Consider the following 72,089-nt stretch of genomic DNA (forward strand, 5'->3'; position numbering starts at 1 on the left):
CTCTTGCTCCCCCTCCCCCCACTCGCAACAGACAGAATCCCCCTCGTTCTCACCTTCCACCCCACCAGCCAGCGGATCCAACATTTCCGTCACCTACAACAGGACCCCACCACTGGCCATATCTTCCTATCCCCTCCCCTCTCTGCGTTCCGCAGAGACCGTTCCCTCCGTAACTCCCTGGTCCACTCGTCCCTTCCTACCCAAACCACCCCAACCCCGGGCACTTTCCCCTGCAACCGCACAAGATGCAACACCTGTCCCTTTACCTCCCCCCTCAACTCCATCCAAGGTCCCAGTCTTTCCAGGTGAGACAAAGGTTCATCTGCACCTCCTCCAACCTCATTTATTGCATCCGCTGCTCTAGATGTCAACTTATTTACATCGGCGAAAACAAGCGCAGGCTCGGCGAACGCTTCGCTGAACACCTGCGCTCGGTCCGCATTAACCAAACTGATCTCCCGGTGGCCGAGCACTTCAACTCCCCCTCCCATTCCCAGTCTGACCTTTCTGTCATGGGCCTCTTCCAGTGCTATAGTGAGGCCCACCGGAAATTGGAGGAACAGCACCTCATATTTCGCCTGGGCAGTTTGCAGCCCAGTGGTATGAACATCGACTTCTCCAACTTTAGATAGTTCCTCTGTCCCTCCCTTTCCCCCCTCCTTCCCAGATCTCCCTCTATCTTCCTGTCTCCACCTATATCCTTCCTTTGTCCCGCCCCCCTGACATCAGTCTGAAGAAAGGTCTTGACCCGAAACGTCATCCATTCCTTCTCTCCCGAGATGCTGCCTGACCTGCTGAGTTACTCCAGCATTTTGTCAATAACATGATTACCACTACCACCTTGGGTAAATAACTACAATACTACATCCCAACTCCTATATTAAATGCCTACATGCCAAATGCCTTCTTCACTACCCTATCAACCTGGGTCACCATTTCAGGGAGCTAGGACATTGCACCCCAACGTCCCTGTACCCATCACCATTCCTGGAGGTCCCTGCGATTCATGTATCTATCCTGTTTAGTATTTAACTTTCTGCCTTTAATCCTCACTTTGATTTTTAGTTTATCCAAAAGGGATTTATTTTTTAATAATATCCATCAGGAAGGAAAACTTTTTCCATACTATTTGAAATATCTTTAGGCTATTTTGAGTGTTCACTGACTGATGCAAAGTAGCGGATTTGTTTCCCATTAATTTTCCTTTTTCACTTTGTACAAGTGGCACCCTCACATAATACCCTCCCTCCCTCTGTCACATTTGCATTGCTAATTTAATAGCTCTGCTGATTTATAGACATTTGCTGCTCTATGAAACCTAATTACCCAGTCATTTGTATCAAGTAGCATCTAAGAATTTACAACTTCAAAACTAAATTAAACGTCACCATGTTCTCCAGAAATGCTACCTGACCCACGAAGTTTCTCCTGCGCTATATTTTTTTGGCAAGCTCAACTCACGTTATAATTGAGTTAATTTGATTGCCTCATCAGAATCCTCAATGCCATATGAGAAGAGAACACCCATTTATAAATAACACAAAATATGGCCTTTGCAATTGTAGAACACATTCAGATCTATATACCCTCTGGTCTCGGAACAGATGCCTTTCACCAGAGCAGCTATTTTGGTAATGAGGTCCTGATGGAGCAGTCTGACTACAGAGGTTTTCAAATCAGTTCAATTTTATTTCTAAGAAAGAAAGCCACACCGTACAAGCAATAACGATTTCCATCATGAAATTTCCCTTTGCTGTAAACCAAAGCCATAGAGCGCCATCTTTTCCATCAAGTGAGCGGATGCTCAGAATCCACCAGTTGACCAATTTTCAGTGAAAAGGTAACAATGGAGTGCTTTAAATGAGTGGAAGGGTCTGATTAATGAATTGAATTGCATTGTTTTGCAGCTGCAAGCATTCCAAACCGCTAAATCTGAAACACTCATTTCAAACATTGTTTATTATAAATGAGCTAAAATAGAAAATTATTGCCATTAATTGAATTTATGAAACAATACACCTCATTTGGAGTATTTAATAACAATTCAGAACAAATAATTAAACAAAAGCTACTAGTATAGGAGCTTGGGAACACCAGACAGGAGCCTATCCCTGTAGGAAGGAGCCGCAGATGATGGTTTACACAAAACACAAACAACTGGAGTAACTCGGTGGGACTGGAGAAAAGAAATGGGTGACGTTTCGGGTCAAGACCCTTCTTCAAACAAACTCGTTCCCCTCGCCCACGACTCAGTCTGAAGAAGGGTCTCGACCCGAAATGTCCAAGTACAAATCCATAGATCCTTGATGGGGCAGTGCAAGTAGTGTTGTTAGGAAGGCATGTGGAATATTGGCCTTAATTAGTCAGGCCAATGAATACAGAAGTAGGGAGGTTATGCTCCAACTTGATAAACCCTTTTGTCAGAACTTGGCTAGAGTACTGGGTACAGGACTCACCACTAAGCCACAGGAGGGATGTGTTTGCATTGGAGAATAGATTCACAGGGATGTTGCCCAAGATGGAGCATTTCAGTTGTGAGGAGGGTTTGGAGAAGCCATTTATTTTTCCCCACTGGTATTGGGGAAGTTAAGAGGGAACATGATTGGGGTGTACAAGTATAGTTAAGGTAGCCTGCAGAAAACCTCTTCCCCATCCCCCACAATAGAGGTAGATAGAAGTAGATGACAGGGGTTTAAGGTTAGGGGGCGAGGGTGTGGTGGGTGAAAGAATTCCGATAGGATACATGGGGGACCTTCACCAAGAGACTGGTAAGTAGCTGGAATGTACTGAGTGGGGTTAAAGCTGGATTGCTGACAACACTTAAGTTAGTCAACAAACACTTGAAATCACTTGGGTATAGTAGGCTGGATGATGGTTCAATACAGAAGGTTCACACTGGATAGCATGGACCAGAAGGGGCAAATGGCCCATTTCCATGTTTATGATTCTGATTGTATTGCTGAATGCTGTATTTTTATAATCAACTTAATGAAATTTAAACAAGTATTAATTGCATTATAAAATTAGACCAGTAATCCATGGTGAGCACAAAAACCTAAACACTTGGGTATGTATAAGCTGGAATTTTTGCAATTATTCCTATTTCAAATTCTGCAAGCTATCAATACCTCTGAACCAGCACACTGTTTCACCTGCTCTTCGAAACACCATTAAAGTAGATACTACGACAATTTTAAAGAGTGTGGGATTGGGATTCGAGTGTACTCTAGATTGGAGTTCTAGCAAAGTAAGCTAAATTCTACACTAATCACTTCAACCTTTGGTCTGCTGAAACACAAAGCTTCATATTAAGAGCTTTAGAATAGACTTCCTGTGCTTTGTCATTTTTGTGTACAGGTGGCATTCCAGCATGAGATCAGTTGGGATATCTGGTGAAATGTAGATGCTGGGCAAGATATCACATCTCTGGCTCCAGGATGACATTCTCGGCTCTGCCACGCTTAAATGTATAAGGCACAGAGAACGAATTGAAAGAGTGGGGACAGGGACGTTGAGCGGTAGTCCGTTCTAGGCTCATGAGCTAGAAGTGTATAACCACCTAGACCAAACATTAAAGAACAATACTCCTGTTCCACATCTACCCTACGCCAATGGTAATGTGCCTGCATTGCATCAACCACAATTTAACCATGTGTTTCCGTCAGATGAGCTGGTTAAGGGAACTATACCAAGAGTGCCCACCACAAATAAATTTTCTACTGAACTTAAAGATCGAGGTAAATATGCTGCATTGCTGAAGTAAAGCCAAGCATCAATTGGGTTACAAATTTAAATCAGGTACGTTGCCTGCTCATTTGGGTTTTTTTAGGTGAACAAGCTGAGAATTTTCAATTTTTTAAGCAAAATAAGCAGATAGATTTCAACGTGATGTAATTTTACATTCAACATCCATGTAATGCACAAAAACAAAATTCAATTTAAGGCCCCAAGGTTTTACAAAAAAAAGATATTGCTTCCTAAAATAAATCAGCATCCAAAACAGTTTGCAATATGGACTCACCACCAGAGATATTCCCTGTGGGTATACTTCATCAGAAGATTTATTCATTGTAAAAAGTTAGCCAAATCTTCCTATTTGAACAGCCCAATTTTTCAAATTGAAGAGTTTTGTTTGAGAGCATTACACAACTAGTGGTTTAGGGCGCAAAACATGCTACAGGGTGTTGAAGACCGTTCTGCGCTTTGAGGAAGTTAGGTCCCAGCGATGAAAAGGTTGCAGAGTGCATGCTTCAGCTCCCGGACCACATGTGTAGCCATGCGGGCAGCAATGCTTCTGATCTTCACAGCACGTCGCCTGCAAAAGAATCACAACATCAGTTAATAACCCCATAATGCTGGCTCATAACTGGGTAGGTGCACACCAGTATAACATCTTAGAGGGTCATAACTGGGTAGGTGCACACCAGTATAACATCTTGACAACACACACTGAACTCACTTTCCCTTATCTTTAAATCCTTCTGACATTCATTCCTGGAAAAGCTATGCTGAAGCAGAGCAACAGAAAACCAATGGTGTGCAGAGTTAAGATTAATGCAAAGAACAAAATGAATATTTTCTTCTGAATGTTTATTTTGTCTTAGAGAAAGAACGGCGTTATGCCAAGCTCTAATTATTGGATCCTAAATGTATAAAATACCTGCAGTCAACCACACACCACATTTAGTGGAAAAGTAAGTCCTTGAACTGATGTAGATACTTTTTACATTTTGAACTGTTCACTTAATTTTACACGTATACAAAATTGTATTTTTATACAGTGAGGTCAGTGCAATGGAATATCTTCTAATTTTAATTGAATTGTCTTTCCATATTGTGATCCAAATTTAAATATTGAAATGATCTCTTACAATCAATTTGTTCCTAGCATGAGTGATGCTGGCATGGCCACGGTTATTACCCATCTTTAGCCTGGTTAAAGTCTAAGTACTAGAGTTGCATTATGGGAAGAGAGACTAGCCAATCTCCCATCAACGACATCCGTCCATAAGTGCCAAAGAAGAACCTCCTGGGGCCAAATCAAGCTGGGCTGAATGGAAATGCCTCAACAGACAGAGCTGGTACTGGTCGTTGTAAAGCCACTCTCAAGAAGTGGGGTTCTATAGATACTGAAGACTTTATCTGCATATGTGGCACTGAACCACAAACTATGGAGCACCTATTGAGATGTCCTCTATTGGAGCACGAATGCAAAGCGGAGCACCTCACAGAGAACAATGATATTGCTAAGAGTTGTGTTCAGTTTTGGCTGAAACACAATTGGTAACATGTGTGGACACGATAAGAAGAAGTCGTCGAATGTCTCACACTGGAAGATGAATCTGCCAAATGATATCAGGCACACGAGGGACACTGGGCTTCAAGGAAAGCGATTAACCACTTCTCAAATTTAAATTGAAGTCTGCCAACCAGAGCAACTGGATCTCCTGCTACCTCTGGTCCATTTGAGGTTGAAAGATATAAAGAATGCAAAGCAATCTCTTACTCCGTGTTGCCGGAGTCCAGTTAAGTTCATTTAAAGAAATCCTCACGGTTAAAGATTCCCAAGTCCCGAAATGCATCTAACAACTGAGAGGAAAAGCATCTAAACCATTACTACCTCAAATACATGAACACTTTCAATGAAAGAAATCTGATTTAACAATTCTTCCCCCAGAAGATCAGCAGCAGCAGAAATCAGTACCTTGATGCAATCCCGATTACAAGATGCAATATCCTTCTAATTAGTGAAACTAACCTTTCACATCACAGATTATAAAATCCAAATAAACTATTACTTTACGAGACAATCTGGCTAGGACTGCACTAATGCTTAACAGAGTATCCAGTTTACTTATTCAGTATTATGAATTGTGGGACTGCAATGTAATATAAACAGAAATAAAACCAAACTAGTGTTAGGGATAATTGCAAAGCTCAGTGCCACCATTTATTGAGTTGGTTGTCAAGGTAAGCCATGGGAAAATGCTGTGACATTGCAAAAATACAGAAGGCAGTGCAGTGCATGCCAATTCATTGGATGTTTTTAGGGCTAACGGAATCAACGGATATGGGGAAAAAGCAGGAACGGGGTACTGATTTTAGATGATCAGCCATGATCATATTGAATGGCGGTGCTGGCTCAAAGGGCCGAATGGTCTACTCCTGCAACTTTTTTTCTATGTTTCTAAATGCTTATTGTGGAGTTCATAAGTGATAGGAGCAGAATTTGGCCATTCGGCCCATCAAGTCTACTGCCATTCTATCATAGCGGATCCATCTTACCCTCTCAGCCCCATTCTCCTGCCTTCCCCCCAAAACCCCTGACACTGTACTAATCAAGAATCTATCAATCTCTACCTTCAAAATATCCACTGACGGCCTCCACAGCCATCTGTGGCAATGAGTTCCACAGATTCACCGTCCTCTGACTAAAGACATTCCTCCTCATCTCCTCTCTTTTATTCCGAGCCTATGACCTCTGGTCCTAGATTCTCTCTCACTCATGGAATTTTTTTTAATAAAAGGTAATGTACCTTTATTATTTATTTTATCTTGAGTTTTGGTTCAAGAGATAAAGACCTGGCTGTAATGTGCTGAAGAATCAGCTTCAGCACTTTATCCTTGCAGCAGTAATGAAAGGATATGTTTTGTAGTTCAAACCAGCATTCTTCAACTGCAAATTAACCAATTTAGTGCACTATTGGACATGGTCATGGGAAGTTATCTAGAGATGCATTATGCCTTAATTTATTCACATTATTTACTGGTGTGGACAGTTAAAATAATCTGGTTGGTGCAATCTTCTCAAACCACAGATTAATAAGTACCTTCAACAACAATACAGCTCAGTTTAGCACCATCACTAAAGACCACACGGCATTGGGTGGCACTGTGGAAGAGTTGCTGCCTCACAGCTCCGGAGACCCGGGTTCAATCCTAACCTCAGGTGCTGTGTGTGGATGTTGGATTTCTCCCTATGACCGCGTGGGTTTTCTCTGGGAGCTCTGGTTTCCTCTCACACTCTAAAGACATGCGGGTTTGTAGGTTAATTGGCTTCTGTAAAATTGTAAATTGTCCCTAGTGTGTGTAGGATAGTGCTAGTGTACAGAGTGATTGCTGTTCAGCACGGTCTCAGTGCACTGAAGAGCCTGTTTCCACGCTGTATCTCTAAAGTCAACACTGAGCAGCCCTAATGAGACAAACGGCGACTGGCAGAAACTGCGATTATTGAAGCACCTACTTGATCATAGGGACAGCAAGCCCAGCTGCCCGAGGCAACCCTGCAGCAAGTGGCTGAAGCTGGGCACTGGACCTCGTCATCACATTTCACATTAAAGACAGGAGACAGCTTGATAATCGCAGGTACCAAGCTACTTTGTTTTTCACAGCTCTTGGCTGCCAAGTCACAGGTGTAGCCGTTTGGACAGCAGTGCTCATCATCCTTACAGCAGACCGCCTGGAAGAGACGAGAACAATCAACAACAACATCTCACTGAAGGCCCTCGCACTCCAAGCAAAGAAACTGAAGCTTTTATTTCCAAAAACACTTCTCAAACACAAAGTAATTTATGATTTTTAAAAAAACAGGAAAAGCAGGTGCTATGGGGAAGATATTAAAACAAAACTGCTTGAAAGTTTATGGCATTACCATCTTCTAGCACGAACAGGATACATGCAACACAATGTGGATCTTTTATTAAATGTTTTAACTTATGTAATTAATACGAGTCAATCTTGGTTCATTGATGTTTTCAATTTATGTTTTGGGATGGCACAGTGGCACAGAGGTAGAGTTGTTGCCTTACAGGGCCAGAGAGCCACTGACTATGGGTGCTGTCTTTATGGAGTTTGTACATCTCCTCATGACAGCATGGACTTTTTCCGGTTTCCACCCACACTCCGAAGACAGACAGGTTTGTAGGTTAACGGTTAACTTTGATGTAGTTGTGTGTCTTGTTGCTTTTTTTTCCGTATGGCTGTATGATAATTCGCATTTAACTGTAACTTAATTGATACATGTGACAATAAAAGACCTAAACCTTTGAAACCTTAATTGGCTTCTGTAAATTGCCAAGTATGTAGGATAGAACTAGTGTATGGTTGATCACTGGTGGACAAACGGTCCTTTTCCATGTTGTATCTCTCAACTAAACAGAGTTTAAGGCTAATCGGATTCTCAGAGCACTAACACCACCAATCATTTGTATTCTGTAATTTAGTGCTTTGTCCCTGTTGGAATATCATGGGCTCAGGAGGAGTGAAAACTCCAATGCCCCAATGGCTCGGATCAACAGATGAAGACATTACCAGGTACACTAATATCAGAGGTTGAACGAGATCTAGCAGGATGAAGTCTGAGCAATCATTCCATGGGGCTTTTAAGCAAAACAACCCAATTCTCCCAGATCTTGAAATTTACAAAGAAACAAGGAACTGCAGATGCTGGTTTACAATAAAAAGACAAAGTGCTGAAGTAACTCAGCAGGTCAGGTGCATCTTTGGAGAACATGGAGAGGTGACCTTTTAGATCAGAATGCTTCCTCAGAGTTATTGCGGGGAGTGGGGGTGAAAGAAAGCTGGAAAAGGGAAGGAATAGGTAGAAACTTGCCTGGCAAGTAATAGGCAGATACAGGAGAGGGTTTTCGATAGGCAGATTGTTGGACGAAGGCCAAAGATGAAAAGATAAAAAGGTGCAAAATGATAGAAAAATTGCAAATTGTGGCAGCAGAGGAAGGAATATAGGTGGAAGGGGGAGAAATGGGTGAAATGGGCATTGAGATGCTGCCTGACCTGCTGATTTTCAGCACGGCGTCCTTTTTTGAAAGTGACAGCCAGTCCATAACCCATAGATACCATTCACGGGAATTTTTCAATGGAAATTTTTTTAAATGCAGAGTAAATATGAAAATACATCTCTTGCACACTGGTACCCAACATACCCCTTTCCCCAGAACAGCAATATATTATAGTGCACTAGGTCCTCCAGTCAAAACACTCAGAGGTATGTGTCCTTGTACTTGCTCAAGCTGCTATGCCACGAGGCAGACATTAAACCCTGCCATCCCCACTGCTGTATCAGGACTCGACAGACCCCTGCCCACCCCTCTGCCGCATGCAACCATGCCAGGAATGTGGCGTGAATTCCTGCCCTCCATTTAAATCCACACAATGAATCACCCCAGTACTCAGTGTGGAAAAGCTGCATGTATGGCTCACTAATGAGCAAGTCCGGCTGAGAGAGGGAGCTCAGGGCTACACACTGGCAGGATATGGTGAGCCGGGCTGAGATAGGGAGCTCGGGGCTACATACTGGCAGAGATGGTGAGCCGGGCTGAGAGAGGGAGCTCAGGGCCACACACTGGCAGGACATGGCGAGCCTGGCTCAGATTGGCAGCTCGGGCAGGACATGGCGAGCCTGGCTGAGATAGGGAGCTCAGGGCCACATACTGGCAGGACATGGTGAGCCTGGCTCAGATTGGCAGCTCGGGCCACATACTGGCAGCACATGGCGAGCCTGGCTGAGATAGGGAGCTCGGGGCTACACACTGGCAGGACATGGCTAGCCAGGCTGAGATAGGGAGCTCGGGGCTACACACTGGCAGGACATGGCTAGCCAGGCTCAGATAGGGAGCTCGGGGCAGACCTCCCAAAACTTGATTTTTCAAATTCATAATTTTGATGTCCAAAATTCTGAATTTTACATCAAAATTCATAATATGGCGCATAATGCAACTTTTCAGCAAAAACATGTATGCACGCCAAATGCGTGTACGCGTTGCGCTACATTCATGTGTTCTTGGACTACATGTAGAATGTCACGCCTATCATGAGTATATTCTATTTATAGAAATGGTATTGAACAGAAATACATTTTACAACACAAAGAAAAAAGTTTGTTTTGTTTTTTTCTATTTTGCTTTTTCCTTACACATCCCAATTCTATTGAATAAAAGAACAATGGTCATAAAATGTATGACTAAATTATGAAGAAAGTTTCATTTAAAACTGCACATACTTAATTTCATTGAAGACATACTTGCTCCAGTGGTCTTCAACAGCAAATCACAATGGCCCATGCCCCTCCCCCCCCCCACACCCCTACACTACCCACCCCCACTCCACCCCAACCCCTCCCCCCTCCCCTACCCCTCTCCCCTCCCTCCCCTCCCCCCTCCCCTCCCTCCCCTACCCCTACCCCCTCCCTCCCCTCCCCCCTCCCACCTCCACTCCCCCTTCCCCTTCTTCCCCACTCCCCTCCCCACCCCACACCCCTCCCTTCCTCTGCTCCCCGACCCTGACCCCCACATCCCCCTCCTCTACCCCCCAACCCCCACCAATCCCATCCCCTCTCAACATCAACGGGACTCACACTACACAGCGAGGCCAGGCCAGCGGCGAGGTGAGGGGCCAGGCCAGCGGTGAGGGGCCAGGGCAGCAGTGAGGGGCCAGGGCAGCAGTGAGGGGCCAGGGCAGCAGTGAGGGGCCAGGCCAGCGGTGAGGTGAGGGGCCAGGGCAGCAGTGAGGGGCCAGGGCAGCAGTGAGGGGCCAGGCCAGCAGTGAGGGGCCAGGGCAGCAGTGAGGGGCCAGGCCAGCGGTGAGGGGCCAGGGCAGCGGCGAGGGGCCAGGCCAGCGGTGAGGGGAGGGGCCAGGCCAGCGGTGAGGTGAGGGGCCAGGGCAGCGGTGAGGGGCCAGGCCAGCGGTGAGGTGAGGGGCCAGGCCAGCGGTGAGGGGCCAGGCCAGCGGTGAGGGGCCAGGCCAGCGGCGAGGGGAGGGGCCAGGCCAGCGGTGAGGTGAGGGGCCAGGCCAGCGGTGAGGGGCCAGGCCAGCGGCGAGGGGAGGGGCCAGGCCAGCGGTGAGGTGAGGGGCCAGGCCAGCGGCGAGGGGCCAGGCCAGGCCAGCGGTGAGGGGCCAGGCCAGGCCAGCGGTGAGGGGCCAGGCCAGGCCAGCGGTGAGGGGCCAGGCCAGCGGTGAGGTGAGGGGCCAGGCCAGCGGTGAGGGGCCAGGCCAGCGGCGAGGGGAGGGGCCAGGCCAGCGGTGAGGTGAGGGGCCAGGCCAGCGGCGAGGGGCCAGGCCAGCGGTGAGGTGAGGGGCCAGGCCAGCGGCGAGGGGCCAGGCCAGCGGCGAGGGGCCAGGCCAGCGGCGAGGGGCCAGGCCAGCGGCGAGGGGCCAGGCCAGCGGCGAGGGGCCAGGCCAGCGGTGAGGTGAGGGGCCAGGCCAGCGGTGAGGTGAGGGGCCAGGCCAGCGGTGAGGTGAGGGGCCAGGCCAGCGGTGAGGTGAGGGGCCAGGCCAGCGGCGAGGGGCCAGGCCAGCAGTGAGGGGCCAGGCCAGCGGTGAGGTGAGGGGCCAGGCCAGCAGTGAGGGGCCAGGCCAGCGGTGAGGTGAGGGGCCAGGCCAGCGGTGAGGTGAGGGGCCAGGCCAGCGGTGAGGTGAGGGGCCAGGCCAGCGGTGAGGTGAGGGGCCAGGCCAGCGGTGAGGTGAGGGGCCAGGCCAGCGGTGAGGTGAGGGGCCAGGCCAGCGGTGAGGTGAGGGGCCAGGCCTGCGGTGAGGGGCCAGGCCAGCGGTGAGGTGAGGGGCCAGGCCAGCGGTGAGGGGCCAGGCCAGCGGTGAGGTGAGGGGCCAGGCCAGCGGTGAGGGGCCAGGCCAGCGGTGAGGGGCCAGGCCAGCGGTGAGGTGAGGGGCCAGGCCAGCGGTGAGGGGCCAGGCCAGCGGTGAGGGGCCAGGCCAGCGGCGAGGGGAGGGGCCAGGCCAGCGGTGAGGTGAGGGGCCAGGCCAGCGGTGAGGTGAGGGGCCAGGCCAGGCCAGCGGTGAGGCGAGGGGCCAGGCCAGCGGTGAGGTGAGGGGCCAGGCCAGCGGTGAGGTGAGGGGCCAGGCCAGCGGTGAGGTGAGGGGCCAGGCCAGCAGTGAGGGGCCAGGCCAGCGGTGAGGTGAGGGGCCAGGCCAGCGGTGAGGTGAGGGGCCAGGCCAGCGGTGAGGTGAGGGGCCAGGCCAGCGGCGAGCGGAGGAGCTGGGAGAGCTGCGAGGCAGGTGTTTTGCGGAAAAATGTGAGGCTAAATCAGAATGGCGGAAGTTAAATAAAAAAGTGGAAACTTTCCGCCAAATTCAGAAGGGTTGTGAGGTCTGGTCAGGGCCACATACTGACAGGACATAGCAAGCCCGGCTCAGATCGGGAGCTCAGGGCCACATACTGACAGGACATAGCAAGCCCGGCTCAGATCGGGAGCTCAGGGCCACATACTGACAGGACATGGTTGGGATCTGACAAAATCTGTTCTTCGTGTTCAACCTCAAGCAAATCAAATTCAACTGATCCAGCAAGCTGTGCTTCTACTTAAAACCACTCAGTACAAGGGACTATTCAGAGTGAAGTCATATACTGAATATAACAATTCAGTTCCTTTTCCACAATTCTATCAGATAAATTATCCATAATTAGGAACGAATGTGAAATTCTACTTAATGCCATCCATTCTGTACTTTTCAAAATTCAACAATGTCCTTACCATTCTGGCATTTGCAGTGTTGCTATCAATGCCCAACAGTGGCAGGCTCTGCCTAGCGAGCTCCAGCGTCTTGGCATTGACCCTGACCTCCATGTTATGTTCCTTCCCATTCCCCTTGGGTTTCCTCTAGATACTCGAGTTTCACATTCCAAGAATAGGTCGTTAGGCAAATTGTTCACTGTCAATTATACTTCATTATAAAGCTGGTCAGTGTTTTGTAATCAATCCATTACAAAGTATTCGGTGAACCATAAAACATTTATTAGACCCATTCCGAGTGAGCAGCACATCTGTGCGTTCCTCACTTCAGCTCACAGACTAACAACTAACCGAACAAGCAACAGACCAACCACGTCAGTGACTCCAGTCCTACCTAAATCCTGGACTGGATTACAAAGTGGAATGTGTACCATGCATAGGATATGTGGTGAAGGTTATGTAGACAGAGATAAATATGGTTGATCTACAGTCAGTGAGTGGCAGAATCGAGGGACAGAGTCAAGAGGAATGTGAATAGAAATGGAACTAGTGTAGGATTAGTGTAAATAGATTGTTGGCCTCCCTCTGTGCTGTTTCAGTGACACTGCTACAGGATTCTTACAAAAGGGCAAAGGATACAGGGATTAGAAACATAGAAAATGGGTGCAGAAGGAGGCCATTTGGCCCTTCAAGCCAGCACCGCCATTCATTGTGATCATGGCTAAGTATCCACAATCAATAACCTGTGCCTGCCTTCTCCCCAGAAGGGGAAGGGCGGGGAAGGGGAGGAGGGGGTGGAGGAGGAAGGGAGGGGGAGGGAGGGAAGAAGGTAGATGGGAGGGAGGGAGAGGTGGGAGAGAGGAGGGGAAGGGAGGGAGAGGGGGCGAGAGGGGGGGAGGGAGTGGGAGGGGGAGAGGGGGATGGGGGAGGAGAGGGTGCTGCATCAATGCAGGAGAGGTTTGGGCCCAACGGGTCCACTTGGTCTATTCGTACTTAAAATGTTTACAATGATGTTATAAATTTTTGATCAGCTTCAAACAAATGTAGACATAAATAACATTATAACTACAGGATTAATCCCTATTTAAAATAACAAGCAAATGATTGGACAAAAAGCTGGCAAGTGTAATATGTGTGAAGATGTGAAGCTGTTCATTTTGGAAAAATAATTAACTAGGGTAAAACTGCAGCACCAGCGATTTGGGATTCTGGTGCATGAAAATAAAGCTAAAACTGAATCGAGAGGTTTGGAGCAAATAGAGTTGTGAACATGACCCAGTCCATCAAACAAACCAGCCTCTCTCCTCCCCTCCCTGCTCCAAAATCGACTCAGTGTATACTTCACACAAGCTCAGGAAAGCAGCCAGGGGGCGCCGCACGATGGCTGCCTCGCCAACGGCTGACTTCGTCTTTTTCATTCTTTGTGTTTTTAATTAGTTGTAAAATTGATGTTTTTAGCTTCTTTAGTTTTTTATTTGGTGGGGGGGTGGGGGAAACTTTTTTTTCTTTTTCCTCGACGGAGATGTGACTTTTTCCGTGTCGTATCTCTGTCTGCACTGCGGACTAACATCGTGGAGTTGGCGGCCTCTTGTTTGGGACTTCTAGAGCTCCATCGTGGAGTTGGCGGCTCCCGCGGACTTCAACATCTCGGAGCGGGCGATCCCTTTGGCAGGGGTCGGCCTTTGGTGCTCCAAAGCTGCGGGAGCTGCGGATTTTAACATGGTGAACCTCGCGGTCCCTGGGTAGCAACTGATTTGGGGAATTCCAATCCAATCCCTGATGTGGGAGCTCGATCGCCGGCTGCGGATGGTTCGATTCCCCCGACCGCGGGAGGAAAGGAGGAAAGAAGATAAGACTTCCATCACAGTGGGGAATGTGGAGGAGCCGCTGTGGTGGATGTTTATGTTAAATTTTTATGTGGTTATGTGTCTTGTTGCTTTTTTGGTTTGACTGTATGGCAAACCAAATTTCTCGTATGTTGCAAAACATACTTGGCTAATAGATTATGATTATGAATATAATCATTTTTCTCCCATCAGGCAGAAGCTACAAAAGCTTGAAAGCACTTATCATCAGATTCAAGAACACCTCCTTCTCCACTGTTATCAGACTCTTAAAGGGCCCTGAGGCTCTTGCACTTTATGTCGGCACTTTCTCTTTAACTGTAGCACTACATTTATTCTTTTGCACTACCTAATGTGCTCAAGCATAGTATGATTGTGTGGATATAACGCAAAACCTTTTTTTGACGAGACCTTGGTCCACATGACAATGATAAATTGACACCAATTCCATTGTATTGCCTCCAGGTGCAAACTGAAAACAAAGCTCAATCCACTACTTTGCCAAGACAAAATGGCTATTTCCTCTAACATCTAATTTTTTTCACTTAATTTTATTCATTTCATAAAAAGTATAAAGGAAACAAGCAAGAGATTAAGTTCAAAGCTTGACATGGTAGTTTTCCTTCCAAGTAACATACTTTACAGGAAGACTAGCAATAAAATATTTTCACCGTGTCTGACAGATCCCTGAAAGATTTAGTGAAAATGGAATAAAGTAGAATACAAGGAAATGCAGATGGTGATTTACAAAACAAGAGTAACTCAGCAGGTTGAAAGCATCTCTGGAGAACATGTGCAGGTAACGCTTTGGGTCGGAATCCTTCAGTACTTAGATGTACTTTAAGGCTCATGACCTGCAGAACTACAGACTAAATTGAAGATGGAGTTGGGCTCTGATCAGAACAATGCAGCCTGTGTTGCACATTTTCCACATTCTATGAATGGTATGTAAACTCACCTATAATTATCCCTCAATTCAAGATAATTGCTTGTTGCAAAATGACCATATTCATATCTTTCTTTCCCACGTATAAGAATTGAGGTGCATGAAACACGAATCTATAACCCATGCAGCACGAAACAGGGACGGGTAAGGGAAAGCGTGTTCTAAAAAACAGCAAGGCAGAGAGAGTTGCTACGCAGCAGTAGAGTTGCTACCTTACAGCGCCAGAGACCCGGGTTCTAGAGGTGCTGTCTGTACAGACTTTGTACGTTCTCCCCGTGACCGCGTGGGTTTTCCCCGGGTGCTCCGGTTTCCTCCCACACTCCAAAGATGTACAGGTTTGTAGGTTAATTGGCTTTGGCAAAGATTGTAAATTGTCGCTAGTGTTTTGGATGGTGCTGGTGTGCGGGGATCGCAGGTCGGCGCGGACGCGGTGGTCCGAAGAGCCCGTTTCCGCGCTGTCTAAACTATACAAATAGAAACTAATACAGAAAAGACGATGTGCATGCATACAGAAATTAATGCACCAGTCACATGTGAAGCACCATGGCAGCATGACAGGAATGAACACAAGCATTCACTAAGATGGCTCAAAGACATATAACCAAGCAGTGACAACTGACCTGGAGAAGAGGGCAGCAGGCCCAGGATCCTGACACCAGCTTGCAGCAGGTCGAGCCTGATTGACACTTTACTGTCTCATCACACTGGACATCTAAGGCTTCACTTTTCACAATACTTGACATCTTTGTTAACAGAGGAATAGAAATACTGCCTTTGTGACAGAGCTGTGCTTGAACATCACATGTATAACCATTAGGGCAGCAATGAATATGATCGTCATAGCAAACACCCTGATAGAGAAAAGAAATACTGCTATATCTCAAAACCCAAGTCATAATCCACAATAAGTCATGCTACAATAAAGGTGGTTAAGCAGCTTCACTCTAACAATCTACTGGGAAGAAAGATCCTATTTCCATCCTCAGGTTTATTTTCCACATTGAACCACAAGATGTGCAGCACAAATCCTTTACAGCTGTGCAATAAATTGACCTGGCTCTCGCCAAAACCAAATGTCACCAAAAATGCACTTTTTTCCCCTTAAAAATGATCCCATACAAAGCATACCTTAAAAATGTTAAAGTGTCACATGGTTCAACAATTAATCTCATGTGAGAAAGTCTAGGTTTCAAGCCACACTCTAAACAAGTAATTCTTGCAGCAGAAACTACCCGTTGCAGTACTGAAGGAGTGCTGCATTGTCAGGGCCATTATCTGAGACAAGATCTCCAGGTGGACAAATTAACTCTTCTGCTAAGCTTCAAGCCACAAAGAGGATAACATATTGTTTTACACATACATACATATATATATCTATAAAAACAGAGTCACGATCAATGTGCAAAAGGAGCAAATGACCAAAATACAAGCAATCAACATTCAAAGAGAAGCTTAAAGGGCCTGTCCCACTTAGGCGATTTTTTTGGCGACTGCCGGCGACTGTAGCAGATCGACAAAATTTTCTTTTCCCGACGACAATGACCAGGACAATGCCGAGTCAGGTCGAGATTACACCGTCTTCGGAAACATCGCGAAATTCCCACGCTGTCAATGCTTCTCTGGCGTCCTAATTTTCGCTGAAATCACTGACAAGTCGGTAAGTACTTGAGAGTTTTGAACTATAACATCTTGTATGGGTTACTTAAAAACCAAGCTTCACTGTAACAAGGCATAAACTGGATTTGCTTCCAGTTTACTAATAGCAGTATTAAAAAAAAAAAATTAAAAAGTGGTTAAGTGGATTTTTGTGAAAAGTGTGTGGGCATTCTTTGAAAATGTAAGGGAGATGTATATCTGGTTTCTGGGTTGCATATCTGGGTTGGTAGCCCACTATAAATGTAATGGCTGATGGCCATAAACATCGCGGAAATTCCCACACTTACCTGACCGTCAAACTGTCGCCTTCAATCTACCTGTCAAATGTCTTGACGGTAAATAAATTGGTTAAACACAAGCATTTTATGGTATTTGGAAATAACTTTACTAATTTTAATATTATGTGCTTCTAACTGCATCTAAGAGAACCTAGCAAACCTGGGGACAGCATGCGACAGCGCCCGCAATAAACAACGATACCTGGCGACAAGCCAGCTGTCGCCGAGAAATTTCAAACCGGGTGATTTCTCAGCGATGCGCTGAGATCCACTACGATTTTTAGAAGACTCCTCATGATCATGCCCGCGACACCCGGCGAACTGTTGGCAAGTCTAGTCGCCGGCAGTCACCTTAAAATCGCCTAAGTGGGACAGGTCCTTTAGTAAACTTCAAGTATCATAGAAGCAGACAGTGTGTCCCCCACATCCCACAGTTCAGCTTACACCAGACTGCTTGTTTGGCAGCTCGTAGTTTCACTACACAATATTAGTCACTTTGTCCAGGACACCACATTTTATTGAGGACTTGTTAATGACCGATTGGCAAATAAAAACTGTGGCAAGAATTTTTCCGCCCCATCCCAACCAGAACATGTCTGGATCTTCCTGCATGCAAAAGTGCGACAGGCAGTAACCGTGCTCACATTGAACAGCACTGGGATATTTAAAGACCAGTGATCTGCAAGGCTTTAAACTCAGAGCCGGGATGTGCGATTACAGTCGCTTTTCTCAATTGTGATGTACAGGTCACAATTTTAAATAAGCCTCTCGAAAAATGTAAGGCGTTAAAACAAGCGAAAAAACAAGTCATCAATGAATGATAGGTGAATTGACAGGATTAGAGTGAGTTTAAAGTTAAGGATGGTATTATTAAGGATGATATTTTTAAGGTAGACACAAAATGCTGGAGTAACTCAGCGGGTCAGGCAGCATCTCGGGAGAGAAGGAATGGGTAACGTTTCAGTCACGCAGAACCAGTCAATCTCCATCTACCAATACTCTCCTCCACCTAGCAGAGCCGGTTCTTACCCTCAACAACTTCTCCTTTGACTCCTCCCACTTCCACCAAAGCCGAGGCGTAGCTATGGGCACTCGCATGGGCCTAGCTATGCCTGCCTCATTGTAGGGTACGTCGAACAATCCCTGTTCCGGACGTACACCGGTCCCATCCCCGAACTCTACCTCCGCTACATTGATGACTGCATTGGTGCTACCTCTTGTACCCATGCAGAACTCACTGACTTCATACATTTCACCACTAATTTCCATCCTGCTCTTAAATATACTTGGGACATCTCCCTACCGTTTCTGAATCTCACCATTTCCATCACAGGAGACAGACTAGTGACCGACAACTACAAAAAACCTACTGACTCCCATACCTCTCTTGACTACACTTCTTCCCACCCTGTTTCCTGTAAAAACTCTATCCCCTACTCCCAATCCCTCCGTCTACGCCGCATCTGCGCCCAGGATGAGGTGTTTCACACTAGGGCATCAGAGATGTCCTAATTCTTTAGGAAACCGGGCTTCCCCTCTTCCATTATAGATGAGGCTCTCACCAGGGTCTCCTCTATATCCCACAGCTCCGCTCTTGTTCCCCCCATTCGTAACAAGGACAGAGTCCCCCTTGTCCTCACCTTCCACCCCATCAGCCATCGTATACAACAGATTATCCTCCAACATTTCCGGCACCTCCAACAGGATTCTACTACTGGCCACATCTTCCCATCTCCTCCCCTTTCTGCTTTCCGCAGAGACCATTCCCGCCATAACTCCCTGGTCCACTCGCCCCCTTCCCACCCAAACCACCCCCTCCCCCTCGACTCCATCCAAGTACCCAAACAGTCTTTCCAGGTGAGGCAGAGGTTCACCTGCACCTCCTCCAACCTCATCTATTGTATCCGCTGTTCCAGATGTCAACTTCTCTACATCGGCGAGACCAAACACAGGCTCGGCCATCGTTTCACTCAACACCTTCGCTCAGTCCGCCTTATCCAACCTGATCTCCCGGTGGCTGAGCACTTCAACTCCCCCTCCCACTCCCAGTCTGACCTTTCTGTCATGGGCCTCCTCCATTGTCATAGTGAAGCCCAGCACAAATTGGAGGAACAGCATCTCATATTTCGCTTGGGCAGTTTACACCCCGGCGGTATGAACATTGACCTCTAACTTCAGTTAGTTCCTCTGTCCTTCTCTATCCCCTCCCCTTTCCCAGTTCTCCCACTGTCTTCCTGTCTCCTACTACATCCTATCTTGGTCCTGCCCCCTCCCCTGACATCAGTCTGAAGAAGGGTCTCGACCCCGAAACGTCACCCATTCCTTCTCTCCCAAGATGCTGCCTGACCTGCTGAGTTACTCCAGCGTTTTGTGTCTACCTTCGATTTAAACCAGCATCTGCAGTTTTTTTTCCTATAATATTTTTAAGTATGGGAGAGTAAAGAAGTCTGTCTGGAGGGAATAGAGGGAGGGATTCTGTTTCCAAAGGTAGGCGGGGAGACAGTGCAAGACAAGGGGGTGTGTTTAGTGAGAAAATAAATGTAAAATTCAGCTAAAATCTGTCGGTTATGAATGATACTTATTATAATTTATATGCAGGAAAATCTTCCCGATGTTGGGAGAGTCCAGAACCAGGGGTCACAGTTTAAGAATAAGAGGTAGACCATTTAGGACTGAGAAGAGGGAAAACTTTTTCACCCAGAGTTGTGAATCTGTGAAATTCTCTGCCTTGGACAATTCTGCAGCAAGCCTGCACTGTTGCACTAACAGTACCATCACTACATCAGTGCCAGACACACTGCCTTCATTTTAGTCACATTCAGCACCATGGATTCCCATGTTTTGAACAGAGCCCCACCTGAAGATTACACAAGGAGACATTGGGACAGCAGCGTACAAGATCTTCACAGCAAATTGCAGGTTGCAGCAAAGGTAATTCAAATTAAAATGTGACTGCCAAGAGACAACTCAATGTCTGCCATAAGAGTCTATATGAAACCCAAAAATCCTAATCGTGAAATAAGCATAGTGGGACAATATCATAACAATCTCAGTTCATGATACCCATACACCTGCACTTCAGAATCCCACTCCCGGCTTTTGTCCATTTGCCTTTACAATAATGCAGGTTGAAATTTTCTGGCTCAGCTTCTCGTGGTCAGTAAATCACATGGCCTATCACGTTTTAAACCTAATCTGTAGCTAAGTAACTCTTACCAGTATACCTTTTGGAATCTCAGCAGACAACCAACGCTGCTGATTTAACGGAAACAGATTACAAACAGTTCTTGGAACACATTCGTAACCTGGGGATATCTATACTTAAGAATAGTTCTCCTGCTCAATCAGGGGCATTTTTTGTCATCCAGCATCAGTCAGACTAAATAGTGTCGACTAATTTAAACAAAATGCAATTTAAACACAAGATAGACCAGTTATTTGAAAACAGCATACTGGGTGAACCTTACATCTCTTCCACCAGCTATTGCAGCCTCACTGCAGAGACTGTTGGCAATGCTTTTAAGTTTCCTTTTAAGCTTTTAAGAATGTGTGTTGGCCCTCAAATAGTGGATTTAAGAGGCTTTTAGATAGGCACATCGACATGCAGAGAATGGAGGGATATAGATTATGTGCAGACAGATAAGAGTTGATCTTGACATCATGTTCAGCACAGACACTGTGGGCCGAGTGGTCTGGTCCTGTGCTGTACTTTTCCATAGATACACAAAATGCTGGAGTAACTCAACATGTCAGACAGCATCTCTGGAGAAAAGGAATAGGTGGCGTTTCGGGGAGACCCTTCATCAGACCCGTTTCCATGTTCGACATGATGCCTCATACCACACAGTCAAAGCTGTTGAGAATTCAAGGACTGTACGACTCATGGTAGATGCAATGGTTTCACTCTAATTTAGTTCTCAAAATACAAACACAAGAAACTGTAGATGCTGGAATTTTGGGCAAAAAGCAAATTGCTGGAGGAACTCAGCAGCCCAAGCAACATCTGCGGAAAGTGAATAGACAGGCAATGTTTTAGGTCGCGATCAAAACTTCATCTGTCCATTTCCCTCCACAGATGCTGCTTGACCTGTGGAGCCCCTCCATAAACTGCATCACATTAATGTTTCTGTTCACAAAATGTCAATGGAATGGAGGCCGTTTGACCTGAAACAGATAACTCCAATGGGAGCTGTACATATGCTGAATGAACACTCCCAACCTACACAAGATAGCAAGTACTCAGAAAACAGTAGATTCAATAGGACCTTCATTTCCTGAACATTGGTTCCTTCAGGTAGCAACTGAATCAATGCTGTAGATAACATTAAGTTACTCCACAAGATGGATGATCCAGATAATGCCGTGCGTGTGCCCTCCAATGGGAGTACGGGTGCTCCCCGGCGTACGATGTGTCGACTTGCGAATAAAGAAAACTTATTGTAGTATAACTAAATATTGTCACAAAAATAATAAGTACAGGTATTTTAAATCATTACAATTTTTAGAATTTATATTCCTGAATATTCTATAGTCATAGTTGGCAGTGTGAACGGTGAAGAGGATGTTAGGAGGTTGCAGGGTGACCTGGACAGGTTGAGTGAGTGGGCAGATGCATGGCAGATGCAGTATAATGTAGATAAATGTGAGGTTATCCACTTTGGCGGCAAAAACAAGGAGGCAGCTTATTATCTCAATGGTGTCAGGTTAGGTAAGGGAGAAATGCAGCGAGACCTGGGTGTCCTTGTACACCAGTCACTGAAAGTTGGCGTGCAGCTACAGCAGGCAGTGAAGAAAGTTAATGGCATGTTGTGTTGGCCTTCGTAACAAGAGGATTTCAGTATAGGAGTAAAGAGGTTCTTCTGCAGTTGTATAGGGCCCTGTAAGACCACATCTGGAGTATTGTGTACAGTTTTGGTCTCCTAATTTGAGGAAGGACATCCTTGTGATTGAGGCAGTGCAGCGTAGGTTCACGAGATTGATCCCTGGGATGGCGGGACTGTCATGTGAGGAAAGATTGAAAAGACTAGGCTTGTATTCACTGGAGTTTAGAAGGATGAGAGGGGATCTATAGAGACGTATAATATTATAAAAGGACTGGACAAGCTAGATGCAGGAAAAATATTCCCAATGTTGGGCGAGTCCAGAACCAGGGGCCACAGTCTTAGAATAAAGGGGAGGCCATTTAAAACTGGGGTGAGAAGGAACATTTTCACCCAGAGAGTGGTGAATTTGTGGAATTCTCTGCCACAGAGGGCAGTGGAGGCCAAATCATTGGATGGGTTTAAGAGAGAGTTGGAGAGAGCTCTAGGGGCTAGTGGAATCAAGGGATATGGGGAGAAGGCAGGCACAGGTTACTGATTGTGGGCGATCAGCCATGATCACAATGAATGGTGGTGCTGGCTCGAAGGGCAGAATGGCCTCCTCCTGCACCTATTTTCTATGTTTCTATATTTCTATACAGCATGGAAACAGACCCTGCAGCCCAACCTGCTCACATCGACAAACAAGTCCCATCTACGCTAGTCCCACCTGCCCGTCTTTGGCCCATATCCCTCTAAACCTGTCCTATCCATGTACCCAATTGTTTCTTAAATGTTACAATAGTCTCTGTCTCAACTACCTCATCTGGTAGCTGGTTCCATACACCCACCTTCCTTTGTGTGAAGGTATTCTTCTGGACAAACCCAAGCAAATGAGAGAATGAGAGGAGCATGCAGAGGTGAGCACTGTGTTTTGTTAACAGTCCCAGGAGCAAGTGCAGCTGGTAATTACAATTCATTAAGTATCTTCCCTTTTTATCATATCATATCATATATCTACAGCCGGAAACAGGCCTTTTCGGCCCTCCAAGTCCGTGCCGCCCAGCGATCCCCGTACATTAACACTATCCTACACCCACTAGGGACAATTTTTACATTTACCCAGTCAATTAACCTACATACCTTTTAGAAGGAAATGACTGAAAGTTTATGACAAAGGCCACTCATTGATCTAGATTTTGGATTAGAAAGTTGACACAACTGTTAACGCTTCCCATAATAGTGTGAAACCAAGCAATTTCTGAAGTGTATGCAGTTGGACACAGGAATGACAACATTAAACTAATGGATGATGAATTCTTACATTCTGTGCAGCGACATTAAATTTTGTTATCACCTAAATACATTCCGTACACATCTTCCCAAAAGCTGGAACTTTATATGCACAGGAGCACCTTTTATGGTTCTTTACGAGATTAGCCGAGTCATGATGTTTGCAGGTCAAACATGCAAATATTGCCAGCTCGATGCACTACAGCGATCGTAATAATCAAATCACTTTTCTCCCAGAACCCACACAACTGACATTTGATGCAGCATTCTTCAGACTCCTGATAAAGAGCCACTAACTCAGCATAGATCAGCAGAGAATCATTCCTCAGTCTGTGGGGCTCAGGTGCTCAATGTTCAGGTCCAGGTCCAGGCCCAGGCTCCGGCTGCTTCCCCCGGCACCAGGCCTGGCTCTCCCGCTCCCAAGAGACAGGCAGCCGAGCCCTGCTCAACGGGCCCCAACTGCGCAAGCGCGGACGCGTTTGTTCTGCACACGCGCGGATGCGGCGGCCATCTTACGTAAGTACCAGATCAACGGAGCCCCAACTTCGCATGCACGTTTTTTTAAACTTTAAAATGGAATGACTTTAAAAATATAACACTGATTTCAATGAAACTTCTTCCATAGGGACAACAGTGAGAGAGGTGGGTCTAAAATTGTCACGCTATCATGTACCGTTTTGGCTGTACTTCAGGAACAAACGAGAGTTTTAGTATATAGATGGGCCAAATGCAGGCAGGTGGGACTAGTTTAGATGGGTTATGTTCGTCGGTGTGGGCAAGTTGGGCCAAAGGGCCAAGGAGATTCCCCACATTACAGACGGGCTGAAAAGAAAGTAGTTACACATTTCAAGTGTGCAAATCTCTTACTTTTGGCATAGGACAACACCTATAGTCTCCTGAGAACATCAGGCAGCAGGTTTCTTTTCCAGGGCAGAACACAGTGTCATTGCACTGCACATTTGAAACTGCAAAGAGAACATGATAAAGGTAACAAACAGTTGAACAAAACTAGAAAATCATCAAGGGAGGAAGAAATTAAAAGAAGGACAATGAGAGAGGAACAGGGGGCAGAAATAATTGAATTCTCATGTGTGAAGTAATTCATAAAAACCCAATACATTAGCAAGTTCAAACATCTCTCGAGCTACAAACTTGAAATAGTTTATTTATTTGGAAATTTGAAAGATTTGTTAGATAGAAATTCAGAAAATAGGTGCGGGAGGAGGCCATTTGGCCCTTCGAGCCATTCATTGTGATCATGGCTGATCATCCACAATAGGTAACCTGTACCTGCCTTCTCCCCATATCCCTTGACTCCACTAGCCCTTATCTTTTAAATAGCTCTATCTTTTAAATTCATCTAGTGAATTGGCCTCCACTGCCTTCTGTGGCAGAGAATTCCACAATTTCACAATTCTCTGGGTGAAAAAGTTTCTTCTCACCTCAGTTTTAAATGGCCTCCCCTTCATTCCTAGACTGTGGCCCCTGGTTCTGGACTCCCCCAACATTGGGAACATTTGTCCTCATCTAGCTTGTCCAGTCCTTTTATAATTTAATACATCTCTATAAGCTCCCCTCTCATCCTTCTAAACTCCAGAGAATACATGCCCAGTCTTTCCAATCTTTCCTCATACCACAGACCCACCATCCCGGGGATTAACCTCGTGAACCTACGCTGCAATGCCTCAATGGCAAGGATCTCCTTCCTCAAATTAGGAGACCAAAACTGCACACAATACTCCAAATGTGGTCTCACCAGGGCCCTATACAACTGCAGAAGGACCTCTTTACTCCTATACTCCAATCCTCTCGTTATGAAGGCCAACATGCAATTAACTTTCTTCACTGCCTGCTGTACCTGCACACTTACTTTCAGTGACTGGTGTACAAGGACACCCAGGTCTCGCTGCACTTCCCCTTTAACTAATCTGACACCATTGAGATAATAATCTGCCTCCTTGTTTTTGCCGCCACAGTGGATAACCTCACATTTATCTACATTATACTGCATCTGCCATGCATCTGCCCATTCACTCAACCTGTCCAAGTCACCCTGCAACCTCCTAACATCCTCTTCGATGTTCACACTGCCACCCAGCTTTGTGTCATCTGCACACTTGCTTCTAACATCCAAATCATTAATATATATTGTAAATAGTTGCGGCCCCAGCACCGAGCCTTGCGGCACTCCACTCGCCACTGCCTGCCATTCCATTAATTTACTGGATTATACTAGATTATTTTCTCCAGAACATCAGAGTATGCGGGAGACATGATAGAAGTATATACGTGGACAGCGTGGCACAGAACTTTTTTCTCCAGATGGAAACTCAAATACGAGAGGGCATAGCTCTAAAGTGAGAAGGGCACAGTTTAGAAGTAGATGTGTCGGGCAGGTTTTTATTTTTACAAAGGCTTGTGGGTGCCTGGAACATGCGGCCAGGGTGGTGATTCAGGAAGATACAATAGTGGCATTCAAGAGACACTTGGTTAGGCATATGAACATGTAGGGAATGAAGAGATATGAACTATGTGCATCAGAACAGTAGGTCTTGGCATCATGTTCAACAAGGACATTGTTGGCCGAAGATTCAAGATTCTAAATCGTAGTTCAGGCAGTTCCTGCGGAGGAAAATTGACAGACCACATTTCACATCACCGTGAAGAAGGATCCCACCCAAAATATCATCTGTGCATTTCCCTCCAGAGTCTGCCGGGCCTGCTAAGTTCCTCTAGCAATCTTTTTCTGCTCAATTTCTTCTAGGCTCTGCCTTACACAGGCCTAGTGTTTGTGTAGAAGGAACTGCAGGTGCTGGTTTAAACCAAAGATAGACACAAAATGCTGGAGTAGCTCAGTGGGACAGGCAGCATCTCTAGAGAGAAGGAATAGGTGACGTTTTGGATCAAGACTGAAGAATGGTCTCGACCCGAAACGTCACCCATTCTGTCTCTCCACAGATGCTGCCTGTCCCACTGAGTTACTCCAGCATTTTGTGTCTATCTTCAGCCTGTCGTTTATGTTCCTTCACACCTCCTGTCTTTTTTTCTGCAACTTAAAAAGTATATTTACAACTTTTCCCACTATCAATAAAAGTCAATTGAAACAACACGTTAACTGTTTACACTCTACCATTTGCGCTGTTTGATCTGCCAAGTATTTCCAACATTTTAGTCTTATCTTCAATTAACTTTCAGAATTGCTAGTTTTGCAATAGTTACAATGAAGTCACTGGACATTGCACGAGGTGTTGCTCTCCCCTGACACAGACTCAATGCTGAAATGTCTGTGTTTCAGCCCGTGTTTCAATGCAAACTAGAATTGTTGGTGAGGAAACATGCCAAACCATTGGTATTTAATCACATGGGGCTTCCACCCTGTTCCCATGTCCCACCATCGTTTAATTCTGACACTGTCCCGGTTCATTAATCAACGCTGAGAAATGTTGGGAGGCAGTTTCCTTGCAGAGGGCTGCATCCAGAATAACCACTTGGGCCAAGGACAGACAACTGGCAACTTGGGAGTCTGAACCCATCTGACCCAGCCTGCAGTAGCTGCCAGTAACTTTTTAGAAAAGTGATAACATTCTCAGTTAAAACATAGCTTGAAATTCATCCAGCAATGATAATTGAAAATATATCCATTCCGGCTTGAACGGAGAAACATGATGTTTGAATATATTGGAAAGCCTAGAATGACTGGAGTCTGAATACTTGCAGCAACTTACCAATGGGTTTGATGCAGGTTTTCCGTGCCTTATCACACTGGAAGCCCTTTGGACAACAGCGATCACCACAACATACAGCCTGTAATCAGATGGAATTGGGGGTCAGCTTCAGGAAAGAGTGCAATGGTTAAAAATTAAAACAATATTTCTTCCACTCAACCTGATAGACTGAAAAGTTAACAGATAATATCTAGTGGTGTCTGTTTCATGTACAAAGGATGCAATATTGCAGGCTGCATTAAAATTAAAATATATATTTAAAAATCAACTATTTACAGCATAGATAAAACTAAAGTTGTTAAAGTTAAACCAATACTACTGTTCTCATTTCACAGTCAACCGAAGCACCGATGGGCAGGTTGAGGCCGGTCATTTAAAAGTTATTGTACATTTGAACAGGTACATGAATAGGAAGAGTTTAGAGGAATATGTGTAAAATGCAGGCAAATGGAAAAGGCATAGATGAGATCGTTGCCAGCATTGACGGCTTGGTGTCCAAGGCATGTTTCTGTGCTGTATGACTGACAACCAAACAGGTGGAAAAGAGGCAAATCCAGAAATTATAGCAGCACTGCTCTTTTAAGGTGATCGTAATCTTAACTTATTTCCTTAATTCCTCAAACCTTACAATGGGCCTGGTTTGCAGAGGAAATTATTTTATAACGTGTACGCAATGATACGGAATGAAAATCTTGTGAAAGGTCTCCATTTGCCTGAACAAAGCACTTGGGAGGCATTTCAGCTTCTTTAGTTCGTGATCTCAGTCACGTCAGATGTTCTGACCAAACAAGAAGAGTTTCAGGCTCAGTGGTGGGGAAAGTGAAGTGCTGCTTGGCTTTCCTGTTCCTTTCTGAAGGCAAAGAATGACAAAGGCTTATTATACTGCAGTAATAGCGAGTGACAATCCAGGACTTGAAAGACCAATAATATCCATGTTAAAAAATATCCTTTGCATACTTAAAAGTCAAACCCTTCATCAGTAACAGTAGGTTAATGTGATAATCTGCATATATTATTTGTTCCTGAGCTTTTCTGAAGACCACTAATAACAAGGCGCAGAGTGCCATTGTATACATGACAACACAACTGGGTACAAAGAGCTGAATCTGCCTTTCATATATCTGAATTAGACTCTACTTGCTGTGCAATGAAGCGATATTTTGCAACATTTTTGATGTGCTTCCAATATATCTTTGGGAAGGGTGGGTGCAGTGGTTATTTTCAAACAAACGTGTACCAGTTGCATGAGCAAGTACACTCAATTATATCATAACCAGAAAACAATGCTTCTCAGTACAATTGGGAACATTAAGGGAATTCTCTCATCACTGGAGCTCCTGAACATTGACTGTCAGTCATTGACAGCTGAGTGTCTATCTGATAAGTTCAACTTTAAGCTTCAATAATTGAAGATGTTATGATGAGCAGTCCAAGGCACATTTTTCAAGGAACTAGAGGAAAGGACAGCTAAATACCCAGACATAAACTACCAAACAGCCTCTTTGGCACACACGAAATGCTGGAGTAACTCAGCAGGTCAGGCAGCATCTCTGTAGAGAAGGAACGGGTGACATTTCGGGTCGAGACCCTTCTTCAGACTCTTTGGCAGTCAGGTGTTTGAAATACAAGATAGAGAAGCATAAAAACCAATGATTATGACCCTAATATATGGTTGGGCTAAATGGGTAATTTCTCAGCCAGATTTCCTATGACTTCCTGTCAATAGAGATGTTTTGACCAAGTCAAATGTGAGAACATCAGAAAAAACTCGGATATGCATTCTCCATTCTGTATCATTACAGAAAAGTAATTGTCCTGAACTAAGTGAATCTGCCAACAGTTGGTGAACATGTTCACTGGATGTAAAAGAGAGCAGTTTCAAAGCTCACTTTGCTGGGCAGTTTATTCAGCCTACGTTGGAGAGAAGAATGAGCTCCACCTTCAAAAACACAAAGGTTAGTGTTTTCCAGCATTTGCTGCATTAGCCAAGTCAATGACTATCAGAGCAAAATATACTAAACCCATAAAGGCTTTCATAGCACAAGTTTCTAATAGTATGCTAATACTTGATAACAAAGAATGTAAACCCAAACCTCAATTCAAAAGCACAATAATGCAAATAACACAGAATCAGGAGATGGAAACAAAATGTTTTAAATATTCTGGTTTGTTTCCACATGTTTCAGATCAAACACTTATATCAACCTGGAAAAGCTATTAAAGAAACATGTTCAATTGCAGAAATAGTGGGGACAGTGTGAACAAAATTAAAATTATGTGTGGGAGTACACAATTAATATTCCATTCCTGTCCCACTGACATCTCCCGACATTCCTCTTCTATTGTTTCAATCAACAACAACCGCCACTGACCCACATGAAGTCCCTCCTGCTCGCCGTACTATCTATCACAGCACTTCCGCCATTCACCCACATGAAGTCCCTCCTGCTCGCCGTACTATCTATCACAGCACTTCCTTGTGGTCCACTCTTCCTCTTCTCCCTTTCTCTGCCATTTCCCCATAATCTAATTCCTAACTTTTCCCCACAAGATACAATGAAAGGTCTTTGGCCCAGCACACCAATTCCCCACAGATAGTGGCTAACCTACAGATTTCTAGCATTTTGCTTTCACATAAAGAAGAAAAAAAAAACAAACACTCAGTGCCAATATATGTATGGAAAGTTAATTATGAATTATGGGTGCTGTACTAGTACTTATTTCAAAGAAAAACCATAAAAGGTAAGTTAATTCAGGACTTACATCTTTCATAGGACAGCAGCCCCAACCAAAGTCTGTCGAGGTACAACAGGTATATCCCTCAGAGCAAGACATGTTCCCACAAAGCTCGCTCTCAGCCGTACGCAGGTTTTCGACTCCAGAAACCAATGGCAATTCTTCATCTACTCCAGTCCTTCTGCATCTGGCCTTGACTAGATCACACTTGTATCCCTTTGGACAACAATGCTCCCAATCCTTGCAAATGGTTGCCTTAACAGAAAGGAAAAAAAATTAAAACCAGCATTTTATATAAAAAAACATCCGAGTAGATAAAAGGCTTTGAGTAAATTTATGAAGAAAATAATATTCCGAGGTTCTATAAAAGCATTTAATCATTTGAACACGTGTTCCATTACGTTTTATTTGCATTAAACTGGTGGCAGCAAATAGTGGTGCAAGAAGTTCAGTTAAAAAGCCACTGTGGTGTGCACAAGATAGTAATCATGAAGGAAGGACATTAAAACAAACAAATCTTACATCAGTGAGTGGGCAGCAACCATAGACTCCTTTAGAAGTCAGCATGCACGTGTACTCGGGCGGGCAGTCCGTATTATCCAGACACACATTTTCAGTCACTGCATTCGTTGTTCCTGCTTGCACAAATGGGGTTGTTTCTACTTCTTCCCACTGCAATTAGAGAGACAAGATCTCATTTCTCATTCATTTCAAAGTATTTTTGTTCATCATGGTCTATGGTTCTGGTTCTGAGCCAAGCATCTATTTGGCCACAAAATCTATTGTAAATCTTCAGCAACAAATATTGAATCCCCAAAATGTATTGTCTGATAACAGCTCAGGGGATACAAATTACCATACCAAGCACAATTTTCACATCAGATGATTGATTTCTCTGAAAAATAAAAATACTACAGTATTCCGACTAATCAGCCAACAAATGTAGATTGTAGATGGTGAAGATGGTTGTCAAACATTGCAGCAGGATCTTGATCAGTTGGGCAGTTCAACTGAGGAATGGTTGATGGATTTAAGAGAGAGAAATGAGACATGTTACATTTTGGGAAGACTAGCATGGACCTGACCTACACAGTGAATTGTAGGGCTCGGGGGAGTGTTGTAGAGCAGAGGATCTAGGAATGCAGGTATATAGCTCATTGAAAGTGACACCAGAGGCAGATAAGGTGGTCAAAAAGGCTTTCTGCACATTGGCCTTCATCAGAGTATTGACCATAGAAGTTTGGAGGTCATGTGGCAATTATATAAGATGTTGGTGAGGCCACATTTAGAGTATTGTGTTCAGTCCTAGGCTTCATGTTTTGGCAAAAAATGTTGTCAAGCTGGAAAGCGCACAGAGAAGATTTACAAGGGTGTTGCCAGGACTCGAGGGTTCAGTTCTAGGCTTCATGTTTTTGGGAAAATGTTGTCAAGCTGGAAAGCGTTCAGAGAACATTTACAAGGATGTTGCCAGGACTCGAGGGCCTGAGCTATAGGGAGAGATTGAGCAGGCTAGCTCTATTCCTTGGAGTGCAGGAGGATGAGGGGGTGATCTTAGAGTGGTGTACAAAATAATGAAAGGAATAGATCAGGTAGACACACAGTCTCTTGCCCAGAGTAGTGGAATCGAGGAACCAGAGGACATACATTTAAGGTGAGGGGGGGAAGATTTAATAAGAACCTGAGGGGTAACTTTTCACACAGAGAGTGGTGGATATATGGAACGAGCTGCCAGAGGAGGTATTTGAGGCAGGTAGTATCGCAATGTTTAAGAAACATTTGGACAGGTACATGAATAAGCCAAGATTAGTAGGATATGGGCCAAACACAGGTAGTGTAGGTACCAAAAACTAGTGTAGATGGCTCATGTTGGTCGGTGTGGGAATTAGGGCCGAAGGGCCTGTTTCCACACTGTATGACTCTATAAACAGTGACTAATGAACAGAATTGTTTTCGTGAGCAAGGATAACTGGATTCAATTCAGCTTTCAATACAATACCAGACTTACTGAGAAGCTGCTGAAACTGGGGCTTAACACTCCCCTGTGTGCCTGGATCCTGGACTTTCTCACCGCCAGGGCCCAAGTGGTCAAGATTGGAAGACATACTTCAAACCCCCTCACCCTGAACCCAGGGTTGCATCCTTAGCCCCCTACTGTACTCCCTGTACACACATGACTGTGTGGCCAGGTTCAGCTCCAACCCCATCATCAAGTTTGCTGATGACACTGTGGTGGTGGGCCTGATCTCCGATAACGATGAGAAGGCCTACCGGGAGGAGGTGGCTGATCTGGCACTCTGGTGTCAGGACCACAGCCTCCTCTTGAATGTCAAAAAAACTAAGGAGCTGATTGTGGACTTTAGAAGGGCTCAAGGTCCGAGGACATGCACGCCCCTGGAGTTAAATGGGACTACTGTGGATAGGGTGAGCAGCTTTAAATACCTGGGAGTCCACATCACAGAGGATCTGACATGGACAACACACATTGCCGCACTGGTGAGTAAGGCAAGGCAGTGCCTTTACCACCTCAATTGAGGAAATTCAGAGTCTCTCTGAGGATCCTTCAGTGCTTCTAATCTGGGGCTGTAGAAAGCATCTTGTCCGGGAACATCACAATCTGGTTTGGGAACAGCTCTGCCCAGGACAGGAAGGCTCTGTGGAGAGTAGTGCATTCGGCTGAACGCACTATGGGAACTACACTTGCCCCCCCTGCAGGACCTATACATCAGGAGGTGCAGATCCAGAGCCAGCAACATTATGGGGAACCCCTACCACCCCAGCAACGGACTGTTCCAGCTGCTACGGTCAGGCAAACGCTTCCGCTGTCACGCTGTGAAAACAGAGAGGATGAGACGGAGTTTCTTCCCACAGGCAATCAGGACTGTTAACTCTCATATCACCAGGAACTAATTTAATTTACTGAATTAATTTATTTTTTGTGTTAAAATGTTTTTTTCTATTCTGTTTTGTAGTTTAGCACAATCCGCAGGCGTTGCCACTTTCATTTCACTGCACATCTTGTATATGTATGTGACAAATAAACTTGACTTGACTTGACTTGGCTTGTTCGGGCCATTGATAAACTACCGAGATTAGGAAACTAAATGCTAGGACCAAAAAAATGCTCAGAATGTCGTCAGCCAAGCTTATTCCTTGCATTACAAATAAACCACATGAGAAGACTGTCATGGCTTGTCAAACAATGGCAGGATGTAAACTAGGTCTGCATAAAAACTAGCTCACATCACATTCTCTGTCAGAAAATTGTGAAGCGGATATACCTGGAGAAATAAAATTATTAATAAAGTACAAGTCCTCAAGCCATTTCAAAATATCTAGAACACTGAAAAATCGAAAAATTGAAATGAAAGGATTTTTAAAAACATACTTGACCAAAATATTAAAAGTGTAAATTTGGCTTAAAATTACTCAATATACTTCTAAACAAAATTACTGAAATTTCTATTGCTTAATTTACAGCATAGAATGTAATGTTGATTTACCAGGGTAGTGCCAGTGCTGATTGCTGGGACCATCTCCACCCAGGGTATGGTAGTCACACTAATGCAAGCTGAATGCTTGGTATCACAGGTGGTATTTTCAGGACAGCAGTGGATCATATCAGAACAGCAAACTGCCTGCAACAGAGAAATATGCAATCATGAATGGAAAATATAAAACCTTGTGCTTTGTACAGACAGTCTTAACAGTAAGCGATTCAATCCATATTAAATGTTGACTATAAAATTACACCTGGGATTTTTATACCTGCATGAATACAGAGTCTATATTTCAAATAATAATCACCCCAAACTAAACTCATGTAGTCTCCCTGCACTTCAATTAGCTGAAGTAGATTTGCAGTCCATTTCCAACCTCTCCCTGCAGCTAATCATCCTGCTAAGCCTCCCCTGCACCCTTTCCTAAGCCTCCACATCCTTCTTGTTTTGGGGCGACCAGAACTGCATGCAATACTCAAAAACAGCCTAATCAAAGTCCTACACCTCATGATTTCCTGACTCTTATACTCAATGCCTTGACTAACGAAGGTATGCAAATTATATGCCTTCTTTATCACAATCGACTTGTGTTGCCACTTTCAGGGAGTTATGGACCTAGACTCTGATCCCCATGTATTAATGCTGTTAAGGGTTCTTACTTAATCGTTTATTTTCCCTATTACATTCGGTCACACAAAGTGCAATACTTCACATTTGCTCTGATTAAACTCCATTAGCCATTTCTCTGCCTATTTCTATAACTAATCTGCAGTATATGCCACTGTATAATTTGACAGCCTTCATAGTCCACAATTCCAGCAATCTTAGTGTCATCTGCAAACTTACTAACCAATTTAGCTAAGGTTATGTCAGAGTTATTTATATATATCAGAAATAGAGGTCCCAGCAAAGATCCCTATGGAACATCACTGATCACAGACCTCCAGCCAGAATGTCATCCTTCCACCACAATCTTCTGTCTTCTATCAGTAAGCCAATAATGAATCCATACCACCAAGTCACTGTTAAACCTCTGCACCTGAATCTTTTGGATCAGGCTACCATGGAGGACTATCAAATGCAGACAACATCCACAATCCTACCATCATCAATCACCTTCATCACCTCTTAAAAAAACCCTCAAAGAAGTTAGTGAGACACAACCTGCCATGTACAAAGCTATGCTAACTGTCCCCAATTAACATATTCTCTTCCATATGGGAGTAAATCCTATCCCAAACAACCCTCTCCAATAATTTGCATACCACCAAGGTCCTATAATTTCCTATAATTTCCTGGATTCCTATAATTTCCTGGATTCTCTCCCCTTAACAAATGAATAACATTTGCTACTCTCCTGCTCAGAGCTTTGTAACCTGGGATAGATCCCATAAGGTCCCTCCACATTGTATTCACCTCGTGCTTCTCAATCTCAAACTACCCTTGCATATTAGTGTACTCCACATTGATCTCACTGTCCTCCATGTCCTTCGCCTTGGTAAAAACAGCTGCAAAGTACATTTAGTACTCCGTCTATGTCCTCTGACTCCAAGCACAAATTCCCTCCTTTATCCTTGAGTGGTCCGTTCTTGTCCTGTTTACCTTCGTTTTTAATGTTATGTATAAAAAACCATGGGATTTTCTTTAATCCGACTTACCAAAGCCATTTTGTGGCCCCTATTAATCACCTGAATCTTTCCTCCTTGCTTTATATTCCTCAAAGACTGTCTGATTTTTTTTTTTTTAACTTGTTTATGCTTTCTCTTTTGACCAAATTTACGACCTCTTTGGTTCTCCAATTTTCCATTTCTTTGACATCCTGATCCCTCTCCTTACTGGAACTTGTCAGTCTTGATCAATTGCCCTTTAAACAACTCCCCATGTCAGATATGGACTTGCCCAATAACAACTACCCCCAATGTATCCTCCTGCCCAATAACATTGCAATTTGCCTTACTCCAATTCAGTACTTTCCCATAATCCAGTCTTGTTCCTATTCATAACAATCTTAAAAATTATGGAATTGTGGTCACTGTTCCCAAAATGCTCTTCCACTGAAACATCAGTTACCTGGCCAAGCTTGTTCCCGCAACACAAGTCTGAAGAAGGGTCTCGATCCGAAACAGGTCTGAAGGGTCTCCACCCGAAACGTCACCCATTCATTCTCTCCGGAGATGCTGCCTGTCCCGCTGAGTTACTCCAGCATTTTGTGTCTCCCACAACACAAGGTGTTCCCTTCTCAGGATTATCCACATACTGTTTCAAGAAACCTCTTGGACACACCTAACAAATTCTGCCCTATCCAAGCCTTTGGAACTGAGCAAGACCCAGTGGACATTGAGGAAGTTAGGTCACCCATTAAGACAACCCTGTTCCTTTGGTATCTTTCAGTAATCCCTCTACATATCTGTACCTCCATTTCCCACTTGCTATTGGGAAGCCTATAGTACAATCCCATTTGAGTGCTTGCACTTTTCTTATTTTTGAGCTCGATCCATTATCGTCTCAGCAGATAAACCCTCCACCATGTCCTCTGAGTGTACCATGATATTCTCCATGATTAGTAAAGCAACTCCTCCATTTCTTTTCCCTCCCTCTCTATCACATCTGAAACATCAAAACCCTGGGACATTGAGCTGTCAGTTGCATCTCTCTTTCCAGAATGGCCACATCAGCCCTAAGCACTGATCCACGCTTTAATCTGTTTTTTCCCCGCAGAATACTCCTTAAATTATATAAAATATAATTCAAATATGATTCATTAACAATCAAGTGGTGGCAGATGTAGCATTTTGAGTTGAGTTTAAGTTTATTGTCACGCATACAGTGAAAAGCTTTTGCTGCATGCTAAGTCAGCGGAAAGACAATACATGATTACAATCGAGCTATCTACAGTGTGCAGATATATGATAAAGGGGAATAACACAAATAATGTTTTCTTTCTGGGTCCTTGGTTTTGAGGAACAAAGCCTCTTCTGGCAGAAAAAAAAGCAATGAACTAAAACAGTGCCTTCATGTGCCAGACCAAAAAGGGTTTAAGCTTCAATTGTGCTTACTGAAGCTTTTCAAAGTTGATTTAACTTTGTTATTAGATAGTAGGGAGAGATAGTAAGGGATAAAAATATCCATAAGCTATGTCTCTGGTGGCAGAGTAACAATCAGTGAATGCTAAATTCATCTTTAGAAACAAGTTCTGATCCCAGTTCTCATAAGTGATGACACACCAATTGGCAAGTCATGCCTGGAAAAGACATTTTGCAACTCTATCACATCCACTTTTAACAAATATTTGAAAAATACCCATGAACAAAGGGGGAAAGAACACCCTTATTTGTAGATTTGGGAACTAAAAACAATTTAGAAAGGTACATGGCAGGAAATGACATTTGAAAGACGTACATTTCAGTTATTTAAGTATCCTAATTGTTAGGTCACTTTCTGGTTGGAGGCAAACACTGATCTGAAAACTGCAGACTACAAATTGTTGACAAGGTCAATTTACTGCAAGCTTTACGAATGAGCAAAAAGGATGCGGGTTGGATTGCAACCCGCATGTTTTACACTTCGATATACAAAATATTCTTAAAACTGACTCTTGGGTAAAGAAAAAGACGAGTGGAATGAAAGCAAATATGTAAACTCAAGATGAATGCACTGGCATTATTAAGTTTATTCACATTAAGGAAAGCTAAAATAGGCAAGCAAAAGTTATCTGGGTTTTGGAAACAAATATATAAAGCCCAGGAGTGAAAATCTCAAATTTCTCAGCTAAGGCTATTTTGTGATTAAATATTACTGTGGAAAATGTCAGACAAAAGGTGGAATTTCTTCCCTCAGAACCAATTAACTATTGAGTAGAGTTGAGATTAACAAATGATCTAGCATCAATTACTCTTTGAACCATTCCAAAATTCTGCCAGTTTCTTTAGAGGGGCAAAAACGTTAACAGAATTTGTAGAAAATTACCTCAAGCATTTCAACGTGAGTGGCAAACCCTGATAAGTCACTGGAAGCAATTTATTAAAGAGCAACAAGTGAACTTACATTAGGTAAAGGACAGCAGCCGTATGTTCCGTCTGAATGCTTACAGCAGGTGTCACCATCGTCACAAACTTTCCCATCTGGACAAGTGATGGCAGAAGCCAGGCCAGCAGCCAGGCATAGGAGCAGAAACTTTGGAATCATCACCTAAAACAGAACAGAAAAGTGCACAAATTGAGTGGATAATGCCTTTATCTGCTTATACATAAACTGGATACTTCATATTGAAAATACTTTCTCAAATGAGTATTATGCAACTGCGCAAATTTAATCACGTTAGTTGAGCAAATTTATTTCAATCAGGAAAGTATCATTTAGGAGCATTCACCTTCTCTAAAAGGTACTTTGACTACTCACTACAAATACTGAATCAAACTACTTCCCCTTCATTCTACTCAAAACATAACCAGCTTTATGGGTCTTTGCTCAATTCAGAAATACCCGAGTTAGTATCCATTCGAATCCATTTATTCAGAAGTTCGATGAAAATGCAGTTCACAGATAATGGGCAATATTGACTATGGAAACAAGGGGAGAGTCTAGGATTCCTCCTGCTCAGAGATGTCCATTGGAAACATGTTTTATAAGAACAAATTTAGGCCCAGCTGAAATGTCATTTAATCACAGTTGCTGTTTAGGTTTTACACAAGACAGAAGAGTCATTGGGATAAAGAATGCAGATATACTAGAAAACACCTGGCTGTGGCAGAATCAATAATTTATCAAAAAGAGCTTAAAAGTCATTGTATTATGTTTTGTTAATGGGAAACATCATTTTTGGAAGATGCATCATCAAAAGAAAACCTTTGTCAATACATTAGAAAACACATTACCAAAACATACAAGAGATACTAAAACGAAAAGTTTAACATGCCGACACCACAGCATTTGACTTCAGGAAGCAATTCTTTTGCCTTAATAATTTGTTGCTCAATGAGATCAAGCATTGACATGCAGCATGATACAGAACTGCATTTGGCATTGGTCTGCAAAATTAGCTACCAAAATTGGAGCTGTGACCAAGCTCAAAGTGGAGTCAATGCAACAGGTCAAAACATTAAGGCTCTTCCCTTTGATTTGTGAGTTGCAAGCTTCTAATGCTGGACATGTACAAGATCAGGGAAGAACAATTAAACAGCCTATAATGCACATCTTAAAGCTTTGAGAGAGTTCTGTATCAGCCTGCACAGCAACATATGATACTTAGTATGATTCTTCTTCTTCTTGCGTTTGAGGCAGCGGAAGTTATGTAACCTGTGCCTGCCTTCTCCCCTTATCCACTAGCCCCTAGAGCTCTATCTAACTCTCTTTTAAATTCAGATGGAGTCAATAGAAGGTTGGTTTCTAGATAGGACGTCAAGACAAATCGCTCAGGGCAAAATATCCAGACCTGCTCTGATAACTGTGGTATTTGTGACTGGACCCAGTTGGGTTTGTAGTTATTGGCAATCCAAGGAACTTGGGTCAGAAACAACTATTCAAGTTAAATAAAATGGAATTACAGTGGTTGAGGATGACTCAAGCAATCAGGTTAGCAAGCAGGTTAGCAAGCATTAATACATAGCAAAAATATATCCAAATGAGGAAATATATTATGGGACAGATGAATCAACCATGGCTAACCAAAGAAAGTATTGACTAAAAGGGAAAACATGACAAAAGAAAGCAGTAAATCCACAGATGGAGACAATTTCAGTATCTAGTTAAGGAGGATGTTAAAAAGGAACAGTGCTGAAAGGTGCTAAGTAAATGAAGGTCCTTTCTTCCTTGTGGTGTCTACCAGGGACCAATCCTGCCAATTAACTTATCTACATGGTCTTCAGTAAAATCTAAAACTTTGCACATACTCACTGATTACAACCAATCACACCTCACTTTCTCTTGCTCATCTCCAAAACTTATTCCAGTGAAGCCAGTCAAGTTCAAAATACTGTTAAAATAACAATATTTTGAACTTGTCTACCTTTAAGAACATGACCATGGTCTGACCATTTGTTGTTGTACCTGCCATTCATTGTTGACTGGCTTCAATAAGGGTTATCAAATATTAGTTGCTTATGCCAATTATTATCCTAAAATCTACTAATTCATAACGATGTTCATTATCCTATAACGCTTTCTGGCTAAGCAATGCAGAGTCGGTTGAATAATCTTATCATCATTTCAGTCATTCCACGGCCTCAACCTCCCGCCAACTTGAACTATTCTGGTCCTACATTCATTCATTATAAAAATGAAATAAAGTGCGAGAGTAACTCAGCGGGTCAGACAGCATCTCAGGAGAACATTGATAGGAAACATTTTAGGTCAGGACCATTCTTCAGACCCAACCAGAAACATCACCAATCCATGTTCTCCAGAGATGTTGCCTGACCCACTGAGTTACTCCAGCACTTTGACCTTTTTTGTTAACTAGCATCTGCATTCATTTACTCTATCTGTGCTTCTCCAATTCTGGCCTCCAAACATCCTGGAACTCGACATTATTCATCAACATCAGCCCAGACATCAATTGTCAATGCCCAAAATGTTCAGTAGTTACCTTTTTGACTAAGCCACCCCAAAATCTCATGCAATTTACCCTCAACTTGTTTTTAAACCATAGCTTGATGAAACACCAACTAATGACCAGGCACTAATACTATCCAGATCAGGATAGGCTGCTTAAAGTACAGAGCCAGCCTGGCACAGCCCAACCTAACCAATGATTCAACAGAAAATACACTCAACACAAGCCAGATACATTTAGTCAGGTCCTACATTTCCCCTTTCTCTGAGGTCCAATCGATTAAAAAAAACTAAGCTTTTAGAATTATCTGTCCTTTTTGCTTTACTAAATCCATTCAATGTTGAAAGCACTGGCAAGGATTGCATTTACCAACATAGATACATTAAATATAAATACCCAAGAACACTGATGGTAAAGCCAATATCATTCAAGACCTTGAGCAAAATCAATGTTACTTTTGTTAGCAATTTAAAAAATGTACCAATTACCCACTTCATATGGTTATGTACCAAAAAATGTTTGGTCTCCAGGGTAAAAGTGAAGGTACTCTAAAGATACGCAAATTCTTTTTTTACATAATTACTTCCACCTACACTTTCAAATTCACACAAGGGCTATCTTTTGGCCATCAATTCATAAGATCATAAATGATAGGAGCAGAATTAGGCTATTCAGCTCATCAAGTTTTCTCTGCCATTCAATCATGGCTGAACTCTCTCCTTCCTAACCCCATTCTCCTGCCTTCTCTCCATATCCTCTGACACCTGTACTAATCAAATACAACACAACACTTTAACAGCCATCAATTTCAATTTTTATTACTTAGAAATGTTCACTTTGATGCAAGATAAATCCTCCGATGACGAGAGAAATTGAGGCTCAGGTCAGGAAAAGGGCTTGGGATGCCAACAGGCAGCTGGCAAAGGAATCCCAGGAAATGAGAAGTTTTGGGAACTGAGGAGCATGGAAATGAGGGTAGAAAGGAGGCAGGAGATAGCTCTGTCAGATAATATTAAGGATAATCCAAATAGATTGTATATAAATTATGGGAAAGAGGGTAATTATAGCCCCACAGAAATCAAAGTAGTCATCTGTGTGGAGTTGCAGGAGACGGTCAAGGTCTCCAATGAGTATTTCTCCTATGCTTTTACTGTGGGGAAAGACATGAAGACTGGGGAACTTTGGACAGTTAATGGAAGAGTCTCAAGGACAATTTGGATTGCAGTCAAGGAGATGTTTGACATCCTAAGGTGTATGAAGGTAGATAAATCTTATTGCCTGATCAGATATATCCAAGAACACTGTGGGAAGCTAAAGAAATTGCAAGTGCCCAGGCCGAGAAATACAAATCATCATTATACATGGGTGCAGTGCCGGAAGACTGGAGGGCATCTAATGCTGTGCCTCTATTTAGGAAAGGCTGTAAGGAAAAGCCTGGGAACTATACATCAGTGAGCTTCACATCTGTGCATTTGGGCTGATTATGGATAGTCAGCATGGTTTTGTACATGAGAGATTGTATCTTAGAAATCTGATTTGAGTTTTGTTTTAAGTAACCAAATAGGTTGATGAGGTTGATAACGTTGTTTATTTGGTCTTGAGCAAGGTTTCTGATAAGATTCTACATGGTTAGTGGCTCTGGGAGGTCAGATTGCGTGAGATACAGCGAGAGCTAGCCAACTGGTGAGAGAATTGGCTTCATGGAAGAAAGCAGATAGTGATGGTGGAAGGTTGTTTTATGAGCTGGAGCCCCATGCCTAGTGGTGTGCCTCAGGGATCAGTGTCAGCCCATTGCAGCTCATGGGTTTACCTCTAAAATGCAGATGAGAATGTAGAATGCACCAATAATAAGTTTGAAGATGATATTAATGTGGGTAGTATTGCAGATAGCGAAGATGATTATCAAAGCTTTGCTCAACACCTGCGTTCGGTCCGCGTTGGCCAAACTGATCTCCCGGTGGCTGAGCACTTCAACTCCCCCTCCCACTCTCAGTCTGACCTTTCTGTCATGGGCCTCCTCAAGTGCCATAGTGAGGCCCACCGGAAATTGGAGGAACAGCACCTCATATTTCGCCTGGGCAGCTTGCAGCCCAGTGGTATGAACATCGACTTCTCAAACTTTAGATAGTTCCTCTGTCCCTCTCTTCCCCTCCTCCTTCCCAGATCTCCCTCTATCTTCCTGTCTCCACCTATATCCTTCCTTCGTCCCGCCCCCCTGACATCAGTCTGAAGAAGGGTCTTGACCCGAAACGTCACCCATTCCTTCTCTCCTGAGATGCTGCCTGACCTGCTGAGTTACTCCAGCATTTTGTGAATAAATACCTTCGATTTGTACCAGCATCTGCAGTTATTTTCTTATACTAAATATTACAACAGGATCAGTTGGACAAGTGGGTTGAGGTATAAGTGGGAGGTGTTGCATTTTGGGAAGTCAAAACAAGGCAGGAACTTCACAGTAAAAGTCAGGGCTCTGAAGTGCATTGTAAAACAAAGAGATTTAGGAGTGCGGGTACATAGCCCCTTCACAGTGGCATCACAGGTAGATAGGGTGGTCAAGATGGCTTACAGTACATTGGCCTTCAACAGACAGGGTATATTAAGTTTAGAGGCTGTGATGTTATGTTACTGTTGTATAAGACGTTGGTGACGCTGCATTTGGAATAATGTTCAGTTCTGGTCAGGATGTTGTTAAGCTGGAAAGGGTGCAGAAAAAAATACCAGGATGTTGCCATGACTTGAGGGCCTGAGCTATCAGGAAGAGGCTGGGAAAGCCAGAACTTTATTATTGGAAGAGCATGACGCTGAGCAAGAATGTTATAGAGGCACGCAAGATCATGAGGGGAACAGATTTGGTGAAAGAGTAGAATCAAGGATGTAGGTTGAAGCGAAAGGGGAAATATTTAATAGGAACCAGAGGGGTAACTTATATGGAACAAGTTGCCAGAAAAAGTAGTTGAGGCAGGTACTATAACAACATTTAAAAGACATTGGGACAGCTACGTGGATAGGAAAGGTTTAGAGGGATATCGGACTAATGCTTGCATATTGTGTAGATGGGGCATCTTGGTTGGCATGGGAAAGTTGGGCCGAAGGGCCTATTTCCATGGTGCTTGATTCTGTGACTATGACACTTAAATCCATCCCAGTTTTTATTAATGCTCTATCTTCATCCCCACAATTTGAAGCTACATATATACCAAAACCAAGTATTCCATAAACTGCCTTCTATTCACGCGCCCTCCATGTTTGAGTACTATAATATCCAAGGCACCACTCATTTTGTTTGGACTTTTCCTTTCGGCTCTATTCTAATAAATCCATGAACAACAAATGCTTTTTAGCCTTCCATGTTCACTGCCTGACATCCTGCATTTTCTGTGTAAAAATTGCCTTTTGATGTTCCCTTAAAATTGCAAATTAATTCCACAATCTGAGTTTCTGTGCAAACCCATTAAAAATACTTGTTTTTCAGATTCATGCCAGTTTATACAGTATCTCCAAATATGTAGGTTAATTGGCTGGGTAAATGTAAAAATTGTCCCTAGTGGGTGTAGGATAGTGTTAAGGTACGGGGATCACTGGGCGGCACGGACTTGGAGGGCCGAAAAGGCCTGTTTCCGGCTGTATATATATATGATATGATATGATATTTGGCACTTGGACAGAACTCAAGGCAATGCCACAATTTACATTACGCCCCAAAATGTTATTCTTCCTAGTGTCCTCATCTTATCAACCCTTCACCAGCCTCTAATACATTAGCTCCAGAGTCCAAATCAAACAATTTTTCCTACACAGCATTAATGATAGCACAAATCCAAATAAAATGTAGTTTTTCTTAAACACAAGTCATGAAGTTAGTAATCAGATTGTACACCAAAATCCTACTTCCTTAAAATGCCAAATTGGCAAGAATAGACATCAGCTATAAAAAAAACTAGCATCTGTTAATTTTGAGGTTTACTGCCTGAATGAAAGTCTTAAGCATATTGATTACTTAAAGGAGTCAAAATAGTCTGAAAGACAAGCCACATTTTCCACATGATGAAGTAGAAACACTAAAGTATTCTCTTGTTTTCATCACCTCTGAACACCTGCAGTAAAATAAGACTAAATGATCACTACATACCAATTACATGATGGAAGAAACTCAGTCAAGGTCTACTCTGATACCGACGACATTGAACTCCAAATTAGGTCATTCAAAATGCGGGACATCCAGCTTGTCTCAAAGCCTTGGTATAACTTTGAATTCACGTACTGAGATACCTGAGGCTCAGTAATGGGCCATAAATCACTGCACTTCCATGATACTTACCAACTAAACTCAAAGAATTATAGATTCTGGCACTTAATGATCACCACTTAAAGTCACTATTAATAATCTCCAACATTAGTTAAAATTATCTATTTTTAGTTTCCTACATCCAATTCACATCCATTTTCTTCTAACAAAATTAGCATCAAATTAAATATTCCAGACAAGTTTCTCAGTTCAGAATCTGCACTCAGGTAGTGAGGTTCTAATCACGTCTCATGTGTCCTAGACTCTATGCACACGATAATGTACCAGAAAGCTTTCCACAACCAAGTTTCAGTGCAAGTATTTCACAAATTCCACCTATCAAAATGTAAAAAAACAAGGTAAAATTGGTCTAAATTGGGACAGGCAGCATCTCCGGAGTGAAGGAATGGGTGACGTTTCGGATCGAGACCATTTCTCAGACTGTCAGGGGAAAAGAAACTAGACATATGGAAGGGTAAGGTGTGAAAAGGACAGATCGAAGCAGACAATGCTCAAGGAAATGTAGAATGGTTCATAGTTGGCCAAGGGGAAGGTGACAACAAGGCATACAAACAGTAAAATTATTCAGGACAGTGAAACTAGTCGGAGAATTAAGGTGGGGGAGGGACGGAGAGAGAGAGGGAAAGTAGAGGTTACAAAGTTAGAGAAATCAATATTCATGGATTGTAAGCTTCCCAAGCGAAAAATGAGCGTAATATTCCAATAGCAAAACAATTCACCCCTCCACTCTCAACCCATTCAAATGATATATCCAGTCTCTACACAACTCCACTGGTCAGCAGTCCACCTTTCAAACTTCAATCCAAAATTTTGTCTGTATTCCAACTTGCACTGTTAAATTCATCCATCACACTGTTGCTCAATTTACACCAGTTCCTACTACAGTAATGCCCACAATTTAAAACTGCTTTCAAAGCCTCTTCCATCTCCAACCTTATTCAGCTCTGTAATGCTCAGATCTCTGCAACCCTTCCATTCTGACCTCCATGCCTCTCTGCACCAACCTGCCAAGCCCCACTACAATAAAACAAATGTGAACAATACTTGGAAATATAAAAAAACCCTGCAAATGCTGAAAATCTAAAATAGAAACAATGATATAAAATATGGCCAATACAAGGAACTACAGATGCTAGTTTACAAAAGAGACAAGAGTCAGGCAGCATCTCTGGAGAACATGGATAGGTGACGTTTGGGGTTCCTTCAGACTAAAGAAGGCTCCCGTCACGAAATGACATCTATCCATGTTCTCCATAGATGCTGCCTCACCCACTGAGTTACTATCTTGCATTGAAAACACAACAGGCAAGGCCACAAAAAAATGTACATGAATAGAAACATAGAAAAAAAGGTGCAGGAGGAGGCCATTTGGCCCTTCGAGCCAGCACCGCCAATGATTGTGATCATGGCTGATCATCTACAATCAGTAAACCGTGCCTGCCTTCTCCCCATATTCCCTTGATTCCACTAGCCCCTAGAGCTCTATCTAACTCTCTTTTAAAATCATCCAATGATTTGGCCTCCACTGCCTTCCATGGCAGAGAATTCCACAAATTCACAACTCTCTGAAAGACAAGCCACATTTTCCACACGATGAAGTAGAAACACTACTCACCTGAGTTTTAAATAGCCTCCCCATTATTCTTAGACTGTGGCCCCTGGTTCTGGACTCCTCCAACATTGGGATCATTTATCCTGCATGTAGCTTGTCTAATCCTTTTATGATTTTATACGTCTCTATAAGATCCCCTCTCATCCTTCTAAACTACAGTGAATACAATCCTAGTCTTTCCAATCTTTCCTCATATGACAGTCACTCCATCCCAGGGATTAACCTCGTGAACCTACGCTGCACTGCCTCAATAGCAAGGACGTCCTTCCTCAAATTAGGAGACCAAAAATGCACACAATATTCCAGATGTGGTCTCAACAAGACCCTATACAACTGCAGAAGGACCTCTTTACTCCTGTATTCCAATTGTCTCGTTATAGACAATAGGTTCCGGAGTAGGCCATTCGGCCCTTCGAGCCAGCACTGCCATTCACCGTGATCATGGCTGATCATGCACAATCAGTACCCCGTTCTTGCCTTCTCCCCATATCCCCTTATCCTTAAGAGCTCTATCTGACTCTCTCTTGAAAACATCCAGAGAATTGGCCTCCACTGCCTTCTGAGGCAGAGAATTCCACAGCTTCAAAACTCTGAGTAAAAAAGTTCTTCCTCATCTCCGTTCTAAATGGCCTACTCCTTATTCTTAAACTGTGGCCCCCGGTTCGGGACTCCCCCAACTTCGGGAACATGTTTCCTGTCTCTAGCGTGTCCAATCACTTAATGAAGACCAACATGCCATTAGCTTTCTTCACTGCCTGCTGTACCTGCACGATTACTTTCAGTGAATGGTGTACAAAGACACCAAGGTCTCGTTGCACTTCCCCTTTACCCAATCTGACACTATTGAGATAATAATCTGCCTCTTTATTTTTGCCGCCAAAGTGGATAACCTCACATTTATCTACATTATACTGCATCTGCCATGCATCTGCCCACTCACTCAACCTGTCCAAGTCACCTTGCAACCTCCTAACATCCTCTTCGCAATTCACACTGCCTCCCAGCTTTGTGTCACCCGCAAACTTGCGGAACTCCACTCTCCACTGCCTGCCATTCCGAAAAGGACCCGTTTATTCCTACTCTTTGCTCCCTGTCTGCCAATCAATTCTCTATCCATGTCTATACCCTACCCCCAATACCATGTGCTCTAATTCTGCTCACCAACCTCCCATGTGGTACCTTATCAAAGACTTTCTGAAAGTCTAGATACACTACATCCACTGGCTCCCCTTCATCCATTTTACTTGTCACATCCTCAAAAAATTCCAGAAGATTTGTCAAGCAGGATTTCCCTTCATAAATCCATGCTGACTTGGACTTATCCTTTTACCGCTAGCCAAATGCACCGTTATTACCTCTTTAATAATTGACTCCAGCATCTTCCCCACCACCGATGTCAGGCCAACTGGTCTATAATTCCCTGTTTTCTCTCTCTCGCTCCTGTCTTGAAAAGTGGGATAACATTAGCTATCCTCCAATCCACATGAACTGATCCTGAATCTATTGAAAATTGAAAAATTATCACCAATGTGTCCACGATTTCTTGAGCCACCTCCTTGAGTACCCTGGGATGCAGACCATCAGGCCCTGGGGATTTATCAGCCTTCAATCCCATCAGTCCACCCAATACTATTTCTCGCCTAATGCAAATTTCTTTCAGTTCCTTTGTCTCCCTTGAACCTCTGTCCACTAGTACATCTGGGAGATTGTTTGTGTCTCCTTAGTGAAGACATCTGAAATACCTGTTCAACTCTTCCGCCATTTCCTTGCTACCCATAATAATTTCACCCGTTTCTGCCTTCAAGAGATCCACATTTGTCTTTACTAATCTTTTTCTCTTAACATACCTCAAGAAGCTTTTACTGTCCTTCTTTATATTCTTGGCCAGCTTCGTTTCGTACCTCATCTTTTCAGCCCGTATTGGTCTTTTTGCTATCTTCTGTTGTCCTTTGAAAGTTGCCCACTCCTCTGGCTTCCCGCTACTCTTTGCTATCTTATAGATCTTTTCTTTTGGTTTTATTCCATCTCTAACTTCCCTTGTCAGCCACTGTTGGCTCTTACTTCCCTTTGAATCTTTCTTCCTCTTTAGAATGAAATGACCCTGCATCTTCTCAATTATGCCCAGAAATTCCTGCCATTGCTGTTCCACCGTCATTCCTGCTAGGATCCCTTTCTATTCGACCTTGGTCAGCTCCTCTCTCATCCCTGCATAGTCCCCTTTGTTCAACTGCAACACCGACATTCCTGGTTTAACCTTTTCCCTCTCAAATTGCAGATGAAAACTAATCATATTCGTTTTGAGAACATGAGAATAAAGAATGTTTCCAAAATGTCTGATTTTTGTTAAGAAGAGGGACTTGATGGCTGTGGTTGTTATATTTGGCACAAGATCCAAAGCAAATTTAACATGCAAAAATTAGAAGCCTGGATGTGGCGACCTGCCTAACCTGATTAGGAACTACCTAATCCCCTGAAAAAAGTTGCTAAGAGCTGGAAAGTAAATAGTTAAAATAACATATAACAACTACAGCATGGAAACAGGCCTGTCCGGCCCTACCAGTCCACGCCGACCATTCTCCCTGACCTAGTCTCATCTACCTGCACTCAGACCATAACCCTCCAATCCCCTCCTATCCATATACCTATCCAATTTACTCTTAAATAATAAAATCGAGCCAGCCTCCACCACTTCCACCGGAAGCCCATTCCATACAGCCACAACCCTCTGAAGGAAGTGGAGGGGAATTTCATTTTAGTGGGACTCTGAACTACTTCTTGAAAAGTGGTGGCGGAGGGGAGTAACACTCACCACATAAACAAATAACTGAATGTGCACTGAAAGTGCCATTATTTTACAGTCATGGAAGTGTCCAGCATTTTGTTTTTAAAATAGCCTTGCATCTGAAGCATACAATTTCACAATTCTATGAAAGCTCTGGAATTCTCACTCCTTTTCATACAGACTCTCCTTCAAATCTACTTCTTTGATTAAACGTTTGGTCACCGATCCTAAGCTCTTTACAAGGCTCATTGCCAAATTTGACAAAAGATTTTCATGGTAGCATTTCCGCTATCCACACATGCTATTTCCAGCATTTTTATTTTCAACAACTGCAGTTTTCTTTTATATCCAACCTAATTTGACACTGAATATCAAAACTTGTGAAACAATTTGCTGTGAAAGCTACTATTTTACTCTTGTGCATAAAAGTCCGACTATATTCCCCAAATTACTACAGCAACTCCACTTCAATGTACTTTACTGATGGCCATTGGAACATTGTGTAGAACGTCGAAGTATTCAATCTTCAAAATGCCTAAAAAGCTTGTCCAAAATTTAGACTGCAAGGACATGTTAAAACCAATTATTAGGTATCAGACATTCTGACAAAATACCACTGAGGTCAATGTGGGTGGCACAGTGGCTCAGCCGGTTGCCTTGTTGCCTCACGGCGCCAGAATCACTGTCAGGTACTGTCTGTATGGACTTTACACATTCTCTCTGTGACCACGTATGTTTCCTCCAACATCCTAAAGACATGTGGGTATATAGTTAAAGACAAAATGCTGGAGAAACTTAGCAGGTCAGGCAGCATCTCTGGATAGAAGGAATGGGTGACGGTTCGGGTCGAGACCCTTCTTCAGACTGATAAGATAGTTATAGGTATATAGTTAACTGGCTTCAGTAAATTGCCCCTAGTATGGGAACAGACATGGAAGCGAGCAACACAGGGGCCCCACACGGGACGCTGCTCTGTCCGTTCCTGTTTACCATTTACACCTCGGACCTCTGATACAACTCGGACTCCTGCCACCTGCAGGTGTTTGCACAACTCTGCAATTGTGGGCTGTATCAATGAGAGGAAAGCTGAATACAGAGGTGTAGTCAACAACTTTGTTGACTGGTGTGGGCAGAATCACCTGCAGCTCACACTGACAAGACTGAGGAGCTTGTGGTGGGCTTTAGGAGACGACGAACACCTCTGTCTCTATCAAGGGTATGGATGTGCAGTTTACCAAGAACCTTGGAGTTTACCTGGACAGTAAACTGGACTGGTTCAGGAACGCTGAGGCAGTGTATAAGAAGGAACAGAGCCATCTGTACTTTCTGAAAAGGCTCTGCTTCTTCAACGTCTGCAGTAAGATGCTGCAAATGTTCTGCCAATCGGTGGTGACAAGTGCCATCTTCTTCGCTGTTGTGTGCTGGGGTGGCAGAGCGAAGGCCGCAGACGCCAACAGAATTAACAAGCTCACCAGGAAGGCTGGCTCCTCAAACTGTGGAGCATCCTGGACAATACAACTCACCCCATCCATGACACACCGGTCAACCTGAGGAGCACCTTCAGTAACAGACTGGTTCCACCAAGATGCAGCACAGAACACCACAGGAGATCCTTTTTCCCTGTGGCTATCAAACTATACAAATCCTTCTGTCGTGGGGTAGAGTGACACCCCTTCCCCTTCCCCCTCCCCAATCTTTGCACATCCCCAATCTTGGACTTTCCACGTCACTTTAATTTCATGTTTCAAGCATCCTGCTGTGTTTTATGACTGTTGGCAGAACAATTTCCCTCCTGGGATAAATAAAGTTCTATTGTATCGTATGCAAAAGTGGAACAACATAAAAGTAGCGTGAATGGGTGGTCAAAGGCTAACATGGATTCAGTGGGTCCAAGGGCCTGTTTACTTGCTGAATCACTACACTAAACCAAAATAAATTAAAATACTGTTTTTTACAAAAGACAGCTTCAAGCTTGCTACACTGTAGATTCCATCCTTTTAGCAAATGTAAATGTTCTTAAACCAAGCTAAATTTAACTAGTACACCAGGGTGCTGAAATTTATAGATGCAAAGTAATTGAGTAATATAGTAATATAGTAATATAGGGCGGCACGGTAGCGCAGCGGTAGAGTTGCTGCTTTACAGCGAATGCAGCGCCGGAGACTCAGGTTCGATCTTGACTACGGGTGCTGTACTGTAAGGAGTTTGTACGTTCTCCCCGTGACCTGCGTGGGTTTTCTCCGAGATCTTCGGTTTCCTCCCACACTCCAAAGACGTACAGGTATGTAGGTTAATTGGCTAGGTAAAGGTAAAAATTGTCCCTAGTGGGTGTAGGATAGTGTTAATGTGCGGGGATCGCTGGGCGGCACGGACTTGGTGGGCCGAAAAGGCCTGTTTCCGGCTGTATATATATGATATGATATGATGATATGATAGTATGGTATAGATCAGAATGAAAGGTTCTTATATTTGGAAAACCATAGGTCAGTCATTTACAAATGCAGATATTTTTTTAATTAAGTTTGTGCAGTTGCAAAACTAGCATTTATGTACTATTGAGACACTGCACAGCACTCAAATTATGATTCATGAACAGCATGCTACTTATAAACCAATTGAGACAATCATAGGACAATTTTCCAATCTGAAAAAAAATTATTTTGTGCAGTCTCTTATCGTCTCTCTTATAAAGGCATTTGCTTTCAGTGATCCTGTCATAGAAACATAAAAATAGGTGCAATAATAGCAATAATGTCCTTCCTCAAATTAGGAGACCAAAACTGCAACCCAGAGTTGTGAATTTGTGGAATTCTCCACCCCAGGAGGCAGTGGAGGTCGATTCCCTGGATGCATTCAAAAGAGAGTTAGATGGAGTTCTTAGGGCCAGCAGAATCAAGTGATATGGGATGATCAGTAGAGCCAGGATGTTTAGGCGCTATAAATCTCTGAAATAAGCAGGCAAATAGGCATAATAAATTTACAAAAATGACACGAAAAAAGGCATTTATTGACAAAAAAAATCCATAAAAAGTCAAGTATTTTCAAAAATGATAATATAAAAGTATGCTACATTAAATGACCAAAGTTGCCTGGTTGCACATAATTACTAGCATTACTAGCATATTTTTCAAATAATCTGGTGTCTGTCAGAAAGAATATGCTTCAGTTGTGAAAAACATCTTCCTACCCCAGCTGAGGTCACTGGTGCATACCCGAAACAAGCTACAGACTCTATATTCATGTCGATATCTTGTGCATAACAACTACCTTTGAGAACTTTAGCTATGTTTTGTATTTCTTTAAGATCTTTGTTACCTAAAATCACTCTCTCACATTTTCCTTGTATATCTTTACCTACATCGCCAGGAACTTTACGAATATCGTCAGTTACTTTGTTGAAAACCTGCAAGTTATTCAACTAATGTTTCACCACGTTTCTCAAGGGAAGTGATAGCTTGTGGGAAGTTTGCAAAATTGGAAGCATTAAACACAAGATCGTGGTGGAGGGACTTTTTCTGCATGATTTCACTGACGATCCTGTTTGCAGCAGATTCTTCCTCAAAATAGTTGACAATTTATTTTATCTTTCCAAAATTTGCAGCATAGTAGATACAGCAGAGACCCATGTACCTCACTCACCTTGTCAAAACAGGGTGAGGAGGTAGAGGAATCTTGGGTGCCATTTCCTTGAACCACTGCACACGTGTCGGTGCTTTGAGGAAGATTTACTTGACATTGGAAACAAGCTACGTATGTGCTCGGCAATTCTATGGAGTCTGTGAGCTAAGCATGTCAAATGCAACATTTCGGGGAATAAAACTTTAAGAGCACAAGCAGCTTTTTTCATGTACGGAGCTGCATCAGTCACAAACATTCTCGTGTTTTATACCTTCTGGCTAAAATACAGCAAGTGAAGATGTAAACAACTGATTTGTTTTCCAATTTTCACAGTGGAATTCCAGCATCAATGAATGCCTTGCACAGATCACTCGAAAACTCAGATTTGCGATTGGAGCCAGCAGTAAATGTAGTGATCAGACAAGCTTGCGTATTTCCCGCCTTGTTTCTCTGCCGCCGACTTGTGTTTAGCTGTCTGTACATGCTGGGAGACAAAATATTTCTTCTCATAATTCACTGCTTTCTCACATGCGTTGCAAAACAGCACACGGTTGCCTGTAGAGAATATATCACTCCCGTACACTCTCACCAAATCGTTCAGTTTTCTATAAGGCGATGACTTGACTTAAGACATTTTGACGCTTGCAGGGATAGATCCTACAGGAGCGGGGATGCAGACCTCTACAGGCAGGCCAAGTACAAGCTCAGAAGAGGAATCAGAACTGCCTAGGAAAGGTACTCTGAGAAGTTGAGGAAAAAATAAGGTTTGCCTTAATCGACAAACCTGAGTTATTTTTAAAAATATGGTCTCCATTTATTGAATTTTTAGAAAAGTAAATGGGTTTGGCACAGGACTAAAATAAAAAAAATTAAATTAAAAGTTGAAACTTGAGTTGGGGGTTGGATGTACAGCTGTGGTTTTTGTCTCCTGGATCTACTCCCGTTAATTTTTATTGTTAGATCCTTTTTTTTTTTAACCCTCTTACTCTCTCTCCCCAAGTTTATAGTTTTATATTTTTATTTTTACTTTCTCTCTTCAAAAATTTAAAAATTGAAGCTATGTAAGAACTTTGTAACAAATGTGTTTTTTCTTATTTCTATTTGTACATATGCTTTTCAAAAATAAAATAATAAAAAAAAAATAAAAAAAGAAGTTGAGGAGCAAGTTTGGAAGGGCTTGCAAGAAATCACAAACTACAAGAGGAAAACTTGGACAATCGGCAGCTGACCAACGACCTGAACGAGTTCTACTGCAGGTTCAATAAACAGAAACTTAACCCTGGTACCCCCTCCCCCTCCCCAACCACCACTTCACACCTACTCACAGCTTGACTTCAGTTTGAAAAGACTGGACCCTTCCCCACCCACCCCTCTCCAATCCCCACTTAACACCCACTTACAGCCTGACTGCAAAAGACTGGGGCCTCGCCCACTGCCCACGAATGAACGACCGACAGCGGTGCATCCAGTTTCACCCCGGTGGTGGAAATTGTCTTGTAAGTTACGTTAACACGGCAAAAAAGGCTGATTTAGGCACTAGATCATGAAAAAGGCATTATCTTGCTGAAATCATCCAAAAAGGCATGAAAAGGCACATGGCAAAATCCTGGCTTAATCAGCCATGATCACATTGAATGGCGGTGCTGGATCGAAGGTAAAATGCTCCCAATATTGGGCGAGTCCAGAACCAGGGGCCACAGTCTTAGAATAAAGGGGAGGCCATTTAAAACTGAGGTGAGAAAAAACTTTTTCACCCAGAGAGTTGTGAATTTGTGGAATTCTCTGCCACAGAGGGCAGTGGAAGCCAAATCACTGGATGGATTAAGAGAGAGTTAGATAGAGCTCTAGGGGCTAGTGGAATCAAGGGATATGGGGAGAAGGCAGGCACAGGTTATTGATTGGGGACGATCAGCCATGATCACAATGAATGGCGGTGCTGGCTCGTAGGGCCGAATGGCCTCCTCCTGCACCTATTTTCTATGTTGTGGAGGCTAAGACTTTGGGTATTTTGGGAGGGGGAAGGGGAGGGGGAAGGGGACGGAGGAGAGGGAGGAGAGGGTAGAGGCAATGCAGGAGAGGCAACCCTCTCGTAAACCTTGAAATCAGGATTGAATGTCAACAAAACAAAAGTATGAAGTAGACTCCTACATGTATAAAACAATAACTGCAGATGCTGGTACAAATCGAAGGTATTTATTCACAAAATGCTGGAGTAACTCAGTAGGTCAGGCAGCATCTCAGGAGAGAAGGAATGGGTGACGTTTCGGTCGAGACCCTTCTTCAGACTACATGCATAAAGTTCAATTGTAAAATTATGTAAAATGTTCTGGGAGCTGGTGGGTCTGAGCACCATTCAGTGATCCTTACTGCTAACAGTACTAACCATTGTAGGATGTGTACAAGAGATTTAGAAAGATAGGACCAGAACGGCCTTAAACTACAAATAAGAACAGTTTGGAGCATTCATTCAGCAGGAAAATGAATGGGAGTCCTGACAGAGGTCTTTAAAACCATGTGTAAGAAAATAACTGCAGATGCTGGTACAAATCGAAGGTATTTATTTCACAAAATGCTGGAGTAACTCAGCAGGTCAGGCAGCATCTTGGAGAGGAGGAATGGGTGACGTTTCGGGTCGAGACCCTACTTCAGACTGATGTCAGTGGGGCGGGACAAAGGACGGATATAGGTGGAGACAGGAAGATAGAGGGAGAACTGGGAAGGAGGAGGGGAAGAGAGGGACAGAGGAACTATCTAAAGTTGGAGAAGTCAATGTTCATACCTCTGGGCTGCAAGCTGCCCAAGCAAAATATAAGGTGCTGTTCCTCCAATTTCCAGTGGGCCTCACTATGGCACTGGAGGAGGCCCATGACAGAAAGGTCAGACTGGGAGTGGGAGGGGGAGTTCCATGACAGAAAGGTCGGACTGGGAGTGGGGTACCATTATAGATGAGGTTATACCATTATAGATTTCTTCCATTATAGATGAGGCTCTCACTAGGGCCTCTTCTACATCCTGCTCGTTCTCACCTTCCACCCCACCAGCCAGCGTATCCAACAAATCATCCTCCAACATTTCCGTCACCTACAACGGGATCCCACTACTGGTCACATCTTCCCAACCCCTCCCTTTTCGGCGTCCCCTGAGACCGCTCCCTCCGTAACTCCCTGGTCCACTCGTCCCTTCCTACCCAAACCACCCCCTCCCCGGGCACTTTCCCCTGCAACCGCAGGAGATACAACACCTGTCCCTTTACCTCCCCCCTCAACTCCATCCAAGGACTCAAACAGTCATTCCAGGTGAGACAGAGGTTCACCAGCACCTCCTCCAACCTCATCTATTGTATCCGCTGCTCTAGATGTCAACTTCTTTACATCAGCGAAACCAAATGCAGACTCAGCGATCGTTTCGCTCAACACCTTCGCTCAGTCCGCCTTAACCAACCTGATCTCCCGGTGACTGAGCACTTCAACTCCCCCTCCCACTCTGACCTTTCTGTCATGGGCCTCCTCCAGTGCCATAGTGAGGCCCACCGGAAATTGGAGGAACAGCACCTCATACCTCAGCTTGCAGCCCAGCGGTATGAACATTGACTTCTCTAACTTTAGATAGTTCCTCTGTCCCTCTCTTCCCCTCCCCAGTTCTCCCTCTATCTTCCTGTCTCCACCTATATCCTTCCTTTGTCCCGCCCCCCCTGACATCAGTCTGGGGAAGGGTCTCGACCCGAAACGTCACCCATTCCTTCTCTCCAAGATGCTGCCTGACCTGCTGAGTTACTCCAGCATTTTGTGAAATAAATACCTTCTTTAAAACCATGAATGAATTAGGTAGTGTACAAATGGAGGACTACTTCCACTAATTTAATAAATCAAACCCAAGCCCTCAAAATTCAAGGTTATTGCAAATCAATTGGCAAGGGAAAAATTAAAAAGATATGACTGTGCTTGGATCATTAAACCCTGCCTTGGGAGGCAATGGAGAGAACTTCTTGGAAATAGGAAAAAGGAAACTTCTTGGAAATATATAAAGAAAACTTCTTGGAAATATAACAAGCTAAAAGGCAGACATTGTGTAAAATGCAAGTACAGATGACTTAGCTGAATGATGTTACTAAGCACCCATTTAAATCCTAATAAATATCACAAAAATATCACAATGAACAATCAGCTCAATAGACCGTTTAAATTAAAGATCAGGATCTTTTAGTTGGAAAAAATTAGCAATGGTGATGAAACTGATTTGGGTTGCTTGGTTAAGAACAAGGGAAGCAGCAGTGAAATCATCATGAGCACCATTACTTCAGATTCCCATTAAGATTTATCAAATCCTAAATTCCTTTGATTTAATCAAATTAAGATCACCAATTGCATGAATAATAATAATATATTCCTTTATTCGTCCCACTCCGGGGAAAATCACCACCACATCCAGAGCATAGTGATCTGGGTGACACCACAACATATCTACAGCAGCATAAATGTAGAGCAGAAATTCAGTAACCAATTTATAAAAATCACTTTGAAATACAAAGAAATACAAAGGCATCTCACCAAAGATCAGTAACGGCAGCCACAAAACCCCAGATGCTCTGAATGCAAGGTTCCTCCCAAGATTCAGATCTGAAATCAAATAAGTACCAATTAGTGTGTTGCCACACTGCAGCCTCAAACCAGCACTCTCAGCAAGTCAACCACATTGGGCAACGAGAAGTCACATGCAGCATGACTGCTGACAGAGTTTCCTGATATAATCATATCATATCATATCATATCATATACATACAGCCGGAAACAGGCCTTTTCGGCCCTCCAAGTCCGTGCCGCCCAGTGATCCCCGTACATTAACACTATCCTACACCCACTAGGGACAATTTTTACATTTACCCAGCCAATTAACCTACATACCTGTACGTCTTTGGAGTGTGGGAGGAAACCGAAGATCTCGGAGTAAACCCACGCAGGTCACGGGGAGAACGTACAAACTCCTTACGGTGCAGCACCCGTAGTCAGGATCGAACCTGAGTCTCCGGCGCTGCATTCGCTGTAAAGCAGCAACTCTACCGCTGCGCTACCGTGCCGCCCTTATCGTGTTTCTGTACTGAAATTAATGAGCTCAGATTTGAACATCCCCATTTTTGTGGTTAACTTTTTCAAAGAAACTCAAAACTTCCTTCTTCAATTCCTCTTTGTCCCCAGAACCAGAAGAGAAAAAAATATCAAAGAAAAAGTCACCATTTGGTAGTTGGTCACAAGGACTTGTATATATTCGGTATGTTTTCAGTGAAGGCCAGGAGTAGCAGCAGCAAGGACGACCATTGGCAGTCAGTGAGTGAGTGAGTGAGTGAGTGAGTGAGTGAGTGAGTGAGTGAGTGAGTGAGTGAGTGAGTGAGTGAGTGAGTGAGTGAGTGAGTGAGTGAGTGAGTGAGTGAGTGAGTGAGTGAGTGAGTGAGTGAGTGAGTGAGTGAGTGAGTGAGTGAGTGAGTGAGTGTGAGTGACAGGGAAAGTCTGTTTAAAAAAGAGTGCCGTTTGCAGTGTTTCAGTGAAGGTTGGGAGAAGCGCATAGACCTTCAAGCTGGTCAGAGGAAGGCAGGTTAGGAATGAGTGCATGGATTGGCTGAGCAATTAAATTAGAAGATTGGTAAATTGGCCAATTACTCAATTTATCGACTAATATGAGCAAGGTTTGCTCAAGGGGAACGGCCCTGTGAGGAAAGTGAGAGTCTTTGGCATGGAAGCTACATTTGTTTGAACCTTTATTTGTGATTTTTGACACTCAAGAAATGGCAGGCAAGTTGGTGCAGTGTGTTTCCTGCAGGATGTGGGAAGGCAGGGACACTGCTAGAGCTTCTGGGAACTACACCTGCAGAAATTGTGTCCAGGTGCAGCTCCTGAATGGACGTGTTGTGGAGTTGGAGAAGCAGCTGGATGACCTCAGAGCCATCCGGGAAGAAGAGAGCTTCCTGGACAGGACCTACTGTGAGGTTGTCACGTCAAGGATTCAGGACAAGCGAAGGTGGGAGACCGTGACAAAGGGGAGTAAACATGGACTACAGGAGACCCCGGTGGCTGTGCTTAATGTAAACAGGTACACCCTCTTGGGAGTTGTTGGGGCAGAAGACACTTCCAGTCCGAGTGGCGGACAGGTTGGTGGCTCCAATCCTGGTAATGAGACTTGACCGGCGAGGCCAACGTCAAGCAGAGCCATAGTGGTGGGTGACTCCATTGTCTGAAGTGCAGACAGGAGATTCTGTGGCGGCAGGCGAGACTCGAGAATGGTCTGTTGCCTCCCTGGTGCCAGGGTTCAAGATGTCCTGGATTGACTTCAGAACATCCTCAAGAGGGAAGGTGAACAGCTGGAAGTAGTTGTGCACGTGGGCACAAACGATGTCAGGAGGAAGAGGAAGGAGGTGCTGCAATGTCAGTTTAGAGATTTAGGAAGAAGACTGAGAAGTAGGACTTCTAAGGTGGTTATCTCTGGATTGCTTCCAGTACCTTGTGCTGGTGAGGGCAGGAACAGGGAGATCGGGGATGTGAATGTGTGGCTGAGGGGTGCAGGGAGCAGGGATTTAGATTTCTAGACTACTGGGATCTTTTCTGGGGTAGGGGTGACCTGTACAAAAGGGACGGGTTACACCTTAACTGGAGGGGGAACAGTGTTCTGGCAGGCAGGTTTGCTAGTACTACACGTGTGGGTTTAAACTAAATAGTGGGGGGGGGGGGGGTGGGGTTGACAAAGTGGGAATATAAAGATGGAGTTAAAAGGGAAGTGAATACAGGAAAGGTTGCAAAAAACTCCCAAATTAACGAGAAGAAAAGTTTGAGAAGGGATAACAGAGTAAGGTCAGGGCCAATAGTGTGAGAGGGGAGGTGAATACAGAAGTTAAAGTGTTGTATTTGAATGTGTGAAGTATAAAAACTAAGGGGATGTGCTTGAGGCTCAGTTAGACATTGGCAAGTATGATGTTGTGGCAATTACAGAGACATGGCTGCAAGAGGGCTGGGAGCTGAATATTCAGGGGTATATGTCCTATCGAAAAGACAGACGGTGGGCAGAGGGGGTAGTATAGCTCTGTTGGTAAGGAATGATATTCAGTCCCTTGCAAGGGGGACATAGAATCAGGAGATGTAGAATTAGTATGGACCGAACTGAGAAATTGTAAGGGTAAAAATACCCTAATGGGAGTTATCTACAGGCCCCCAAACAGGATATAACTAGGAAAATGGACAGGGGAGAGCCAGTGGATGTAGTGTACCTGGACTTTCAGAAAGCCTTCGACAAGGTCCCACATAGGAGATTAATGGACAAAATTAGAGCACATGGTATTGGGGGTAGGGTACTGACATGGATAGAAAATTGGTTGGCAGACAGGAAACAAAGAGTAGTGATAAATGGGTCCTTTTCAGAATGACAGGCAGTGACTAGTGGGGTACCGCAAGGCTCGGTGCTGGGACCGCAGCTATTTACAATATACATTAATGACTTGGATGAAGGGATTAAAAGTAACATTAGCAAATTTGCAGGTGGCACAAAGCTGGATGGCAGTGTGAACTGTGAGGAAGATTGCTACGAGGTTGCAGGGTGACTTGGACAGGTTGTGTGAGTGGGCAGATGCATGGCAGATGCAGTTTAATGTGGATAAATGTGAGGTTATCCACTTTGGTGGTAAGAACAGGAAGGTAGATTATCATCTGAAAGGTGACAAGTTAGGAAAAGGGGAAGTACAAAGAGATCTGGGTGTCCTAGTTCATCCGTCACTGAAAGGAAGCATGCAGGTACAGCAGGCAGTGAAGAAAGCCAATGGAATGTTATAACTTCACAACAAGAGGAGTTGAGTATAGGAGCAAAGCAGTCCTTCTGCAGTTGTATAAGGCCCCAGTGAGACCACACCTGGAGTATAGTGTGCAGTTTTGGTCTCCAAACTTGAGGAAGGACATTCTTGCTATTGAGGGAGTGCAGCGTAGGTTCACGAGGATAATTCCCGGAATGGCGGGACTGTCGTACGTTGAAAGACTGGAGCGACTGGGCTTGTATACACTGGAATTTAGAAGGATGAGAGGGGATCTTATTGAAACATAAGATTATTAAGGGATTGGACATGCTAGGGGCAGGAAACATGTTCCCAATGTTGGGGGAGTCCCGTACCAGGGGCCACACTTTAAGAATAAGGGGTAGGCCATTTAGTACGGAAATGAGGGAAAGTTAAATGAAGTGAACAAAATGTATACGCGTGTGGAATTAAAATCAGATTAGTCCAAAGGGAGCTTGATGGTAACAGTGGATTTGGCGGAGTAAAGGTTTTGTGCCATATCATTAAAACTCAAAGTCAGAGTATGAACAGGAAATAAAATATTTCCAAAACAGCCTTGGTAAGCAGTTGTGTTAGACTGTTGACTTAAATTCAATTTGCTTCCTGGTGCGACACGCGGCTGAATCAGTGAGCTTTGCCAATAGATAATATGATGCACAGCTACATTAAACTACCCTAATCATGCGGTATGTTTTATCAAAGGTCAGAGCGTTGAGCACAAGAGTCTGGAAGCAATGCTGCAAAAAGCTAGAGTAACTCAGCGGGACAAGCAGCATATCTGGAGAGAAGGAATGGGCGACGTTTCGGGTTGAGACCCTTCGTCAGACTGGTCAGGGATAAGGAAAACAAAAGATAGGCGATAATGTAGAGAGATAACGAACAATGAATGAAAGATATGCAAAAAAAGTAACAATGAGAAAGGAAACAGGCCATTGTTAGCTGTTTGTTGGGTGAAAACGAAAAGCTGTGCGACTTGGGTGGGGGAGGGATAGAGAGAGAGGGAATGTTGGGTCTACCTGAAGTTAGAGAAATCAATATTAATACTACTGGGCTGTAAGCTGCCCAAGTGAAATATGAGATGCTGATCCTCAAATTTGTGTTTAGCCTCACTCTGACAATGGAGGAGACCTAGGACAGAAAAGTGTGTGTGGGAATGGGAAGGAGAATTAAAGTGTTTAGCAACCGGGAGATCAGGTAGGTTCAGGCGGACTGAGCGTTGCGAGAGCAATGATGCAGTTATTTAGGACTTTGGTTAGGCAAAATTGTGAGTATTGTGGGTAGTTCTGGTTGCCCCATTACAGTTGGGGCATGAAGGATTATAGCGGGTGCAGGAGGTTTACCAGAATTCTGCCTGGATTAAAAGGTTAGAGGTTAGACAAATTTGGATTGTTTTTTCCTTAAGTGGCAGGCACCTGCTGAAAGTGTGTAAAGTTATGAGATACAGATAATCAGAACGTTTGTGCCAGAGTGGAAATGTCAAAGACTTGAGTACGTAGCACTGGGGTGAGAGCAGCAAAGTTTAAAGGAGATGTGCAAGACAAGTGTATTTTAAAGTTGTGGGTGCTACCAAAGGCGGTGGTGGAGGCAGATACAAGAGAAGGAATGGGTGACGTTTCGGGTAGTTTTCAGGGGTGTTTAAGAGGACAGGCACATGGATATGCAGAGAATGGAGGGATCTGATTCAGGTGAGGCAGAGATTAATTGAACCTGGCATTTTGTTTGGCACAGGCATTATGGGCCATAGGGTTAATTCTTTGCTGTGCTGGTCCATATCAAAAATAACACTAATTTCACCACGACCTATTCTGCAATTAAATGGGATTAAATACACTTCTAAAATCTGGCATGACCATTTTGAACTGCATTTTCTTTTCAATTTTTTCCCATGTCAAGTTACTTTCCCACACACCAGTGTAAACCTATTCTTAACTGCTCCCTGCATCAATTAGTGGAGATGTTATAGGATTACAATGTACAAAATGGCATTAGCAGAATTAGACTATCAATCACCATTATGGTGTACTGTTATTCTGATTTACTGCATTCCCAAATGAATACAGACATATAATTATACAACAGAGCGTAGAAGGCCTCCATCTTTCTCCATCCCACCCCTTTTAAATCTTTCCCTTCTCACCTTAATCATGTCCCCTCCAGTTGTACACCCTCCCAATTATGGAAAAGGACTGATTATTCACCTTATCTACACCCCTTATGGATTTTATAAACTTCTCAGCCACTGTGCTCCAAGAAAAACAGTCCAGACTATCCAGTCTCTCCTCATGCCTGAAACCAGTCACAACAACATCCTTGTGGGTTTTTTACTGCACCTCCTCTAGCTTAAATCACCTCCTTCCTATAGTATTGCAACCAGAATTGTACACAATACTTATAAGTGGGGTTTCACATATCTTATAACATCCCAACTCTTGTACTTTCTGTCCAATGATGGCAAGCATGCCACACACCATCTTGTCTACCTGTGCCACCACTTTCAGGGAAATCGTTACTCTGCCAAACTGCATGGGACCTAGCACAATCCCAATTAAAATACATTTCATTAACACAACCTCAATAAAACACATCAGAAGACATTTGTGGATTGTGGATGATCAGCCATGATCACAATGAATGGCGGTGCAGGCTCGAAGGGCCGAATGGCCTCCTCCTGCACCTATTTTCTATGTTTCTATGTTTCTAACTTCTCCAACTATCCTCCAAGGGTGTAGGATAGAACTAGTGTAAGGGTGATCGTAGGTCGGCAGGAGGGGTGGAAGGGCCTCTTTCCACACTGTATCTCTAAGCTAAACTAAAATTCTGCCCAGTGGTATATGCATGTTTGAGACCATGATTGCCAGCCATATTGCAGGCGTAGTATCATCTTAGTGGAATGTGAACAATGTCAATTAAGATAGACACAAAAAGATGGAGTAACTCAGCGGGTCAGACAGCGCCTCTGGAGAAAAGGATTAGGTGACATTTCTGGTCAAGACCCTTTGAGAATCTTACTACGCAGAGGCACAGTCATACTCTTCTGAGAAGGGTCTCAATGTGAGACGTCACCTATTCCTTTTCTCCAGAGATGCTGTCTGACCCACAGAGTTACTCCAGCATGTTATGTCTATCTTGGGTCTAAACCAGCATCTGCAGTTCCTTCCTTCACAATGTCATAATTAAGTTGACATTTAACGATCAGTGGCAGGAGCCGTGGTTAGCTTTCCCTTCTAGCCTCTCCTCAATCTTACCTCAGGGATGCTCGATTCTGTTGTAGCAAACCCAGCAACTGCACTGTCTGAGTTGAGCCACCCACTGGATTTAGCCATGGTCGTCCTTCAATATGTATTAGTAAATCAAATGGTTATTGTGTCTGTGTTAAACCTTACCCGGGCTGTCTGTTCACAGCTGGCTTGCTTTCCAGTCTTGCCAAATTTTTTGATTAATATGTTCACAAGCTCAGTTGCTCCCACTGAATCCAACAACTTGCAGTGTCATAGAGTGATACAGTGTGGAAACAGGCCCTTCGGCCCACCGACCAACATGTCCCATCTACACTAGTCCCACCTGCCTGCGTTTGTCCCACATCCCTCCAAACCAGTCCTATCCATGTACTTGTCTAATTGTTTCTTCAATTATGCGATAGTCCCTGCCACAACCACCTCCTCTGGCAGCCTGTCCGTATACCCACCACTCTTTGTGAAAATGTAACCCTCAGATTTCTATTAAATCATCCCTCCTTCACCTTAAACCTGTGTTCTCTAATGTCAGACGCTGGCTGATTTGGTGACATTGATCGGTCTGTGGGCGGATGTAGGTCAGACAAGGGGCACACAGCTTTCTTACCCTGAAGGGGATTGTCATCCATGTGGGCTATTACACCAGCCTGGTAGTTTCACAGTGTGCAGGAAGGAACTGCAGATGCTGGTTTACACCGAAGATAAACACAAAATGCTGGAGTAACTCAGCGGGTCAGTCAGCATCTCTGGAGAGAAGGAGTAGGTGGTGTTACAGGTCGGAACCCTTCTTCAGACTCTGGACTAGCTGGACTCCGTCCCTGTTGCAACTGAGGGGAGGGGAGGGGGAGCAAGAGCAGAGCTAGGTGGTACAGAGACCAGTATGAGGGCCTCATCTGTGATAGTGGGGGGGAACCCATAATCGTATTTGTATAAACGTCCACAGTTACCTGGGCCACACTTCTTCCCACCATGCCTCTTGCAAATACTCTATCCCCTGCTCCCAATTCCTCCGTTTCTGCTGCATCTACAACCAAGATGAGGTGTTCCATTCTGAGATGTCCTCATTCTTTAGGGAATGAGGACATTCCCACACGTGTCTCCTCTGTATCCCGTAGTTCCACTCTAGCTCCCCCATATCCCTTGTAGTCCCCCCTAGTCCAGTCTGAAGAAGGGTTCCAATCCATAACGTCACCCATTCCTTCTCTCCAGAGATGCTGCCTGTCTCGCTGAGTTACTCCAGCACGTTGCGTCTATCTTCTGGTAGTTTCACGGTCACCTTTACAATACAGGTATTTTATTCTTGTTTCATTTAATTATTTGCACTTGAATTCTCAATGGAACAGTTGAGTAATTTTCATTAGTTCCAAGCTCCAGGTTCTACACTCTCCTCCAGTAAGTTAATCATCGTGTAACTATGCCAGTAAGCTGTGTGCAACAGTGGAAAACCCTTTCAGCTTGGAATTTCTGGTAATATTAAAAATTTACTCAAGATACGGCCATGAATGGCAAGAACTTTAGTCACTAGGAGAAATGATTGCAGTCCTTGTAATATTATTTATGTGTATCTCCAGAGATGTTGCCTGTCCTGCTGAGTTAAGGGCCTGTCCCACGTAGGTGATTTTAAGGCGACTGTCGGTGACTAGGCTGTCGCCGAGCGTTTGCCGGGGTGTGGCGGGCATGATCGTGAGGAATCTTCAATGAATCGTAGCGGATCTCGGCGCGTCGCGGAAAAATTTTCCAGATTAAAATTTCTCTGCGACAGCTGGCTTGTGGCCAGGTATCGTTGCTTATTGCGGGCGCTGTCTGTCGCACGCTGTCCTCAGGTTTGCTAGGTTGTCGCAGATGCATTTAGAAGCACGTAATATTAAATTAAGAAAAGGCATTTGAAGATACCAGAAGATAGTTTTGTTTAACCAATTTATTTACCGTCAGGACATTTGACGGGTAGATTGGAGGCGGCAGTTTGACGGTCGGGTAAGCGTGGGAATTTCGCGATGTTTCCGAAGACGGTGTAATCTCTTAGCCAGGTGCTCGTTTCACAAAAAAAGTAACTTGTATCGACCAGACTCGGCATTGTCGTGGTCACTGTCGTGGTCATTGTCGTGGTCACTGTCGTGGTCACTGTCGTGGTCATTGTCGTGGTCATTGTCGTGGTCATTGTCGTGGTCATTGTCGTGGTCATTGTCATCGGGTAAAAGAAAAGTTTGCCGATCTGCTACGACTTTGACAGTCGCCGGCAGTTGCCTTAAAAATGGCATAACTGGGACAGGCCCTTCACTCCAGCTTTTTGTGTCTATATGCATATATATAATATTTTGATATATATATATTCATATTTTGATATATGTATATATATTAATAGGTTGTTGCACTAAATCAAACTATACATAAATATATAAGAAAATGACTGCAGATGCTGGTACAAATCGATTTATTCACAAAATGCTGGAGTAACTCAGCAGGTCAGGCAGCATCTCGGGAGAGAAAGAATGGGTGACGTTTTGGGTCGAGACCCTTCTTCAGACTGATGTATATATATAATACCGATCAGCCAAAACATTATGACCTGATGAGCCAAAACATTATGCCCACCTGCCTAATATGCTGTTGGTCCTCCGTGTGCAGCCCCATACGCAACAGGGTGCGATGCACTGTGTATTGTGAAACATTCCTCCCGTGACCACCATTAAAATTTTCTGTGACTTGTGCCACAGTCGACCTTCTGTCGGTTCGGACCAGACGGGATAGCCTTCGTTGCCCTCGCGCATCGATGAGCCTTGGGCGCCCAACACCCTGTCGCCTGTTTGTGGTTTGTCCCTCCTCGGACCACATATATATATGCGTAGGAAGGAACTGCAGATGCTGGTATAAACCAAAGATAGACACAAAAAGCAGGAGTAACATGCGTGACAGGCAGCATCTCAAGAGAGAAGGAATGGGTGACATTTCGGGTCGAAACAAAATAAATTAATAACTCCAATAAAACTAGAATAAAATGATCGAAGACCTTAGGAAACCAAAGACAGACCACTATTCATAGTTTAGTGTTGTCTAGAGTTGCCTGATGGCTGTTCAAAAGAAGCTGTTCTTGAACCTGATGGTCACGATTTTTGGACTCCTTCTCGATGGCAGGATGGAAATGAGAACATGGAATGGGTGGTGTGGATCTTTGATGATGCTGGCTGCCTTTGTGAGGCAGCACTTCTTATAGATCCCTTCTATGGAGGGGAGCTCAGTACCTGTGATGGGCTGGACAGTGCCCACCACTTTATGTAACCTCCTTTGTCCCTTGGCATTCAAGTTGCCAAACCGGACGGTGAAGCAACCAATCAATATAGTCTCCACCTACACTTGTAAACATTAAACAGTGTTAGACTGTAGGAGGGATGGAATCTGATTGAAATGGGCCAGAACAACAACCTTATCGAGAGTATTCGTTGACATTCTGAATCTCCTCAATCTTCTAAGGAAGTCGAGGCGTTGATGGCTCTCTTTGTGGTTGCATCAGTGTGCTGTGCCCAGGACGGATCATCAGAGATAGACACACCCAGGAACTTGACGTTGTTGACTCTCTCCACCCCTGACCTGTCGATGAAGACAGGTTTGTGGATCCTCAGCTTTTCCCTTCTGTATCAGCCTCGATGTTCTATGAGAGTGAAGCTGTTGTTCTGGCACCATTCATATCATCATATCATATATATACAGCCGGAAACATGCCTTTTCGGCCCTCCAAGTCCTTGCCGCCCAGCGATCCCCGTACATTAACACTATCCTACACTCACTAGGGACAATTTTTACATTTACCCAGCCAATTAACCTACATACCTGTACGTCTTTGGAGTGTGGGAGGAAACCGAAGATCTCGGAGAAAACCCACGCAGGTCACGGGGAGAACGTACAAACTCCTTACAGTGCAGCACCCGTAGTCTGCATTCGCTGTAAAGCAGCAACTCTACCGCTGTGCCATTCTCGCCCTCCTATACTCCAATTTATCACTACCTGTAATTCGCCCAACAACGGTGGTGGTGTCAGCGAATTTAACGATGGAGTTGGAACTGTGTCCAGCTACAGTCGTGTGTAAAGTGTGAGTAGAGCAGGGGGCCGAGCACACTGCCTCCAGGTGGTCCTGAGATGGTGATCGAGGAGGAAGTGTTGGTGTCAGTTCATACTGATTGTGGTCTGTTGATGAGCAAGTCAAGGGTCCAGTTGCACAGAGATGTGCAGAGACCCAGTTCCGTGAGCTTGGTAACCAGTGTTGTTTGTTTGTTTGTCTGTCTGTCTGTCTGTCTGCTTTGTTTGTTTGTTTTGTAACCAGCTATGTTTTTTAAAATCAAAATATTTATTAAATTATTAAAAATAATATTTACAATACAATAAAACAAAACATAACCCGCCACCATAATGCATGACAAACCAATATACCAAATAAACTTCTATACAACTATGTTACAATCCGTGTCACGGATGCATTCAATGCCCCGCGGTGCCCAGCGGTCCCGTGGACAGCCCGCGGTCCCTCTCCAACACCATCCGGGTGCGGACGTGACCCCGGAAAAGGTGCAGGCAGCCGGCTCGGGCAGAGCCCTCTTCCGCCTGGCGCCGTGACTCGCCGATGGCCAGCTTGGCCAGGCCCAGGAGCAACCCAACCAGGACATCCTCTGCCCTACCCTCTCCCCTACGCAAGGGTGTCCAAAGATGGTAACCAGCTTGGTGGGGATGGTGGCATTGAACGTTGAGCTGCAGCCCGACGTATGTGTTCTCCTTGTCCAAGTGATCCAGTGGAGAGCCAGTGGAATGGATGTCCGCATCCTCCGTTGACCTGTTGTGATGGTAGGCAAACTAGTGGGTCGACGTTCATGTTGAGGCAGGAGTTGATATGAGCCATAACCAACCTCTCAATGCACCTCACCACAATGGATGTTAGTGCCAGCGGTCGGTGGTCAATGAGGTATGTCACCTTACTCCTCGGGCGCTGGTATTATCAATGCCCTCTTAAAGCAGAGGGGAACTTTCTGATCAAAGCCCATTGACCAGAATTGTTCACTCTATTCCTCATATATAGCCTGACCCACTGGGTAAAGATGGCAATGACACTGTCAGGTTTTAATACATTTCCAGCACCTTTGTCATCTCTTTTCCTGGCATTAACACTGTTTTCAAATTTACTGCTAAATTCAGAGGGTTTGTTTTGAGATACATCATGGAAACAGGGCCCTTGGCCTACCCATTCCATGCCAACCACCGATCACCTGTTCTCACTAGTTCTACATTATCCCACCTTCTCATCCACTCCCTGCGATGGATGCGTGCTGAAGTGGGGATACACTGAATATGCGGCCGACTGCGAGTGTGGACGATGGACCATCTCCTGAGCTGTGACATGTTGCATGACACACGCACTGTAAAGGATCTTGCCAACCACGTGGCACTAACATTTGCTCGCTATTGACAAACAGCTGTGTGATGACACAAATAAATAAATAATCCATTCCCTGCAGACTAGAGGCCAATTAACCTAGAAACCTGCACACCTTTGGGGTGTGAGAGGGAACCGGAGCACCTGGAGTAAACCCACGGGGTCACAGGGAGAGCGTACAAACTCCACACAGACAGCATCCCAGGTCAGGATTGAACCCAAGTGTCTGGCGCAGTGAGGCAGTGGCCTCTACCAGTGCACCACTGTGTTGCCTTGAATTAGAGTTGCAGTGCCTTATTGCTGCACAAACCCTGTCTCTATAACTCTGTTAAATACCGCACCACTGTTCACTGAAGGGAAATAATTGTTTCAGTCACTGTTTTATTAAATGTGTTCTCATGTGACAGCTGTTCCCACTACACTCTTTTATCCTTGCTCTGGAAAACATTCACACAAGAGAATAACTAAACATGTTTCTCTACGCCGCTGGTTTGCTGAGAAGTAATCTGCCTTCAATTGACATAAATCCTGCCTCCATTTCACATATCAGTTCCATCTTGGAGAGTCAGCTGGCAAATTCACTGGTGTGTTATCCGTATTTTAATTAGATTTCTGTTATCGTCCTGTTCATTCAGTTTATCATTGGGGCTGCAGGAGAGGAGCAGAGCCGTGAAGATGATGGGCTCAGAGACTGCTCGCAATGGACAGTCATTCTCCTTGTTCTTCCATAAATTACTGACAGCCATGATTGCAGTGAGTGCTTTCAGGACAGGTCACTGACCTGTATCTGACTCATGCAATACCATTTTAAATTTGGGATGGCACAGTGGTGCAGCGATAGAGTTGCTGCCTTACAGTGGTCAGGACCAGGTGCCTTACAGGTACCTTACAGGTGCCTGGTCCATGGGCTTACAGTGCCAGAGACCAGGTGCCTTACAGGTACCTTACAGGTGCCTGGTCCATGGGCTTACAGTGCCATAGGTCCTGACCTATGGAAAGCCAACTCATCCATGCCGACCAAGATGCCCCATCTAAGTTGGTCCCATTTCCCAGCATTTGGCCCTAACCAATGCCTGGGGTGGCAGTGGAGGCAGATGCAATAGTGGCATTTAAGAGACTTTTGGTTAGGCACATGGATATGCAGGGAATGGAGGGACATGGATCATGTGCAGGCAGATAAAGGTTGGTCTTAGCATCAAGTTGGGCACTGACATTATGGGCCAAAGGGCCTGTTCCTGCGCTGTGCTTTGTTCTCTGCTGTTATAATACCTGCCTCAACATCAACATCTTGCAATGGCTCTGCAGCTGTACCTCTTTCAGGGGACACATGTTTGTTCCTTTCCAATTCATCTTTAAGATTCATCCTTAATTAAAAGCAAATGCCTGGTGTGGCGAGTGCAGGTGAGGCAGGGTGTTACCTGTGCTGTTCACTGGTGAAGGAGGTCATGGAAGTTGAGTCATTGTGCTAGAGGTGCTCCTGCCTCGGCCAAGCTCAGGTAAAGTCCCAGGTCACTACCTCGGGTGACAATGAAGCATTGGCACATCTGGTCAGTCTGAACGGTGCACAGAGGCCACAGGGTTGCCATGACATTGATCATTCTTGCCTTTCATGTTAGACACCACGGGGATGATACATTGGTACGTGCTACTAATGAACAGTAGAGCACGGTGGCGCAGCGGTAGAGTTGCTGCCTTACAGTGCCAGAGATCCGGGTTCGATCCCGACTACGCGTGCTGTCTGTACGCAGTTTGTACGTTCTCCCTGTTACCTGCGTGGGTTTTCTCCGGGTGCTCCGGTTTCCTCCCGCACTCCAGAGACATACAGGTTTGTAGGTCAATTGGTTGTGGTAAAAATTGCAAATTGTCCTTAGTGTGCGGCGTGCAGAGATCGCTGGTCGGTGCGGACTCGGTGGGCTGAAGGACCTGCTTCTGCGCTGTATCTCTAAACTAAACTAAACTAAAGCAAACTAAACAGATGGAATGCAGCTGATAAATATTTTCCACTATGACACTGGCATTGGTTAACCAGAGAACCAGGGTTCTCGGACTTGTAATATTGTGTTTTCATGTTGGCTAACTAATTATTTGTCATTATTTTTTTAATGTAATTGCTGGCACAACCCTGCACTCTGCCCACTCAGCGATGGAAGCCAAATACATCATAAATACCTCACAATTTTGTAAACATTCAGATCAGTTTGGTTTCAATGCAAACTGCCCGTGACATTTCTGCTCGAGCCACAATCCCAATTTATAATTAATCCAATCAAGCATTTTGAAGCTTCCGATGAAATACGGCCATTTCCCTCCTCACGGCCCCTGGATGTGATTGAACATAAGTAGAAGAGCGGTGAAGGTTGAATGGGAATGGGGAGTGGGTTTGATTGATGATGGTAATTAAGTCAAGTCGTCTGAGGTTCCAAAGAGGAATTCATTCACACACGCACACAACAAGGGGCACCTTGACAATCTGTGCGCCCACAGCTGATATCTGGCTCTGAGCAGACTGGGTTATTGATAGGATGTTAAACGAACAATAGTGACTGGAACTGGCATTCAATTGGTGAAAATGATTGCTGTTGAGCAAGGATAGTTTAGGTTTTATGGGTAGGAAGGAACTGCAGATGCTGGTTTGCACTGAAGGTAGACACAAACTGCTGGAGTAACTCAGCGGGACAGGCAGCATCTCTGGAGAGATGGGTGACATTTCGGGTTATTTTTAGTTTAGAGATACAGCGCGCAAACAGGCCCTTCGGCCCACCGAGACCACACCAACCAGCAATCCCCGCACACCAGCACATCCTACACACACTAGGGACAATTTACAATTCACATAGATACAAAGATACATCGACAATAGGTGCAAGAGTAGGCCATTGGGCCCTTCAAGCCAACACTGCCATTCAATGTTATCATGGCTGATCATTCACAATCAGTACCCCGTTCCTGCCTTCTCCCCATATCCCTTGATTCCGCTAGCTCTATCTAACTCTCTTTTGAATGCACTGCCTTCTGAGGCAGAGAATTCCACAAATTCACAACTCTCTGTGTGAAAAAGTTTTTCCTCATCTCCATTCTAAATGACCTACCCCTTATTCTTAAACTGTGGCCCCTGGTTCTGCATTCCACTAAACATTGAGAACATGTTTCCTGCATCTAACCTGTCCAATCCCTTAATAATTTTATATGTTTCGAAAAGATCCCCTCTCATCCTTCTAAATTCCAGTGAATACAAGCCCAGTTGCTCCATTCTTTTATCATATGACAGTCCCGCCATCCCGGGAATGAACCTTGTGAACCGACGCTCCACTCCCTCAATAGCAAGAATGTCCTTCCTCAAATTTGGAGACCAAAACAGCACACAACGCTCCAGGTGTGGTCTCACTAGGGCCCTGTACAACTGCAGAAGGACCTTTTTGCTCCTATACTCAACTCCTCTCATTATGAAGGCCAACATGCCATTAGCTTTCTTCACTGCCTGCTTCGCTGCCAAACAACAGATGGCGCCAGGA

At 44.1% G+C, this 72,089-nt stretch overlaps 1 protein-coding gene across 2 annotated transcripts; it reads right to left on the reverse strand.

The window, feature by feature from the left end:
- Nucleotides 1-1,668: 1,668 nt before the first annotated feature.
- Nucleotides 1,669-56,790, reverse strand: LOC144590331 (progranulin-like). 2 transcript variants are annotated; one of them, XM_078395019.1, is made up of 10 exons: nucleotides 56,672-56,691; nucleotides 52,396-52,608; nucleotides 37,301-37,444; nucleotides 33,260-33,394; nucleotides 30,282-30,431; nucleotides 29,787-30,014; nucleotides 27,024-27,102; nucleotides 24,166-24,263; nucleotides 7,244-7,459; nucleotides 1,669-4,315 (listed from the first exon to the last, which is right to left on the reverse strand). In XM_078395019.1, the coding sequence occupies exons 3-10, from the start codon at nucleotides 37,439-37,441 to the stop codon at nucleotides 4,175-4,177; spliced, it is 1,188 nt and encodes a 395-aa protein (XP_078251145.1). In that variant the 5' UTR covers nucleotides 37,442-37,444; nucleotides 52,396-52,608; nucleotides 56,672-56,691; the 3' UTR covers nucleotides 1,669-4,174. The 2 variants fall into 2 exon arrangements, with proteins under 2 accessions (XP_078251145.1, XP_078251144.1); XM_078395018.1 differs by lacking the exon at nucleotides 52,396-52,608 and having other exon boundaries at nucleotides 56,672-56,790.
- Between the last annotated feature and the right edge of the window lie 15,299 nt (nucleotides 56,791-72,089).

This window comes from Rhinoraja longicauda, unplaced genomic scaffold (assembly GCF_053455715.1).
Source record: "Rhinoraja longicauda isolate Sanriku21f unplaced genomic scaffold, sRhiLon1.1 Scf000167, whole genome shotgun sequence".
In the NCBI taxonomy this organism is placed as follows: domain Eukaryota; kingdom Metazoa; phylum Chordata; class Chondrichthyes; order Rajiformes; family Arhynchobatidae; genus Rhinoraja; species Rhinoraja longicauda.

Bases quoted from the DNA above. Each gene is read 5' to 3' on its own strand.
- LOC144590331 (XM_078395018.1), bottom strand. From the start codon at position 37,441: ATGATTCCAAAGTTTCTGCTCCTATGCCTGGCTGCTGGCCTGGCTTCT. The intron at 30,432-33,259 runs GTAAATCAACAT...CTCTAATTGCAG, and splicing joins TCAGCACTGGCACTACCCTG to TGGGAAGAAGTAGAAACAAC. The intron at 27,103-29,786 runs GTAAGTCCTGAA...ATCTGATTACAG, and splicing joins GCTGCTGTCCTATGAAAGAT to GCTGTATGTTGTGGTGATCG.